Here is a 72,089-nt window from a genome sequence, read left to right as displayed (position 1 = left end):
CAATAAGCTCAAGACAGAACTTAGAGGGTTACGAACCCAAGGATTTGATATTACCACGTATAAAAGACGATTCACAGAATTGTGCCTATTGTGTCCGGGAGCGTTCGAAGATGAGGAAGAGAAGATCGACGCGTTTGTGAAAGGATTACCGGAAAGAATCCAAGAAGATATAAGTTCACACGAGCCCGCCTCCATACAACAGGCATGTAGAATGGCTCATAAACTAGTGAACCAGATTGAGGAAAGAATTAAAGAACAGACGGCTGAAGAGGCCAATGTGAAGCAAGTCAAAAGAAAGTGGGAGGAAAACGGTGATAAGAATCACCAATACAACAACAACAGCAATTACAATAATAATCGCAACAATTATCCCAACAATCGCAACATCAATCGCAACTACAACAAATGGCCCAACAACAACAACTACAACAATCATCCCAACAACAATAACAACCGCAACAACAACAACAATCAGAAGCAGCTATGCCAAAGATGTGAAAAGTATCACTCGGGGTTCTGCACCAAATTTTGCAACAAGTGTAAACGAAATGGTCATAGCGCGGCGAAGTGTGAGGTCTACGGACCAGGGGTTAACAGAACTAAAGGAACAAATGGTGTCGGAACGAGTAATGGCGGAGCAAGTAGTGTCGGAGCAAGTTATGCCAATGTAGTTTGTTATAAATGTGGAAAATCGGGCCACATTATTAGAAATTGCCCAAACCAGGAGAACACGAATGGACAAGGCCACGGAAGAGTTTTCAATATTAATGCGAAAGAGGCACAGGAAGACCCGGAGCTTGTTACGGGTACGTTTCTTATTGACAATAAATCTGCTTACATTTTATTTGATTCGGGTGCGGATAGAAGCTATATGAGTAGAGATTTTTGTGCTAAATTAAGTTATCCATTGACGCTGTTGGATAGTAAATTTTTACTCGAATTAGCAAACGGTAAATTAATTTCAGCAGATAATATATGCCGGAATCGAGAAATTAAACTGGGTAGCGAAATATTTAAGATTGATTTGATACCAGTAGAGTTAGGGAGTTTTGATGTAATAGTTGGCATGGACTGGCTGAAGAAGGTGAAAGCAGAGATCGTATGTTATAAAAATGCAATTCGCATTGTACGAGAAGAAGGAGAACCCTTAATGGTGTACGGAGAAAAGGGCAACATGAAGCTACATCTTATTAGTAATTTGAAGGCACAAAAACTAATAAGAAAAGGTTGCTATGCTGTTCTAGCACACGTCGAGAAAGTACAAACTGAAGAAAAGAGCATCAATGATGTTCCCGTCGCAAAAGAATTTCCCGATGTATTTTCGAAAGAATTACCGGGACTACATCCACATCGATCTGTTGAATTTCAAATAGATCTTGTACCAGGAGCTGCACTAATAGCTCGTGCTCCTTATAGACTCGCACCAAGCGAGATGAAAGAACTGCAAAGCCAACTGCAAGAACTATTAGAACGTGGTTTCATTCAACCAAGCACATCACCATGAGGAGCTCCTATTTTGTTTGTCAAGAAGAAGGATATTACATTTAGGTTGTGTATTGACTACAGAGAGTTGAACAAACTTTCCATCAAAAACCGTTATCCACTGCCGAGAATTGACGACTTATTTGATCAACTACAAGGCTCGTCGGTTTATTCGAAGATCGATTTATGTTCTGGATATCATCAAATGCGAGTAAAGGAGGATGATATTCCAAAAACTGCTTTTAGAATGCGTTATGGTCATTACGAGTTTATGGTTATGCCGTTTGGATTGACTAACGCACCAGCTGTGTTCATGGACCTTATGAACCGAGTGTGTGGGCCATATCTTGACAAGTTTGTCATTGTTTTCATCGATGACATACTTATTTACTCAAAGAATGATCAAGAGCACGAAGAACATTTGAGAAAAGTGCTAGAAGTATTGAGGAAAGAAAAACTGTACGCTAAGTTTTCAAAGTGTGCATTTTGGTTGGAAGAAGTTTAATTCCTCGGTCACATAGTGAACAAAGAAGGTATCCAGGTGGACCCGGCAAAGATCGAAACCGTTGAAAAGTGGGAAACCCCAAAAACTCCGAAGCATATACGTCAATTTTTAGGATTGGCTGGTTACTACAGAAGATTCATCCAAGATTTCTCCAAAATAGCAAAACCCTTGACTGCATTAATGCATAAAGGGAAGAAATTTGAATGGAAGGATGAACAAGAGAAGGCGTTTCAATTATTGAAGAAAAAGCTAACTACGGCACCTATATTGTCATTGCCTGAAGGGAATGATGATTTTGTGATTTATTGTGACGCATCAAAGCAAGGTCTCGGTTGTGTATTAATGCAACGAACGAAGGTGATTGCTTATGCGTCTAGACAATTGAAGATTCATGAACAAAATTATAAGACGCATGATTTGGAATTAGGCGAGGTTGTTTTTGCGTTAAAGACTTGGAGGCACTACTTATATAGGGTCAAAAGTATTATATATACCGACCACAAAAGTCTTCAACACATATTTAATCAGAAACAACTGAATATGAGGCAGCGTAGGTGGATTGAATTGTTGAATGATTACGATTTTGAGATTCGTTACCACCCGGGGAAGGCAAATGTGGTAGCCGACGCCTTGAGCAGAAAGGACAGAGAACCCATTCGAGTAAAATCTATGAATATAATGATTCACACTAACCTTACTACTCAAATAAAGGAGGCGCAACAAGGATTTTTAAAAGAGGGAAATTTAAAGGATGAAATACCCAAAGGATCGGAGAAGCATCTTAATATTCGGGAAGAAGGAACCCGGTATAGGGCTGAAAGAATTTGGGTACCAAAATTTGGAGATATGAGAGAAATGGTACTTAGAGAAGCTCATAAAACCAGATACTCAATACATCCTGGAACGGGGAAGATGTACAAGGATCTTAAGAAACATTTTTGGTGGCCAGGTATGAAAGCCGATATTGCTAAATATGTAGGATAATGTTTGACGTGTTCTAAGGTCAAAGCTGAACATCAGAAACCATCAGGTCTACTACAACAACCTGAAATCCCGGAATGGAAATGGGAAAACATTACCATGGATTTCATTACTAAATTGCCAAGGACTGCAAGTGGTTATGATACTATTTTGGTAATAGTTGATCGTCTCACCAAGTCAGCACACTTCCTGCCAATAAGAGAAGATGACAAGATGGAGAAGTTAGCACGACTGTATTTGAAGGAAGTCGTCTCCAGACATGGAATACCAATCTCTATTATCTCTGATAGGGATGGCAGATTTATTTCAAGATTCTGGAAGACATTACAGCAAGCATTGGAAACTCGTCTAGACATGAGTACTGCCTATCATCCACAAACTGATGGGCAGAGCGAAAGGACGATACAAACGCTTGAAGACATGCTACGAGCTTGTGTTATTGATTTCGAAAATAGTTGGGATCGACATCTACCATTAGCAGAATTTTCCTACAACAACAGCTACTATTCAAGCATTGAGATGGCGCCGTTTGAAGCACTTTATGGTAGAAAGTGCAGGTCTTCGATTTGTTGGAGTGAAGTGGGGGATAAACAGATTACGGGTCCGGAGATAATACAAGAAACTACCGAGAAAATCATCCAAATTCAACAAAGATTGAAAACCGCCCAGAGTCGACAAAAGAGCTACGCGGACAGTAAAAGAAAAGATATAGATTTTGAAATTGGAGAAATGGTCATGCTTAAGGTTTCACCTTGGAAAGGCGTTGTTCGATTTGGTAAACGGGGGAAACTAAATCCAAGGTACATTGGACCATTCAAGATTATAGATCGTGTCGGACCAGTAGCTTACCAACTGGAGCTACCTCAACAACTCGCGGCTGTACATAACACTTTCCATGTCTCAAATTTGAAGAAATGTTTTGCTAAAGAAGATCTCACTATTCCGTTGGACGAAATCCAAATCAATGAAAAACTTCAATTCATTGAAGAACCCGTCGAAATAATGGATCGTGAGGTTAAGAGACTTAAACAAAACAAGATACCTATTGTTAAGATTCGATGGAATGCTCGTAGAGGACCCAAGTTCACCTGGGAGCGTGAAGATCAGATGAAGAAGAAATACCCGCATTTATTTCCAGAAGATACGTCAACACCTCCAACTGCTTAAAATTTCGAGACGAAATTTATTTAACGGGTAGGTACTGTAGTGACCCGAACTTTTCCATGTTTATATATATATTAAATGAAATTGTTATTTACATGATTAAGTGTTTCCAACATGTTAAGCAATCAAACTTGTTAAGACTTGATTAATTGAAATACATTTCATATAGACAATTGACCACCCAAGTTGACCGGTGATTCACGAACGTTAAAACTTGTAAAAACTATACGATGACATATATATGGTTATATATATATAGTTAACATGATTTTATTATAAGTATGTATCTCCTTAGGTATTTTAACAATGAGTTATATACATAAAAATGAGACTATTAATTTAAGAAACTCGAAAACGATATATATAACGATTATCATTATAACAACGTCTTACTAGGTACATATGAATCATATTAAGATATTGATACACTTGGTTAATTATGTTAAATGATAAGTAAATATATTATTAAGTGTATTAACAATGAAATACATATGTAAAAATAAGACTACTAACTTAATGATTTCGAAACGAGACATATATGTAACGATTATCGTCTTAACGATATTTAACTGTATATATATATCATACTAAGATATATTATATATCATAATATCATGATAATATAACAATTTAACATCTCATTTGTTATAATAAATAATGGGTTAACAACATTCAACAAGATCGTTAACCTAAAGGTTTCAAAACAACATTTACATGTAACGACTAACGATGACTTAACGACTCAGTTAAAATGTATATACATGTAGTGTTTTAATATGTATTCATACACTTTTAAAAGACTTCAAGACACTTATCAAAATACTTCTACTTAACAAAAATGCTTACAATTACATCCTCGTTCAGTTTCATCAACAATTCTACTCGTATGCACCTGTATTCGTACTCGTACAATACACAGCTTTTAGATGTATGTATTATTGGTATATACACTCCAATGATCAGCTCTTAGCAGCTCATGTGAGTCACCTAACACATGTGGGAACCATCATTTGGCAACTAGCATAAAATATCTCATAAAATTACAAAAATATGAGTAATCATTCATGACTTATTTACATGAAAACAAAATTACATATCCTTTATATCTAATCCATACACCAATGACCAAAAACACCTACAAACACTTTCATTCTTCAATTTTCTTCATCTAATTGATCTCTCTCAAGTTCTATCTTCAAGTTCTAAGTGTTCTTCATAAATTCCAAAAGTTCTAGTTTCATAAAATCAAGAATACTTCCAAGATTGCAAGTTTACTTCCAAGTTTTCTAAATCCATTCCAAGTAATCAACCAAGATCAAGAAACCTTTGTTACTTACAGTAGGTTATCTTTCTAATACAAGGTAATAATCATATTCAAACTTTAATTCAATTTCTATAACTATAACAATCTTATTTCGAGTGGAAATCTTACTTGAAATTATTTTCGTGTCATGATTCTGATTCAAGAACTTTCAAGCCATCCAAGGATCCTTTGAAGCTAGATCTATTTTTCTCATTTCCAGTAGGTTTATCCAAGGAACTTGAGGTAGTAATGATGTTCATAACATCATTCGATTCATACATATAAAGCTATCTTATTCGAAGGTTTAAACTTGTAATCACTAGAACATAGTTTAGTTAATTCTAAACTTGTTCGCAAATAAAAGTTAATCCTTCTAACTTGACTTTTAAAATCAACTAAATACATGTTCTATATCTATATGATATGCTAACTTAATGATTTAAAACCTAGAAACACGAAAAACACCGTAAAACCGGATTTACGCCGTCGTAGTAACACCGCGGGCTGTTTTGGGTTAGTTAATTAAAAACTATGATAAACTTTGATTTAAAAGTTGTTATTCTGGGAAAATGATTTTTATTATGAACATGAAACTATATCCAAAAATTATGGTTAAACTCAAAGTGGAAGTATGTTTTCTAAAATGGTCATCTAGACGTCGTTCTTTCGACTGAAATGACTACTTTTACAAAAACGACTTGTAACTTATTTTTTCGACTATAAACCTATACTTTTTCTGTTTAGATTCATAAAATAGAGTTCAATATGAAACCATAGCAATTTGATTCACTCAAAACGGATTTAAAATGAAGAAGTTATGGGTAAAACAAGATTGGATAATTTTTCTCATTTTAGCTACGTGAAAATTGGTAACAAATCTATTCCAACCATAACTTAATCAACTTGTATTGTATATTATGTAATCTTGAGATACCATAGACACATATACAATGTTTCGACCTATCATGTCGACACATCTATATATATTTCGGAACAACCATAGACACTCTATATGTGAATGTTGGAGTTAGCTATACAGAGTTGAGGTTGATTCCAAAATATATATAGTTTGAGTTGTGATCAATACTGAGATACGTATACACTGGGTCGTGGATTGATTCAAGATAATATTTATTGATTTATTTCTGTACATCTAACTGTGGACAACTAGTTGTAGGTTACTAACGAGGACAGCTGACTTAATAAACTTAAAACATCAAAATATATTAAAAGTGTTGTAAATATATTTTGAACATACTTTGATATATATGTATATATTGTTATATGTTCGGGAATCAACCAGTGGCCAAGTCTTACTTCCTGACGAAGTAAAAATCTGTGAAAGTGAGTTATAGTCCCACTTTTAAAATCTAATATTTTTGGGATGAGAATACATGCAGGTTTTATAAATGATTTACAAAATAGACACAAGTACGTGAAACTACATTCTATGGTTGAATTATTGAAATCGAATATGCTCCTTTTTATTAAGTCTGGTAATCTAAGAATTAGGGAACAGACACCCTAATTGACGCGAATCCTAAAGATAGATCTATTGGGCCTAACAAACCCCATCCAAAGTACCGGATGCTTTAGTACTTCGAAATTTATATCATATCCGAAGGGTGTCCCGGAATGATGGGGATATTCTTATATATGCATCTTGTTAATGTCGGTTACCAGGTGTTCACCATATGAATGATTTTTATCTCTATGTATGGGATGTGTATTGAAATATGAAATCTTGTGGTCTATTGTTACGATTTGATATATATAGGTTAAACCTATAACTCACCAACATTTTTATTGACGTTTAAAGCATGTTTATTCTCAGGTGAATACTAAGAGCTTCCGCTGTTGCATACTAAAATAAGGACAAGATTTGGAGTCCATGTTTGTATGATATTGTGTAAAAACTGCATTCAAGAAATTGATTTCGATGTAACATATTTGTATTGTAAACCATTATGTAATGGTCGTGTGTAAACAGGGTATTTTAGATTAACATTATTTGATAATCTACGTAAAACTTTTTAAACCTTTATTTATGAAATAAAGGTTATGGTTTGTTTTAAAAATGAATGCAGTCTTTGAAAAACGTCTCATAAAGAGGTCAAAACCTCGCAACGAAATCAATTAATATGGAACGTTTTTAATCAATAAGAACGGGACATTTCACACACATATATAAGTTTAAGTACTCGTGCCTAGTATGTAAAACATAAAATCCGCATGTATTCTCAGTTCCGAAAATAAGTTAAAGTAAAAAAGGGAATGCTATAACTCACAATGATAAAGTAGCGGTAAAGTATGACTCGAAAAGTAAGCAAGTAATGAAGGTTGTCCAAACAGGTCCTCAACCTAAGTCAAAGTACTAAGTTAGTAAATCGTCCTAATAGGTTTAAAAGTATGTAAATAAGGTCTTAAGGGTCATCATCATTCATCATCAAGCAAAAGGTGTAAAGTAGGTTTCGTTCATGAAAGTAGTTTAAAACAAAGGCTGACTTCGATCAGTCACCACGGCCTCTACCCTTACTGAATTAAGGTGAGACCAGTGGCCATGGCTCCGTATATGAGTCCTTTAAGTGTGGTAAAATTTACAGAATCAAACTCATCTTCGTTTGACCGTGGCGACGGTCTAAGTGCGAGTACGTCAGAAATTTCTACACAACGTTAAAAGGACATAGTGACGATCGGAGGGCCATAAATCCTAAACCGTAACTCGGATTAAGACGAGTCCTAAATGAAAAATTATCTACTCAAAAGATATATCTGAAAATCAAGGTTACAGTAGCCCAGGTGTACTGGTCTGTTACAGAACCCAGAAAATAGTAGGCAGAAGACAGAAAACAGAAAAATAGTGGGTTCCGGTGGTCTTGGTGCTCGATGCTTTTCACGGTTCTCATCCTTGATGCATATAGCTTAAAGTGTACAACTCGTTGATGTGTTTGCATCATTTTCACCAAGGTTTGACCATCATAACCCAAGTGCAAGTCTAAGACATGAAGCACAACTCACTTAAGTATTGCAAGTGTTTTGATGAACCAAAGTTACATCAAAGTCTTAGATCTAACACATACATGAACTTTAAAACTAATAATAAGTTACAAACTTGAAAGTAAACTTAACTAATAAAGATCTTAAGATGTAGAACATAGTTCTTAGTTTAATCTTGAAGATCTAAGACTCAAAAGTCTAGATCTAACATAAGTGTACAAAGTTATAATTAAAGAAATCTTACTTACATGTTCTTGAACTTTCAAAGTTAACTTTTAGTTCAAGATTAATGAGATCAAAGTTAACTAGTAATACTTGACCAATAACAACCAACAAACATGAAATTAAAGTGCATAATATGAAGAAATAAACTAAGTAAACAAGCAACTAGTTCATGGGTTGTTCATACTTTAAAGATTCAAACCAAAGTTTGATCTTTAAGAAAGTAAACTTTAAAGTTTACTAACATGAATTACAAGTATGATTTACAACACATGAACCTTAAATCTTTTGAAACAATAAATGTAGAATCATAAACTAGTAAGTTTATGTTCTTGTGTTCTTGAAAATACAAGATATTATGAAGAATCTAACTAGAAAGTTTGATTCTTGTACAAGTATGTAACAACTAACAAAGACAATTAACAAAGTAACAACAAAGAACAAGTAAACAACAAACAAAGAACAAATGATGATGATGATTATGTGTTCTTGGTTTTGGTTTTATGTCAAGAAAAAGGAAGAAGAAAACTCATGATACTTACAAAGTAGAGAGCAAAAGATGAGAGGAAAGTTTGAGAGAAAATGCAAGTTAAGTGTGTGTGAGAAAATGAGAGAATAAACAAGTGAACAAGTAATGTAAAAAAAAAGATTTGAATCCTCTTGTGCACCATCTAGGTCACGGCTGCAGCAGAAAAAAAGAGGGAGGGAGAAGTTCAAAGGGTCCTTGCATGTAAAGCCTTAAAAGTGTGGATAAAAGATGGGTTTACATGGGGATTATATGTTAACTAGATTCCAATTGCATAAAAACTAGATTCCAATTGCATAAAACTAACTAGTTTCCATCTAATTGATACTTACAAGTGTAAGACATGGGCTAACTAGTCCAACTAAGAAGTAGGGTGGGCTTATAAGTTTATATTCATGAGTCCATTAATATTAAACAAGCCCAAGTTCCATTAATTCACAAGTTAAACCAATTAAAGCCCAAGTAACTAATTAATAACCATAGTTAATTAAAATGATTAATAAAACTTAATCATAAATGCAAATAATATCTAAAAATATTATTTGTGAAAGTTTCGTGTGTCACAAAGACGTGTCGGGCATTCAAAAGTCATGTACGGTTAATCATGGCAACAAGTAAATGTAATACATACATTCGTTAAATCTCAAGTATTAATAATAAACATTATTAATTAAGGATGGAAAAACCAGGGTCGTTACAAAAGTCTTCAAGCAAGACTTGAATAAGACATATCTATGACATTGTCATATTTGTCATATAAACAAACAATGCATTGCAAAGCTCCAATCTAATGGACTTTTGGAATCAATTGACTCTGAGTCATTTGATGTATGAGAGTCATGTTTATGTGAAAAGATGACAAATGCTTCTTTCTCCGATTTAGGTAAAAAGAGCTAAAGATCTTTTAGGACTAATACATACTGTTGTATGTAGCCCTTTAAGAACAATGTATAGATTTAGTTAATTTTGCTTCATTACATTTACTGATGAGTACAGTAGCTATGATTATGTTCACTTGCTGAAACATAAACATAAAGCTATTTTAACATTCAAAAGTATTCCAAAATAAAGTAGATAATCAGCTTGGAAAGACCATTAAAGCACTTCGATCCAATGGAGTAAGTGAGTTTATGAGTCAAGAGTTTTTTGGACCACCTAAAGAATTGTGAGATTGTCTCATAGTTCACTCTACCTTACACACCACAACACGATGGTGTGTCTGAGTAAGAGGAATCGAATAGTTTGATTTATGATAAGTCTGATTTCTCTACTACCGTCTTTTAGGGATATGCATGAGAGTCTGCTGCAGGCATACTCAATGTGATTCCACCTATGAAGGTAGAAAAGACACCATATGAGTTATGGCATGGGAAGAATCCCAAGTTGTCTTATTTGAAAGTCTGGGGTTGTGAAGCGTATGTGAAGCATGACACTTCAAACAAATTAGAACCCAGAACTATCTAATGTTACTTTGTACGATACATAAAGGAAACAATGGGTTACTACTTTTACTACCAAGCTGAAGACAACGTGTTTTCTACTCGGTCTGCTGAATTCCTGAAAAGAGATCTTCTCTTACAAGAAGTCAGTGGGAGCAAAGTAGATCTTGAAGAAATTCAAGTACTTTAAAGTAACATACCTTCAGTAAGCACTAGCAATCCACACATTGAAACTGTGCGCACTGTTGGTGAGCCAGAACGTGTTACACCTGCACTTTATAGATCTAGTAGAACCTATCGGCTTATGAGGTTTAATTATCTGATTAATTCAGATAAACCTCAACTAAGGGATTATGATGAACCCTCTAGCTGCGTGAGGCCATATCAGATCCTGAATCTGAAAATGACTAGATTATATGAATACAGATATGCAGTCCATGAAGGATAATCAAGTATGAGACTTGATTGATCTTCTACCCAATTATAAGACAATGAGGTAAAAAAAAAAATGGGTCTTCAAAGGAAGACTGATATGGACGGTAATGTAAACACTTTTAAAGCTCGATTGGTGACAAAAGGTTATGATGAAAGTTTTTCACCAGTCGCGAGCCTTAAAACAATTAGGATACTTATTGTCATGGTTACTTTTCATGATAATAACATATGGCTAATGGATGTCAAAACCGCTTTCCTAAATGGCGACCTAAGCGAGGACGTATATATGGTTCAACCGGAAGGGTTTATGAATCCTAAGCATCCTAATAAAGTATGCAAGCTTCTAAAATCCATTTATGGATAAAAGCAAGCATCCAGGAGCTAGAATCTTAAGTTTAATGAGAAAAATAAAGTGTTTAATTTTTCTCAAAACTAAGATAAGCCCTGAGTTTACATTAGAGCTAGTGGGAGCAGAGTAGTCTTCTTGATCTTATATGTTAATGACATATTACTTATTAGAAATAACATTCCAACTTGCAAGATGTCAAGTCTTGGCTTGAAGAATGTATTTCCATAAAGGATCTTGATGAAGCTACTTATATTATTGGAATGAGGATCTATACAATAGATCCAATTGGCTTATTGGTTTGAATCAAAGTACATACATTATCTTGCAGAGATTTAGCATGCAAAACTCCAAGCATGGAGCTTTGCCAATGCAAAAGGGCATAACCTTGAGAAAGTCTCAAAAGTCCTATCACAGCAGATGAGATGAGACAAATGAAATGTATCACATATGCTTCGGCTATATGATCCATTATGTATGCCATGATATGTACTATACTCGATGTTTCATTAGTTTTGAGTTTGACAAGTCATTGTCAACATAATCCAGGTGAAGTATATTGGATTGTTGTTAAGAATATTCTTTAGTATTTGCATAGTACTAATGATATGTTCTTGGTTTACGGTGGTTTGGAAGAAGAGTTAAGTATTAAGTTTTATACTGATTCTAGTTTCCAAACTAATCAAGATGATTCTCGATCCAGTCACATTGTTTCTTTGTCATGATGGGCAAGACAGTTGATTGGAAAAGCTCTAGGCAGAGCACTATTGAACAATCTACAACAAAAAGCAGAATACATTGTTGACTGAGAAGCTGCTCAGAAAGCTGTCTGGATAAGGAAGTTTGTTGTTATACTCAGAGTAGTACACAACATTTAATCTTCTATAATATGTAATGTGATAGTTCCAGTGTTAATATACTTTTGAAAGAATCACATGTACATGAAAGCATCTGGCACATTCTTCAAAAGTATGACTACATTCATTAAGTCATTAAGAGGAATGATATTAGTATTCTTAAAGGTTCATAGAAATGATAATGTGGCTGACCCGTTCATGAAGCCCATGATGCACAACAAGCATGATGATCATTCTAGTAATACTGGACTTCTTTATGCTGCTGATCTTTTTCATTTGTAATTTAGTATTTGTATATTTTTGGAACATTAAGCAGTTTTATATTAATGAATTGACATACTTAATATGGTCGTTTTCATTTATATCACTGTGTTCTATATTAGCATGTTTAATCCATGAATAATTGTTGATTATTCAAAATCTCCATAATCGGTCATGTTATGGGAATAACATGAATTAAGATTAATGTGAAATTTTGGTTATATTCATTGATGGTGAATAGTTAACTTGTAGAGACCAAAATTCATATGTATTCATTGATGATGAATATTGGAATGACCCAACCATGAGATGTCACTACATGGATCGTAGTCAGTAGTGAATCTTTTAGTGATTATGTCTTTGTGTCCTTAGACTTGAGATGCACGCCCGTCTTGATGAGTGTAGCATTGTACTTTGATATGGTTAAACGTTGTCATGAATAAGGCTGTTATAAAGGCCATTATTGGGTATAATATAAAGCTCGTGATAGACACGTGTATGCAATATAGGATTTGTTCCTCTAAAATGTTTGGAGTTAGATACTTTTTGAGCTCCTCGATTAATAAATAAGATATTTGTGTGGCCGCACCCAGATGTAATTAAGATGATACTTAATTAATTTGGTGATCTGATTCAGTTCTAAGATCGAGAAACAAAATTGTTAAACAAATGAGAATGACCGATGATCCATATCTCAAATTTAACTAAAGTATCTGAAACAAAAGGACAAATGACATTTAAAACTTACCATAAACAGTTTCGAGAAACTACCCTCACATGAATTTGGGGACAATGACGTGTTGCTAGACGCTTACCATTGTTTGTATAGTTACTTGGTGTTGTGACATGCACAAGTGGGAGTCTGTAGGATTAATGTGCAAGGTACAACATATAACTATATGACCAAATTCATTTGAGCCTTCGGGGTCACACACATATACACCGAGACGTCAAATAAAAAATATATATATATATATATATATATATATATATATATATATATATATATATATGATGTATATATATTACTCAAGTAACAAAATAGTAAATCGAAATTAATTCATTTACTATTCATATAAATAGTAAATGAAACGAAATTAATTATTTTACTATTCACATGAAAGCGACATGATAGAAATTATTAATTATAAGTTACATCACATAACCCTAAAGTATTTGAGAAATACAACTTTTTAAAACCAAATCAAACGAAATATGATATTACAGACAAATAAATCGAAAACAAGATATTCTTTTGATTTACTTTATGCTACCAAACAAACGGGGTATATCATATATTCATATATATATATATATATATATATATATATATATATATATATATATATATATATATATATATATATATATATATATATATATATATATATATATATGTTCGTTGGGTTATGAGATGAGTAAGAGAGAAAGTAAGAAAAGAAATAACATTGTTTCATACGGAGTATTATTTTGGGTTCATAATATTAATCAAATGTTGATTAATTATTACTTGGGTTTGGACTAGCATCCATTGACGTTGTTTGAAGTGTAGTGTGGACTATCCTAAGAGACGGTCATATTTTTGATCGTAGGTTTCTCTCATTCAATCAGTTTCTTCAAGAAAGGTATATCGTTTACTCACTTTGTGAATTACATATTTTGATAATTTTTAGTAGTGTAACTGAATCTTTGAGATCGTTAATCATGTGCATGTTTTATTAAATTTAAATATATTAATCTTTAATTTTGTAAATGGTTTATAAAATAATAATTGATTATTATTTTAACTATCCGCTACGTTAATCTGATTTAAAAGTACACACGGTTTTTCAACAGTGGTAAGGTCAAGAGATGAAGTTAAATAAAGGGGAGTATCGAATTTGAGGGTTAAATTTGTGAATGAGTGATGTGGTAAAATATTATTGGTAGTTGGGTATAAAATATATTAATTAATAATATATAAAAATATGTGGCGAAATCTGATTGGCTGAAACAAATTTAACACTTCTGTAAAATATCCGACTGACGCCCCGGGCGTCAAATTTTGAAGCCGCGTTAGGGGCGTCAAGGGCGTCAAACACGTTGCCAAGTGGGATGACGGATCAAAATTGACGCTGCGTTAGTTTTAGTCTTATAAGACATTTTCGTCGTTAAAGAACAAACATTTTTCTTAATTCTTTTTTAATTCCGATATGCTTTTTCCATACTAATTACGTTACGACCAGTAAACCTAGAGAACAAATGATATCAATTCTTAAACATCGTATAATATCTTTGGTGGTTGATAACTTTATTTTATATGCCATCTTCCTAAAATTTGTATGGTTTTACTCCAATATTTATCAGTCTAAAGGACTTAAAATGTAATTAAGTTAAACTTTCTACCCTACTAAGAAACTTTCACCCACAACAAAATGACATTACAAACCAGTACAACAATGACAACCTTCTTCAGCTAAGCTCAACAATGGCGGAAGAAGAACAATTACAACAATCTGAAACCGGTATTTTATTTCCAAACACATTAATCACATGGGAGAGATTTCACCTACCATCTCTCCCTACCCAATTTCACTCCCAATCTCCAATCATACTATTATCAGATCCACATCTCCCAGAAAGTCAACGGTCAACCCCACCCCCACACAAAATCGACCACCCAACCTCCGTCGTATTCCCTCCGATCAATCACGAAGGACTTAATCTTAACCATCAGTTCGAACTTCAACAAACAAATAATGAAAATGCTAAACCGTTGTTGCCAATTTCAAGTGAGGTGAAACCGGTGGTGTGTAGTGGACCGGTTGCAGTGAAGCGGTGGCTGTTAGGGTTTAAGTTACCTGACATTGTTTCGTGTGCTTGGAAGTTATTTGAGATCAGGTTAAGTTCAATTCGGGCGTTTAATTTTCCGTTAATCGGATCATTGGTGGTGATGTTACTGTGTTATTTGAGGTTTTGTCGTTGGCGAAGGCGGCTACGTGGTGAGGTTGTCAATGAGCTTCTCAACGTTATTAAAGTGAAAGATGAGGTATGCTAGCGTTGATTTATTAGTGTTTTGAACATCGCATACTAAGTGTTCGATAAAATGCCTTGCAGAACTAACTGAGAATTCATGCTTTTTGGGTATGCAGAAAATTAATAATTTACTGCAGCAGATTGCTCGCATGAATGAGTTACTGCTTGCTAAACATCATGCAGTTCCTGTGATATCGAATGCTGCTTCTAGTTAGTTAATCAGGTTAGTGCAGCCCCTGCTTGGTCATGTGGGTGACGTGCTTAAAGCTTGACAGGGTTGCTACTGATTTATGTTTTATACGGTAGTGCAAAGATTAATGTTCCCTATGCTTAGTAAGAAAGTAGTTATGTGGTATAGTAGTTTCTTGAGATTGGTTCTTGTGTAACTGGCATCCAGCTCTAGGTTAGATACTTGGATGCAAATATGCAATTGAATTATGCGTGTATATAAATTGCATATTTGTTCAGATTTGAGTTATGTGTTTCTACTTATGCTACGCAGTATTTACAGAAGTATTCAACTAAGGTGCTATTCTTATAGCTCATATTTATCCAAGTATCGTGTCCTTTGTGCTAATCATAAGGAAACATAGCTTATAGTATGTACGTGTGTGCGTACGTGCATTTTTTTTTTCCCCTTAAGAGTAGTACTAGCTATCCTTATATAGTGTTTTGGCATAAGTAGGCTTCAAAAAGATTAAGTGATCAACTCCATATGATTCGCACATATTTTAGGCCTATTTAGCCAACAATGCAAGTGTGTGACATCCAAAGGAACATACAAACACATAATGGAAAGTTGTGAATGGAACCTGTCAACCTGAGATCTGATGTGTAACATCAAAATTACTCTATCTCACAAGATGAACGATGTCTATCATTAGTTTGTAGCTTAACGAAATGCTTGAAGAAGCATCAATCTTAGAATATTTGTTTCACATGAGACATGTGACTGACTCTGGAGTGTGTGCATTGTAGTTGACATACTGGTTGCTTGTAACTCATAATTGGTCCATTCCCTAGTCAAGTGGTCACAATCTTACTATAGAGAAAGCTTTACTTAATCTGGTAGTTTTACTCTACCACGATGTGGTTATCTAAGATTAATACACTTTGTCTGCTTGTTTTCTTTGTTTTGATATATTCTAAATACTTGCAACAATTGTCGTAATATTAATGAATATTTATCTATTTAATTATTTGTTCTAAGTGGGTCAAAAATTTTAATCATCACAAGATAGCTCATTGGTTGGTTGGGCCTTAATTTCATTGCAAGAGGTTGCATATTCCCATCCCTGTCCACGGAGTAATCCAACTAGGCCGCGTACCTAAGAGTATGAGGTCGGAATACTCGCCCCTCAGATAACCCGAACATAGTAATAACACCTTATAACCTTTTGTAAGTCAAAAGTTGCGTTTTTAAAGAGTCGGTAGTTTCTACTTTGTACATTGTATAATACTCCGTACAACTTAGTCAATATGAGAGAACTCAACATAGGCCTGTCTTATTTGTTATTAAGGGCCTGTTTACTATTTTCTTCATTAAGACATGTTATCCATATGGATGGACATATGGATATGGATGACAATATGAAATAATCCAATACTAATAAAATGGTGTTTACTTTTTTTTGCTTAATAAAGTATCTTAATAATGTAAATTACAAATTTACCCATGAACCAAAATAAAATCAATCAATAATATTCACATATATTAACAAATCAAACAACTGCTCAAAGATTGTTTCCATTAAAATCTATTACACCTAATATAAAATATAAATAAATGACGTGCAAATAAAATATAAATCGACACAATTACTTTACAGCTATTACACCTAATAAATATTATGAACCATTATTTATATCTACAGAAACGAGGACTTACAAGTTGAATATAATTCTAACAATTGCTTTGCAAATAGAAGCCAAAGAAGCAACTTTCAAAATTAATCCAAACGATTGTTAATAGCAGAAGATGGGGTGTCGGGTGCCATCGCTGGAGTAATAGAGGGGCGGCATGTCGTCACCGGAGTAACAGAAGGGGTTTGAGTGGGTTGGGGTGATGTCGCCGGAGTAACAGAAGGTTAACAATAAACGGACCTGCATCGGTGTTTGATTTGGGTTGGCGTTTGCCTGATCGATGGTGATTTCGAGTTAAAGTCGGAGATCAATTTTTGATGGAAATGGTGTGTCGGAGCATCAGATGAAGCAATTTTGGGGGAAATGATTTGGTTTATGTATTTTGTTGTTTTTTAAAGATAAAGTCAAGAAAAAAAATATAAGGGTAGGGGATAGAATATGGAGGGCTGTATCTGGAGTAGATAGGTTTTTGGGGTGAGCCACAAAGCCTTTTATTAAGTTTTGATTAATTAATGAGTCCTAAGTAAACAAGAAAAAAACTGACCGAATAATCCCTCCAGGCAATTAAGCTTATTAAGCTGCAAGTAAACAGGCCCTAAATCATTACTATTAGTTATGGTTATTAAATAATTACTGTACAATTTTATGTTGGATGTTCAAACCGCTCTCGACCATGACATACTTCATTCTCAGTGTTACAATACATAAGACATACGTATACACATTTAATGTTAGTAGGTAGTCGGTGCAATTAATGTAGTTAGTTGAGTCGGTGCAATTAATGTAGTTAGTTGGGTTGGTGCATTTATTGGGCAGTCAGGTCTTGTATCTCGGGTCTATATATATCCTCGTTGTATGTTGTAAATAAGTATCTATTAAGAGAGATGAGATTACAGAGTTTAGATGTTTGTAAATGTTAAATTACATGGTATCAGAGCGTACCTGTTAATGATTTTCGTCTAAAAGTCACAACAGTCACTACCACCACCACCACCACCACCACCACCACCACCGCTTGTCAGTCACTTGAAATTAGCCACTTCAAAGTCATTGTTTGATCTCACCACACCCGCCAAACATTTCAGAAGGTCCCGAATTACATACCTGAACAATACGAAAAATTTCCGACTACCGCAAGTCATCCCACGAGCCGCCTATCCCCGTTGTCTGCCAACCACTACAGGCGCCTGAGAGCGTGTGGTATACTGTTTACCGTCGTTTTCTTTTTCAATTTGTCTGTTTGTTTACTGATTCTGTCCAACCTCTAGGAGTATCGTTCCGATTGATCGTCGAAATTTTTAATCGGATCTGATCACTGTTCAGCTTTCTGTTTTGTTTTACTCTCTAAAAAAGAAAATACAGCCTTTATTTGCCTCATATTTCCTCTTTATTTGCTTTATAGACTTTTATAGCACAAATTCACCTTTTTCTTGCTCCATATTTCACGCCACCAATTCTAAAAGTGGGGTCTCCCACTAATTTAATTCATCTTTATAATTTAGTATTATTAACATTAGGCCTTGTTATTTCTCCGTATTCAACTTAAAAGAGGCGGACCCACCTAGAGTTTCTTGTAGTCGACGAGAGAAAAAAAATGAGCGATGAAAAGAAAATAGATGGTACTTTAAGCGAGACTATTCCTATTGCAGCCCGTTTGACCGACAATAAACTTAATGGGTCTAACTTCTTTGAATGGAGTAAAACAATCCGTGTATATCTTAGGAGCATGGGAAAAGATTCTCATCTTACTTCCGAACCTCCTAACGATGATACACAGGATCTGTGGCTACAAAATGATGCCAGCCTCTTTCTTCAAATTATGAATTCCATTGAATCTTCGGTTACTTCTTTGGTAAATCATTGTGAGTATGTAAAAGAGCTTATGGAGTATCTCGATTTTCTATATTCCGGAAAGAGCAATATCTCTAGAGTATTTAATGTGTGCAAATCTTTTCATCGCGGTGAACAACACGATCGATCTCTAATGGCCTATGTTATGGATTTAAAAAAATATATGAGGAGTTTAATTCTGTGATGCCTTTGAGTGCTGATATTAAGACTATGCAGACACAACGTGAGCAAATAGCGGTCATGAGCTTTCTAACTGGTTTACGACCAGAACATGATGCTATTAAGTCCCAGTTTTTGAACGAGTCTACAATTCCCTCTCTCCAAGAAACATTTGCTCGTGTCCTCCGTCATGAGGATGTTAAAAGACCTCAAGTTTCTGAGCACAACACTGCTCTTATCAGTAGTGGAGGATTTAGAGGAGGAGGAAGGTCTCGTGGAGGCTATCGAGGAAGTTATCGAGGAAGTTCAAGAGGAGGCCATACTGATAGAATAACGGAAGAACCCACTAATTCTGGTGTGGAGTGTTTTTATTTTCATGAACTTGGACATACTAAACGATATTGCAAGAAATTGCAAACTCTAAATATGAGGACTAATCTCTCAGCACATGCTGCATCTTCCTCCACAGGCACTATCTCTGCCAACGAGCATGCTGAATATACACGATTGAAAGAATATGTGAAACCTACTACTTCAACTGTTGCTTTTACCGAAACAGGTAATGACACGTGTCTCTTATCATCAGCCTCCAAATGGGTCATTGATTCTGGTGCCTCAGATCATATGACAGGTAATAACCATCTTTACTCTGACTTCAATACGCACTCATCTTATGTCACAATTGCAAATGGTACCACCTCCCCTGTTCTTGGTTTTGGCACTATCAACCTCACTCCATCTATATCTTTATCATCAGTTTTATGTCTACCCAATTTCTCATTTAACCTGCTATCCGTCAGCAAATTTACTCGTGACTTAAATTGTGTAGCCTTACTGTTTCCTGACTCTTGTATCTTTCAGGATCTCTTGACGAAACAAATTATTGGTAAAGGACGGGTATCTGTTACTCTACATACTTGAAACTACAACAAAAATTCCGCGGTCATTAGTATGCTCAAAGTCATCCTCTCCTCTTATGATGCATTGTCGGTTAGGTCATCCTTATTTACAGAATTTGAAGAAACTATGTTCCGAGTTTTCCGGTTTATCCTCTTTATATTGTTAGTCTTGTCAGTTCGCTAAGCATCAGCGAGTCCACTTAAGTCCTAGAGTCAATAAGCGGGCTGCGTCTCCATTTGAATTAGTACATTCTGATGTTTGGGGTCCGTGTTCTGTGACATCAAAATCTGGTTTTAAATATTTTGTTACTTTTATTGATGACTACTCTCGTGTTACATGGCTTTATTTAATGAAAAGTCGCTCTGAAGTGTTTACTCATTTTTGTTCCTTTGTTGCCGAAGTAAAAACACAATTTCATACTTCTGTTCTAACTCTGAGAAGTGATAACGCAAAAGAATTTCTCTTAGAGTCATTTAAATCATATATGCTTCAAGAAGGTATCCTGCATGAGTCATCATGTGTTGATACACCAGCACAAAATGGGGTTGCGGAACGAAAAAATAGACACCTTCTTGAGGTGGCCCGTGCACTATTATTTCAAATGAATGTTCCAAAACCTTTTTGGGCTGACGCCGTATCAACTGCGTGCTTTCTTATAAATCGCATGCCGTCTGAAGTTCTTAATGGTGAAATTCCATATAGTATCTTATTTCCTACAAAATCCTTGTTTCCAATCGAGCCCAAGATATTTGGTAGCACTTGTTTTGTTCGAGACACCCAACCTCACCTAACCAAATTAGATCCTAAATCTATTAAGTGTGTCTTTCTAGGATACGGTACTCGCGTCTTCAGAAAGGGTATAGATGCTTTTCACCAACTCTCCAATGTTATGTTGTTTCTAGAGACGTCACATTTCAAGAAGAATTACCGTTCTTTCCCACAACCATTTCTCGCAATCATGAGGAGAGTGATGACTTATTGAGATATAGCATGAAAGATCCCACAGCACATCCCATACCAGATCCCACACCAGATCCCACACCAGAGCCCACACCATCAGAACAAACTGACCATTTTCAATATATATACAGTCGACGCCCCCGTCCTACATCAGTGCCCGCTCCTGAGCCACAGTCATCGTCGGTAGATCCTCCCGGTGAGTCACCGAGTAATGTTTCTAGTGATATTCATCATACTCAATCTTTCGATTCTGATTCTGATATACCGATTGCTCTTCGAAAAGGTAAACGTAAGTGTACTTATCCTATTGCTTCCTTTGTCTCTTATGATAAATTGTCCATCTCTTCTCGTGCTTTTGTTGCCACTTTAGACTCTGTCTCCATTCCGAAAACTGTTGGTGAAGCTTTGGCTCATTCTGGATGGCGTGCTGCTATGATTGAGGAAATGAATGCACTCGATCATAATGACACTTGGGCATTAGTTAACTTACCTGTTTTTAAAAAGGCAATTGGTTGTAAGTGGGTCTTCACGGTAAAGGTTAATCATGATGGTTCTTTGGCACGGTTGAAAGCTCGTTTAGTTGCTAAGGGATATGCTCAAACATATGGGGTGGATTATTCTGAGACCTTTTCTCCTGTTGCTAAACTCACATCTATCAGATTATTCATTTCTTTAGCTGCTACATATCAATGGACACTTCACCAACTTGATGTGAAGAATGCATTTTTACATGGAGATTTGCAGGAAGAAGTCTATATGGAGCAACCACCTGGGTTTGTTGCTCAGGGGGAGTCTGGTAAAGTATGCAAATTATAAAAAGCAATTAACGATTTGAAGCAATCTCCTCGTGCCTGGTTCGGAAAATTCAATGCGGTAGTTAGAAACTTTGGCCTAAGAAGAAGTGCATATGATCACTCCGTATTCTTCGCTTCATCAAACTCTGGGTGCATCTTGCTTGTTGTTTATGTAGATGACATTGTAATTACTGGGAGTGATAAAGAAGGAATTCACATGTTAAAAACATTCTTAAGTACTCAATTTCAAACGAAGGACCTTGGTCCTTTGAAATATTTTCTCGGTATTGAAGTCTCTCAAAATAAAAGAGGTATTTTCTTATCTCAGAGAAAGTATTGTCTTGATGTGCTCAGTGATTCTGGGATGATTAACGCAAAAACTTGTGAAGCACCAATTATACCGAGTATAAAGTTAAAAACCGACGAAGGAAAACTTCTTATGAACCCAGAAAAATATAGAAGGATTGTCGGCAAGCTAAATTATCTTACACTCCCCCGTCCTGTTATTGCTTTCCCGGTGAGTGTTGTTAGTCAGTTCTTGTCATCTCCGAGAACCTCACATTGGGATGCTGTCACTCATATCTTAAAGTACTTAAAAGGTACACCTGGTCGTGGTCTTTTATACCAGAATCATGGTCATCACACTATCGAGAGATTTTCTGATGCTGATTATAATGGTGATCCTGCAACTAAACGGTCTACAACTGGTTATTGTGTCTTCGTTGGAGGAAATCTTGTATCTTGGAAAAGTAAGAAACAAAATGTGGTATCTCGTTCAAGTGCAGAATCTGAGTATCGAGCCATGGCCCAGACAACTTGTGAACTTATTTGGGTTCGTAACCTTCTTAGCGAGATTGGTTTTGCTCAGTCCGAACCAATGAATTTGTGGTGTGATAACAAAACAGCCATTCATATTGCAAGCAACCCCGTCTTTCATGAGAGGACCAAACATATTGAAGTTCACTGTCATTTTACTCGAGAAAAGTTAGAAGAAGGAATTATTCAAACACCTCATATCAAAAGTAATGAACAGTTGGCTGACTTATTCACCAAAGCATTACCTAGAAATTGCATCTGTCAGTTTTGTGACAAGCTGGGCATGATCAATAATTCAATATCTATGCTCCAGCTTGAGGGGGAGTACAATACGTAAGACATACGTATACACATTTAATGTTAGTAGGTATTCGGTGCAATTAATGTAGTTAGTTGAGTCGGTGCAATTAATGTAGTTAGTTGGGTTGGTGCATTTATTGGGCAGTCAGGTCTTGAATCTCGGGTCTATATATATCCTCGTTGTATGTTGTAAATAAGTATCTATTAAGAGAGATGAGATTACAGAGTTTAGATGTTTGTAAATGTTAAATTACACTCAGGACTACCTGACACATGAGCACCACATCAACACTTGCTCACAATGACTAATATTGGACTAAATACTTTCAACCATGATATACATCCTCATAAAAATTAGGGCCTACTATATTATTTAATTCACGAGTGTACAAGTAATAAACCCTAATAGTATAAACTAGTTGTGGAGCCCTCGCTTTACGTCGGGGGCTCCGTTTTGAATGCGAGTTAAAAAAAAGTTTTGATCTATTTTATAAAATAAATTTTTTTCCGACATCTAACATGGAAGGGTTGTTTCTTTTGTGAAAGTTGTTTCTTTTAGCGTTAAAGTTAGTTGATCTATTTTGTAAAAAAGAATGTTTTTCAACATATTTTGGTAGCATTGAAGGGTTGTTCCTTTTAAGAAAGTTACTTCTTTTATCGTTGGAGACAAAAAAAAATGTAGCACAGTAGTGGCGTATGTGGGTCCTACTGTTTGAGCGCAGTGTACAAGTCGGTAAAACGTGGTGGGTGTTATTATTCAGTATTTTTGGTGTTAGTGATGGGGTAAATAATAATATAGAATATAGGTATAAAGTGGAGGGTTTGATTTATATTTTAATGAAAGTTAGAGGGTTAGGTTTGTGAAAAGTAAAAAATTAAATAGTACTATTCATAACAAATAAGACAAATTTTAGTCGGTAAAACGTGGTGGGTGTTATTATTCAGTATTTTTGGTGTTAGTGATGGGGTAAATAATAATATAGAATATAGGTATAAAGTGGAGGGTTTGATTTATATTTTAATGAAAGTTAAAGGTTTAGGTTTGTGAAAAGTAAAAAATTAAATAGTACTATTCATAACAAGTAAGACAAATTTTGTCTATTAGTTATGTTGGTAATATATATATTCCAAACATCCGTCCTCAAATATATTAAAAAAGCACCAAGGGGAGGGTGGAAGGCTTGAGGGCTAAGGTGAGGACCAATGAATGTCATCAACTCCCTCATTTTCCTCACGAGGGCTACGAACCTACGAGGACTAAGCAATGGTTGGGAGTGGTCTCACAATAGAATGTTGTCGATAGCCAAGACCAAGATATTGTTAATTGGCTAGCCACACAATGTTTTAATAATATTAATTCATGCTATTGGAATAAGCTGACTAGTTTTTTAGACATGTGTACTGTCAGCCTCGAAGGAAAAACCAACTTGAAACCTGGTATTACTTGATAGAGGAATTCTCCTATTCATTTATAGACAGAATTTTGAGCTCCATGTCAAATATATTTGCGGCTTTTACCGTCAAATGTGAGAACAATATTTTGATAGGCTAGAAAAGTATCATGCATAAAAGTGGGAGATAATGACATGATAGGCTAGAAAAATATTAAGCAGACTGTTGTAAACAAACTGATATAAACTGATGAACATAGAGCATAGACAAATAATTCATCAAACACACTATATGAAACTAACTTGGTTTTTAGGTTTCATGTTTACTGTCTCACTTCATGCATATAAAGATAATCTAATTTCCTATATGGAGTATAAATAACATTTCTCTTAATATAGTACCATTCAATGAAGTATGTTTGCTTTGTAAAAAGTTATTGTTTAAATATACCATTAAACATCATTATAGAAACATACTTTGCAAAATGACTATTAATTGAAAGTAAAAAATTTTTTATCAATCTTTTCAAAATTTTGACTTCAAATTAAGGATATTATATTTTTTCATTGCAAAGAAGATTTCCATATTAATTTATTTTGGGCTTATGAATAAGGGCCTGCAGTGTATAATTAGCAGAGATTCAGGAAAAGATCTCCATATTTATTTATTTTGGGCTTATAAATAAGGGCCTGCAGTGTATTAGCAAAGATTCATCTCTGTATTAATTTATTTTGGGCTATTAAATAAGGGCCTGCAGTGTAGGAAAAGATCTACGTATTAATTTATTTTGGGCTTATAAGTGTCTGCAGTAAATAAAAAGCAACGATCGAGAAAAGATTTCCGTATTACGTAGTAATTTATTTATTTATTTATTTATTTATTTATTTATTTTTGGGCTTATAAGGATATGCAGTAGTGATAAGAAGCAACGATTCAAGAGTTTGTTTGGAAAGAAATTATCACCAACTTCTACCAAGGTCGTATCAGAAACCTCAAATAATCAAACCCTAATTTTTAATGTCGAAAGAGCTGCCAGAAGATGTAATCATCCATATCCTGTCGTATGTTCCTACTAGATACATTCTCCGTTTCAAATCCGTTTCCAAATCATGGTACGCCCTTTTTGAAAACCCTAATTTTATCTCCAAACATTTCCAAAATCAGTCAACCACTTCAGATCCATCTTTCCTTTTGACAGCTGCAAAATCTATCACCTCAACTTCCACATCTGATCGTACTGTTGGCTTGGTGTTGTATGATTCATCATACAAATCAATCAAAATACCAATTGAAATCGACCTTCCATTTCAGGTTTGTGGAAGCTGTAACGGGTTGATTTGTTTGAGTTGGTTTCCGTTCCCTTCGAATATTTTGTTATGGAATCCTGCCACTAGGGTTTTTAAAGACTTGCCTGATTCGCCTAATGAGCATTCACTAATGTTTGGGTTAGGTTTTGGGTTTGATGGTGTTGTAAAGGACTACAAGGTGTTGAGGTTTGCGCATCGTTATAATGGGCCGATTCAAGCTGAGATGTACTCTTTGAGAACGAATTCCTGGAGGGAGATTACGACTCCTGCTGAATTACAAAGAAAAACATATAGGTCGACGTGTAGTGTGTTTTTGAATGGGAAGTTTCATTGGACACCTATTTTGTTTGAGAGTGTGATGTTGAACAGGTTGATTATGTGTTTTGATATTCATGAGGAGGCGTTTAGTTACATAATGTCACCCGAATTTGAATTTGCTCCAACTTTTGAAGAACGTGTTGAAGTTTGTTGGAAGGTTGTAGCGTTGAAGGAATCACTATCGGTGATCGCTTGGATAAAGAAAGGGTATGGGGTGATGTTGTTTGAGGTGTGGTTGATGAAAGAATATGGAGTGGTTTCATCATGGACGAAGTATACTTCATTTGAACTTCAAATTAATGTTTCCAAAGTGTTGGGGTGTGGATTAAAAGGTGAGTTTTTGTTGGAGGCGGATAATAAACAACTGGTTGTGTATGATCCGATATCAGAAAGGGTTAACAATTTGGGGAATCATGGGGTTGCTCACTTGTCAAAGGTGTTTAATCATGTTGGAAGTTTAATTCCTATCAATGGTGGGAAGGTTGCCACTAGGACTAATATATCGTCGGTAGTTCCCCACGCCTTCTTTGATTAATAGATGGATTCGACAATTGAGTAATCCTCTCTATGTTAATCTCTAAATGTTCATGTTTTAATCTGTTAGGAGAAGTAATCTTGTTTGCATCTTGTTGATAGCTCTTAGAAATATTTTTAGTTAGTTATCATGTTGTAAAGAAATGGCATGCACTTGTTTGTATGTTTAACTAAACTGGTGGAAGCATTATTTAACAAGTAAAGTTTCTTATAGTGCCTCTTGTTGTGACTTACTTTTCCAATACACAAAACTAATATTTGTCTGATATATTCCTCTAGGTAACTTTGTGCACGATTAGTGTTGCATCCTGAATATTAAACAGGTGTGATATATCCTTCCATTTTTGTTCATTCTATTCTATTACTCCTAGTAAATAAAGAAAATGTCTTGATTACATTTTTGCAACTCACTTCTCGAGGTTGCCAATCTTTTAAAAATGAATCTGTTTGGATTGAAATGGGAAAACATATGTTTCCCCCTTTGGTTTATGTAGGTGATTACTTATTATTGATCGTAGTTTTTGGAGTGGCAATAAGCTAGGTAATTATTTCCCCCTTTGGTTTAGCTAGGTGAGATTGTAACCGCATGCAGTATTCTAGTGATTAATTCATAATAGTTTGCATTGGCCACTTGCTTAAGGGTTCTACATTTTCCGACGCTTGGCCTAAATTTTCACTCTTTGAGTGGTTACTAGAGGGCCACCCTGGTGTCTAAATCTTGATACTGAGAAGGTATATTATTCTCACTTTTATGTTCAAACCCTTATTTGATTCATAATTAATATGGAAGGATTTTGGGTCATAAAGCCACCATAATCAGCACCGCTTTAATGAGATAAAGGTTTAAATGTTTTTGTAGGAATATAGTAGATGCAAAATGGGCGGGTCGATGAGTAATTTTCATATGGATGGCTAGGCTTGACCGAAAACACTTAATAACACGTGTGTTAAATATGATATCAGGAAACCATGTTATACATCGTTTATTTTGCGGGTAGTATGCTTAAAAGAATATACTTTGAACGGCTTATGAAGCATTTCAGCATTTGACTTGTTCATAAGTAAACATATCAAAATTGAGGTTCTACTGTTTACCTTTGGGATTTTTTTGGGCACATTTGTGTAACGATTTTCAGCTCATTACCTTGGAACGTGGGTCCAGTTTAATTCATTATGCAGGGTGTGAACCCATGGATTGAGGTACAAGGTATATTCATTTGATTCTCTGCTTAGGATTGAATAAACTTGAAAAAGAGTGATGTTTGTTTTAAAGACATTTTGTAAACCTATAAATTTAAATTAATGAATAAAAACTGAGACAAAGGGGTTGGTAATCTACATTTCTTTTGTATGGCTGGGGCTAATGCATTGGTTGTTGCCTCTACTGTCTTTGGAACCAAAGTTTATACTGAAGGTAGGATTTCCATTCTTTACTTACCAAGGTTACAATTTTGACCCATTTACTTATTGATGGGTTGATTTTGGCTTTGGCATAAGTAGTTTACAACTTTAAAAGGATCAAGTGATCAACTCCTATGATTCACACATATTTTTAGGACTAACAAGCCAACGGTGTGAGTGTGTGACATCCAAAGCAACATACAACAGTTAATGGTAAGTTGCGAATGGAACCTGAGATCTAATGTGTAACATCAAAATTAGCTCGCAAGTTGAACCATATCTATCATTAGTTTTCAGCTTAACGAAATGTTTGAAGAATCATTAATGTTGGAATATTTGTTTCACATTAGGCATAATTTGTCCATTCCCTAGTCAAGTGGTCACCATCTTACTATAGAGACAGCTTTACTTAATCTGGTAGTTTTACTTTACCACCATGTGGTTATGTAAGATTAATACACTTTCTCTGCTTGTTTTCCTTGTTTTGATCTATTCTAAATACTTGCCACAATTGACTTAATATTGATGAAAATATATTTATACTATTTATCTAATTATTTGCTCTAAGTCAAAAGTTGTAACGATCACAAGATAGCTCAGTAGTTGGTTGGGGGCTTGGGGCCCTAATATTATTGCAAGAGGTCTCATATTCGAATTTTGTGGTGGCAGGGAATGGGTTGGAATTGGGCTGCGTACATTAGAGTTTGAGGTCGGAATACTCGCTATCCGAGGTAACCCGAACAGGCAAAAAACCAAACTTTTTATAAGTCAAAAGTTGTGATCTTAATGAGTAAGTGGTTTCTACTTTGTACATTGTATGGTAGTACAACTCTAGTCAATATGATAGAACTCAACATAGATCTGTCTATTTTATTAAATCATTATTGTACAATTTTATGTTGGATGTTAACAATAGAAATTTTTCGTTCGCTAACTAGCTACTTCCAAGAAATTGTTAATTGGCTAGCCACACCATGCTTTAATAAAGATCAATTCATGCTATCGGAATCAGCTGTCGAGTTTTTTGGACACGTGTAGAGTCATCCTCGAAGGAAAAACCAACTTGAAACTTGGTATCACTTGATAGAGGAAGTCCCCTGTTAATTTATAGACAGAATTTTGAGCTCCGTGTACACATAAGGTTGTCGCTTTTACTGTTAAATGTGAGAACAATCTTTTGATATGCTATAAATAATCTAGGAATGTATATGATCTTAAGCAAACTATTGTAAACGAACTGATATAAACTGATGAATATAGCCAGACAATTTATCAAACGCAATAAATGAAACTAACTTGGTTTTTAGGTTTCGCTCATTTGCTTAAACTAAGAGGCTCAAGGTGTCCTGGTTTTTTACCACCGTTTTCGTTCAAAAACGCTGAGGATGGCTCGTTACTCGACACCGGCTTGCCGTTTGTCACCACCGTCGGTGACCCTACGTCACCTTTTCATTGCTGGATTTCTTGATTTTGAATGTTTTTTTTTTTTTTTTAAATATAGCCATTACCTTGCTTTTCCTTCTTTGTATTTTGCTTCATTCGACTCTGATTTTATAGGGTTGAAGAAACTGTTTTTTGCAGGTTAAGGAAGAAAGAGACGTTTGAATTGTTGTAGCTGTTGACAAGAAAGAGTGTGATACTATATAGGATATTTTTTATCTAGGGTTTATTGCCCAATATTATTAACTATAGTTCTCAATATATCAGCCGAGAATGTATGAACAGTAACGGGTGTATCTCCGTCATTTTACTCCGTACTAAATATTTATAACGTGTTTCCATTACCTACTTTCATTTTTGCCCTAATATGCTAGCGGTTGTGGCGATTCAATCGACCACCTAAATTTATTTTCGCCCCGATTAATAATGCTACAGGTGGTGGGATTCATTGAGATCTTTTTTTCTGAATCATTAGAACCTCCATCTTAAAAAATCAATTGTCGACTGTTAGCGAATGACCTCCATCTGTGCTCGATTGTTTGTTTCAGTCGATTAACATTTGTTTTGAATTTCATATGTTGGTACTTTTAGCTATTATTATTAATTTATTGCTTAATTTATGCTGAGTTGCAGTGGCTGTATAGACAAATAGAACAAGTGAACTTATTGATGCCAAAACTCTTGTGTTAACAGGTTTCTAACAAAAGAGTTGTGTTTGCATTGTCACTTTCAATCCGAAGATTATAGCTATGGCATGAACCGGCTTTTTTAGCATACTTTATATATGTAATGTCAAAAAAAGAGGCAGTGATGATCCATTTGTGTGTTTTGGGTAGAACATAAAAAAATATCGAATCGTATGCTGGCGAGGCAATCTACAGATTGCAGCCATATGGTTTTATGCTTTTTCAGTTGAGTTTATACAGGGATCTGAGCTTCAGTTTGTTTGCTAATTATTCTGCTTCCATGTTGTGGTTAGATGTGTTGTATGGAAAGTTAATAAAAAGAGGCGATGATGATCAATATGTGCGTCATGAGCGGAACGTTTAACAAAAAGAGAAATGTATACTAGCGAGGCGATCTAGGTATTGTAGCCGTACAGTTCCATGGTTTCTTAGTTCAGTTTACATATTGGTATATGAGCAATGAGCAAAAGTGATTTCGTATCTTGGCAGGACAGTCTATGGATTACAGCCATGGTGATTCATGCCCTCATGCTCGATTTTTAAATATAGATATGAGCCCCATTTCTTTTTTTTCCCCTCCTTATTAAATATACATGACGTGCAGGACTTATTAGACATGAATAAGTTAAGAATTTGACATCCATAGACTAATCGAATCAATATGGCGTACGTTGGGTTGTAGTTTTGTTTTGCTAATTGTTCCCTAATATTGCCGTTATCTACTATAGTAATTGTCCATTTCGGTCATTTGACATTTAATCAAGTTTAAATCTTGATACTTTTAATGTATGCAGGTATGCTATATTATTCTCACTTTTATGTTCAAACTTCAAAAGTTTATTTGATTTCTCCCCAGGACAAAATTAATGTGGAAGGATATTGGGTCATAAAGCCACCGTAATTTAGCACCTGTTTAATGAGATAAAGGTTTAAATGTTTGTGTAGGAGTTTAGTAGATGCAAAATGAGCTGGTCGATGAGTAATTTTCATATGGATGATGGCTAAGCTTGATCGTAAACACTTTTTGTCCAAAGTTTATAATAACATGTGTGTTAAGTATGATATCAGGAAACCATGTTATGCATCGTTTATTTTGCGGGTGGTATGCTTACAAAAATATACTTTGAACGACTTATGAAGCATTTGACTCGTTCACAATTAAACAGATCAAAATTGCGGTTCTGATGTTTACCTTTGGGTTTTTTTTGGCACTTTTGTGTAACGATTTTCAGCTCATTTTCTTGGTACGTGGGTCCGTTTCTGTTATGTAGGGTTTGAACTCATGTAGATGATTCATTATTCAAAAGGAGTAATACATTGGTTGCTGCTTCTGCTGTCTTTGGACCTAAAGATTATGGTAGGATTTCCACTCTTTATTTATAAAGGTTGCAGTTTTGACCCATTTACTTATTGATGGTCGATTTTTGTTGTGTTTTATTTTATCTCAAATGTGCTGAAAAAATATTATTTAACTAACAGGTGGACTCAGTGACAGGTTTAACTGGTTGTTTTAAAGAATTTTATACAATCTCGTAAATCTTTTTATTCCAAAAATGTAAAAATTCCTTACAAATTTACCTTTCACAAAAATTGTTTCGAGCCATCAAAGCACAACCTATACCTACCTACCTACCTACCCTTAGTGTCTACCACACGCTAAATATGGTGTGTGTTTCAACCCCGAATCTGTTTTGACCAACTCTACAACCCTCCAATCTAGCCACCTTCATTCACCAATAATTAAAAACTTTAGCACAAATTTCTGACTTTTTTGACCCAAACTTTGGTTGGATGTCTCTTTTTTTTTTTTTTTTTTTTTTTGAAAGACGAACCTACAATCTACACACGAAACCACGAATATTTACATCTCACTGCCTCAGGCGAGGCTTGAACCCACAACCTCTTGGTTGAAGGGTTCCTCTCATACCGCTAGGCCAAGGGCCCTTTGGTTTGGATGTCTCTCTTATATATATAGCAATTAAAGGTATTAACACCAGCACTAGACCGTGGCAGATCCTACATACAAGATTTCGACATCGGATGTACAAGTGAGATGTGATTTCAGCATTCGTCATCTCAATGTAAGACACTCTTTTGATAAAGTGCTTGAACACGAACACCACTTTTTAGATCCTAGGTTAAGAACAATATTAGCTGTATTGATATATAATAAGTTTTTAATCAAGTAAATTACATATTGTCTCTGGATTATGGATTTTTCTAAGAGTTCCAGTTTGAAGTTTTGAACGATCTCTTTCCAGAATAGTTTCAAATATACACTCGCACACAGAGCACGTGACCGGACTGTTAGTCATCTCGATCTGGGACTTTAAGAGCTCTGATGCAATCATTTATATCCACGTGATCTTATTAAGTTATTATTATGGTTATGAATTTGCATTTACAGACATTGTAAACAGGATGGAGTCCGTAGCAAATTACCACAGTACTTATATAAATAGAATATTTATCAAATATAACGAATCTCACAGTCCCATATATAATGCACCGATCAATTTATTGAATATTTATCAAAATTGTATCGAATGTATCAATTTGAACATAGAAAATCGACTACAAAATCAACCAAATTTATCGAATATTTATTAACAATCAAATAAGTATATTTGTCAAATAATATACCTTCTTTATATATACCAAAAATTCCATAGTTCTATTAATTAATTTATTATATTGTAATTAATTAATTTATTAATCTTTTAATTATTATCTCACGTAAGAACTCTATATAAACACCCCATTAACCTCTACGTCCTACATTAATATCGAAGTAGAAGACTTCTGTAAAGGTATCCTTGTTTCAACAGTGTTTTATTTTTCCCGTTACATACAAAAAAAATCCTTACATGTGTTTGACTAATACGGAGTATTGTATACAAACTTGAATTTAATCCATTCTTTCTCATTAGTCATTATAAATTATAATCGTAAGGCTTAGTTTTGTTAGTAACTGATACCACTATCGTTCTTCTGATCTTATCTAACTTTGTTGTTATGTTTTTGAATATTTGAATATGTGTTTCTAACTTAATTTTAATTTTGGATTTATAAAGGTCTGCAGTGATTAAGACGCACGATTCAAGAGTTTAGTTGGAGAGAACGTATCATCTACTAAGGTATTATCAGAAACCTCAAATAATCAAACCCTAATTTTCAATGTTGAAAGAGCTGCCCCAAGACTTAATCATCGAAATCCACTAGATACATCCTCCGTTTCAAATCCGTTTGCAAATCATGGTACTCCCTTTTTCAAAACCCTAATTTCATCTCCAAACATTTCCAAAATCAGTCCACCACTTTAGATCCATCTTTCCTTTTAACACCTAAAAAATCCACGAGACAGATCGTACCGTTGATTTGATCTTATCCGATTCATCATACAAATTAATTAAAATACCAATTGAAATCGACCTCGGGTTTCAGGTTTCTGGATGCTGTAACGGGTTGATTTGTTTGTGTGTTTTGCCGTGTGCTTCCATTATTTTGCTATGTAATCCTGCCACTAGGGTTTTTAAATACTTGCCTATTTCGCCTATTGATCGCCCTCAAGCTCATCATTTATTACATGTTGTGTTAGGCTTTTGGTTTGATGATGTTGTAAAGGACTACAAGGTGTTGAGGATTTCGAGTTGTACTAATCGGTTGAATCAAGTTGAGATGTACTCTTTGAGTACCAATTCATGGATGGAGATTACGACACCTGCTGAATTTAAAATATATGAGTCAACATGTAGTGTTTTTTTGAATGAGAAGTTTTATTGGAAAGGTATATGGTTTGAGGGGTTGATATGGAACATGATGATTATGTGTTTTGATATTCATAACGAGGCGTTCACTCACATAATGCCACCCGAATTTGAATTTACTCCAAGTATTGGAGAACGTTTGGAAGTTTGTTGGAATGTTGTAGCCATGAAGGAATCACTAGTAGTGATGGGTTCGAGAAGTAAAGGGTATGGGGTGATGTTGTTTGAGGTGTGGTTGATGAAAGAGTATGGAGTGTGGATGAAATATAGGTCATTTCAGCTTCAAAAAAGTTGGGTTGCCAGAGTATTGGGGTGTGGATTAAAAGGTGAGTTTTTGTTGGAGAAGAATTATAACAACTGGTTGTGTATGATCTAACGACCCGTCCTAATCCATCTGGACGAAGTCCATATCGATTACAAACGGTTCTCAATAGTTGATTGCATCGCGAGGTACTTGACCTCTATATGATACATTTTACAAACATTGCATTCGTTTTTAAAAGACAACTTGCTTTACATCAAAAGTTGACGGCATGCATACCATTTCATAATTTATCCAACTATAATTGACTTAGTAATAATCTTGATGAACTCGACGACTCGAATGCAAGGTCTTTTGAAATATGTCATGAATGACTCTAAGTAATGTCTCTAAAATGAGCAAATGCACAGCGGAAGATTTCTTTCATACCTGAGAATAAACATGCTTTCAAGTGTCAACCAAAAGGTTGGTGAGTTCATTAGTTTAACATAAATAACCATTTCCATCATTTTAATAGACCACAAGATTTTCATTTTCAGTTCTCATAAATAAACGTCCCATGCATAGAGACAAAAAATATCATTCATATGGATTGAATACCTGGTAACCGACATTAACAAGATGCATATAAGAATATCCCCTATCATTCCGGGAAATCCTTCGGACATGATAAAAACAACATCGAAGTACTAAAGCATCCGGTACTTTGGATGGGGTTCGTTAGGCCCAATAGATCTATCTTTAGGATTCGCGTCAATTAGTAGATCGGTTTACTAATTCTTAGGTTACCAAGCAAAAGGGGCATATTCGGCTTCGATCATTCAACCATATAATGTAGTTTCAATTACTTGTGTCTATTTCGTAAAACATTTATAAAAAATTGCGTATGTATTCTCAGCCCAAAAATATAAAGGGTAAAAAGGCAAATGAAACTCACTTAATGTATTTTGTAGTAAAAATACATACGACGATATTGAACAAGTATAGGGTTGGCCTCGGATTCACGAACCTATATCATTTATATATATATTAACACACATAATCGTAACTGAACAAATTTATTTATTATATCTTAATTTATATATATTATATATATTTAATTTATGTATATATTCAAAATAATTAATATTTATATGGTTATATTATTATGTCCATGTTTATATATAAAATTGTTTTATATTTAAAAATCAATAGTTTGCTATATGTAAGTATTTATATAAATAATGTTAATAGATTTGATATGTATAGTTATGTGAAATATTAATGTAATTATAGTATATATATATATAATAACTACATTTTATACACATAATATTTATTTGTTTAAAAGATAGTTTTGATACAATAATGATTTACTAATAATAATAATAATAATAACTTTATTAATAATAATTCTAATAATGATATTGTTAATATTGATACTTATAAATATAATAATAGATATCTTATTGATAATGATAATATTAATAATCATATTACTTAATAATAATACTTATTTTGATAATAATATTAGTAATAACAATAGTGATAATAATAATATTTATAACAATGATAGTAATAATAATAATAACTATATTAACACTAATCATGATAATCATAATAATGATACAATGCTTATATTATTCTTAGTAATAATAATAATAATAATAATAATAATAATAATAATAATAATAATAATAATAATAATAATAATAATAATAATAATAATAATAATAATAAGTGTTAGTTAATGATAATACTAATAATAATAATGATAATAATAGTATAACTTATATTAATGTTAATAATAAATTTCATGGTATTAGTGTTAGTAATAATAATAAGTATTCTAAATTAATAATAACAATAATAATAATAATAATAATAATAATAATAATAATAATAATAATAATAATAATAATAATAATAATAATAATAATAATAATAATAATAATAATCATAATACTAAAAATAATAATTTTATTCATAATAATTAATAATATTAATAATGGAAATAAAATTAAAAAAAGTATACCCTTTAAAACATCCTCTGAAAAATAATTGCCTAGGACGGGACTTGAACCCGCGACCTCCCGCTTATACACAAACGCCCTAAACCATCCTTCCATGTTTGTTTTTCTGATTAATTCACATACCCCTTAAAATATAACCCGTTATTTTGTGATTCCATTTTCTTCTTCCCTATGAAGATCAAATCGACAGTGAACCCAAAAAAACATCTCAACTAAATTAAGTTCGGTTTTTGCCTTATAATTTGAAACAGAACGATTAAGAGGCCTGTTACTTAATTAAAACAACAAAAAAAAATAAAAAAAATTGTGGAAAAAAGCTGCTGATGTTCGCTATTGTTTAAGAGAAAAAAAATAAACTTCGATTTCTAAGCGTTTTTAGATCATGGTTTCTTCACGAATTATTTTCCAAATCACTTCTATAATACTATGAAATCATCAATTTAACTAGAGGTATCAAAACAAACTCGAATTTCGCGAAGAACGATTCAGTTGACTTTTTAAATTATAACTTTGACTCCGAAATTAAACCTCAATTTGAGAAATTTGATCGTGTAATTTTGCTGACAGTTTGGTGTAAGCATTATTAACATAACTACAATTTTACATTTTGATAAACGATTTGAAATCAAGATTTTGAGAAAAAAAAAACTACGCATACAGGGGAAAGAGAGAAAAAAGAAAAAGAAAAAAAATTATCTGTGTTTTCTTTGTTTCTATAATTCTCACGTTTTCCTTATTAAAACAGAAGAAGTTTTATATTGCTAAATCCTAATAATTGACTCAGTACTATAATGGATCAATTGTTGTAGGGTTGAAGCGTCTTGATCTATATCACGGACATAACAGAAAGCTAGAAACAAATAAAAATAATAATAGTAATAAAAAAAAATAAAAAAAAATTGATAGGGATACATGAATTACGCGTGATTATCTATCTTTATATTTTTATTTTATTTTAATATTAATAATTAATAATTATACATGTATTATTAATAATATTGTTAATAATAATAATAATAATAATCTCAATAATAATAATAATATTAATATTTAGAACAACGATAATAATTTTTAATAATAATAATGTTAATAATAACATTAATAATAATAATACTATTGATGGTAGAAATAATAATACAAATTTTTAAGAAAAAAATAATGATTTTTAAATATTAATGGTGATAACAATTATAATATTAATATAACAAGTTATATGTATCAAAATTCATATCCATATATTATATAATAACATATTAATACGGATAGTAATGCTTAATAATAATAAAGATTATGTATATAAATTATATATATATATATATATATATATATATATATATATATATATATATATATATATATATATATATATATATATATATATATATATATATATATATATGGATAACAACATTATTATTTTATATTGTTTTACATTTCTAATTCAAACCGTTAATTTGTATTTTTTTTATTTCAAATTATTATATATACTTTTATTTATATATATATATGTATATATATTTATTTACTACAATTGTTCGTGAATCGTCAAGCATAGTCAAAGGGTAATTGATTATGTGAACATAGTTTCAAAAATTTTGAGACTCAACATTACAGACTTTGCTTATCATATCTAAATCATATTAAGATTAAGTTTAAATTTGATCGGAAATTTTCGGGTCGTCACATATGATCCGATTTCCGAAAGGGTTAACAATTTGGGGGATTATGTGGGGGATTATGGGGTTGATCGCATGTCTAATGTGTTTAATCATGTTGGAAGTTTAATTCCCATAAGTGGTGGGAAGGTTGCCATTAGGACTAATTTATCGTCTATTGTTCCTGAAGCTTTCTTTGGTTGCCATTAGGATAATGTGTTTATGTTTTAATTTATTGTGAGGAAATGACAAACACTTGTATGTTAACAAGTTTTGAGGTCAGCCGCGCGTTGCGACGGCGAATCCCTTATTTTTTATATATAACATATTTAGCCAGTTTTTCGTTTTTCTTATACACACCTTGTGTTAAAATTAATACTTAAACGTTAATAACCCTAACTAAATCAAAGAGAAAATATGTTTTAAATCAATAATTAAAATCAACATAATTTGAATATTCTTGTTATTTAATAGTAAAGTGTGGGAGTGAGAAAAAAATTGTAAAGAAAAAAAAGATTTTAAATAAAATAATAAAAAATAAAAGAAGTCGTATAAATATTGTAAATAATATTAAATTAAAAGAGAATTTAAAAATAAAAGAATGAGGATGGTGGGGTTGAATTAAAATAATAAAACAATAAGGGGTGTATTATGAAAAATAAAAAAGGGTGGGGATTAAAGAGGTAAAAAAACAAAGAACGAAAATAAATAGGGTTTAAATAGGACTTGAACCCGCGACCCTTTACTTAGGGGAATGCTCACCTTATCATTGCTCTAACATTACATTTTGTTTTACACTTACAATCTGTAATATATAACTTTTGAATGGGAAGTTTCATTGGACTGCTATCGGGTATTTGGAGGTGCATGACAGGCTGGATGAGAAGAGCATGATTCTGTGTTTTGATATTCGCGATGACTAGGGAATTCGGAAGAGCTCGAGCTCGGCTCGGGAAAAGCTCATTTCTTTTCTAAAACACGATTAACTCAACTCGTTAAGCAAAACTCGATGTTGTTAAGAACAACTGATTATGTCCATTTTGTTGTTCTTGACATTAAAATGCATGAATAATGAGAAGGAAGCTAGATGAAACAAAATGACCACTGTCAATCTTTATCTGAAATATAATTGTTATTCATTTATGATTCTATTCACCCGTTGGTTGATATTGGCGGTTGACATAATGAAAAGTTCAAATAAATTTGATAACTTGAGCTGTCAGATATTGGAACGTCTATAGTTAAATCGGGATGTGGAGTAAGCATTAAAACGAATTGGCTTTTTGTCATTGGAAAATCAAACAAAAAAAAAGTCAACCCCTGTACACGTGGCATGTGACGACCCGAGAATTTTCGACTAAATTTAAACTTAATCTTTATTTGATTTCGAGACGATAAGCAAAGTCTGTAATATTGAATCTCAAAATTTTCGAAGTACTTTTCTTTTATTCATTTAACCTTTAACTATTTCTGACGATTCACGAACAATTATGTACAAATAAATATGTAAACATATTTATATAAATATGAATATAAAGTGTAAGTATATAATATTAATAAGGTATACTTTAATCAATTGAAATTGAAAAAGTAAAATAACAATATAAATACGTTATCGCTAGGATGAATATATATAAATAAAAATATGATATTATTATCTATATGAATATATAAATGAAAGATTTCAAATAATAATTATTATATTATGACATTTATAAAATATATAAATTTAATGTTCATTAAATGTTACTTTATGGTATATATATACAATTAATAGATATGATATAATTAATAAGTTGAAATATAATATATTAAATGTAATTACAAGTTAAAATATAACTGATATATCAAAATTATTATTATTACTTTCACTATTATTATTAGTGTTAATATTATTGTCAATATTTGTATCATTTTTTTTTTCTAATACAAGATATATATATGAAATTGGTATGAATAAGTTAGCATATATAAATTGATATATGATTACTAATATTATTGTTATTACTAATAATATTAGTATAATTAGTATTATAATTACTAACATTATTATTGTTATACAATTATGATAATTGTTAGTAGTATCATTAAGAATTATTATTACTAATATATATTATCATTATTATTGTTATTATAAAAATAATACAATTTAGTAACATTATCATTAATAATATCATTTAAAACATTATTATAACTATTAGTATTATTATTCTAAATATTAATATTATTAAGATAATTATTATTAATAGTATTGTTATATTATTAATTCAGTATTTTTATTAGTGATATTTAATAAGATTATTATTATTAATATCAATTTTATATAAAATGAACCTAGAAAAAGAATCCAATACACTTAACTATCAAACTATTTTATAATTTATTATATACCTGTGAACTTGTACTGTTCGATCCCAATCAGTTCCAACAACGTACAAACACAGTAAAAGGCAATTTATTTTTTTTTAATTGTTCTTCTGACAGAAGATTGCTTGTCGATTCAATCAAGCTACGAAACAAAAGCAAATTGATTCAATATTACTATAATTATAGCTATTTACCTCTACATAAACGTCTGCTAATGCAATTCGATTGGAAACAGATAAATTAAATAGAAAAACCATTTAACTTAGTCGACACCTCTGTTCTTCCAACTTTTTAGTCATATCTCCAATTCAAAACAATTTCAAAAATGTAACAATGTAGTTGTGTTTGAAATCCCCTACTCAAACTATATGTAAGTTTTTAAATCCTAATTTCTAGTATCGAGTTCCAATTTTTCAAAGTCAAATATAATTTTAAAAAGTAAACAATTATGTTCATCCTAAAATTCGAACGTGTTGTAATGTTTTTGTTGAAATTGATCATCCATAAAGTTTCTAGGATCAATTTAGAACTAACTTTGTTTAGAAAACATGAGCTAAAACGTTTTGAAAATCATAAATTGATTTCAAGTTCATAGTCGATCTTATTTAACTGTTACAGTTAATTTTTTATTTTTATTTTAAATCTGTTTTAGATATTGTAATTAGTTACTAGTCGTTTTCTGTGGTTATACGAATCCTAAAATAAATTACAAAATTCGTTGTTATCTGGATTGGTACCCTGGTCGATGAATATGGTGAAGCAGAAGATGAAATAGTGAGATAAATAAATACTGGATATATAAATTTTTGGAGGGATATTAATCAGATAAAATGTGAGCGGAGCAGTTGTGACGACCCGGGAATTTCTGACTAAATTTAAACTTTATCTTTATATGTTTCCGACACGATAAGCAAAGTATGTAATTTTTAACCTCAAAAGTTTTGGAACTATAGTCACGTAATCAATTACTCTCTGACTAATTCCGATGATTCACGAACCATTGTTTGTAAATAAAATTGTACATATATATATGTAAATATAAATATGTGTAGTAATTTAAAATTATAAAATATAATTTAAACATTGAAATTATTAGATATGTTAAATAAGATACAAAATAATTAAGTAAAATTTAAAATGAATATATAGACATATGAGATTTATGTATATTATTAAATAATATATATATAGTTAAATGATAAAGATTCAGTAAAAGTTACTATATAATATATTATATGATTATTAAATATTACATAATTAACAATATATTATTAAACAAATTAAATAAGATTTTATTACTTTCATTATTATTATTAATACTAATATTAATATTAATAATTAATATCAGTATTAGTTATACTGTTATAGATAATAGATATAGATAAGAAATCTAATGCAATTAAGTTGTTACCTTTACTAATATTAATATTACTTTCACTACTATTATTAGAATATGTAGTTAATATTATTAACAAAGTTATTATTAATATTTTGTATATTACATAAATATGAAATTGATACAACTGAATTGTTACATAACTACTATTAATATTAGTGTTATTAGTATTGTTGTTATCATTATTCATATCATAATTAGTAGTAAGATTATAATTTTAATTACTATAAATGGTTATGTATTATTATTCTCTTTATTAAGATTATTAATATCATTAGTATTATAAATAATAATAAAATTTTAATTTTAGTATTTATGATTAATATTAGTATTATTATTGGATATTATTATTACCATTAATAATTAGTATTATTATTATTATAAATTATTATTGATATCATTTTTAGTATTATTTGATAATATTAACATTATTATTATTATTACTATTGTTATTATTAATTCAATTATTAATAGGATTTTAATTAATTATAATTACTAATAATTAATATATTAATATACATTATATTATAGAACGTACTCATTTGGAATCAGGATCTGTTATCAGTAGCTCTCAATCTGTAGCATTATCTTGTTTCTGTCCCCTATTGTGATTCAATCAATAGAAAACATCCAAACTCAGTAGATAACGTAATCTGCTTTTATATATTTTTTCCTTATTTAATTCCTGTTATATTTGTACTGGCTGTCGACTGATTCCATTATAAGATTGACTAATTCATTGTAATATTGGATCCATTCGAACTACCTTCCATTTCCAATATCAATTTCAACAACCCAATACTGTTAAATTAGTTAAATTAATAATATTTTTTTTAAACAGACTGCAAAACCCGTTCTTCAACTTTTGAGCCAAATCACGATTCTGTGTCGCATTTAAAAATCTATAAATGGAGGATTGTTAGAAATCCTTCATTTAATCTATATATAAAGTTTCAGTTCTTAATTCATAAAATCAAAGTCGAATTTTGAAGTCAAAGATATATTTTCAAAAGTCAAAATAATAGTTCTTCTCAAAATTCGTTTTTAATTCGATGTTTCAGATTCAATTAGGTACACAGATAGTTTCTAAAGGGGTTTTGCAACCTATTTCATGAAGTAAGTTTTTGTTAAAACGATCTCTAATTAAAAATCAAGATTTTTTTTTCTGTATGCGTCGAGACTGCAGTAGCAGTTTTTATTTTTATTTTTTATTTTTTTTTTCTCGTTTTCCTTTTAATGCTAACATCTGACATCTGATTTCTATTATTTACAAATGTATTAAAATATCTTAATTGGGACAATTTAAAACTGTCTTGGCCGATTTATATGTTTGAAGAGAAGATGAAAGGGAAACAGAAGTTAATAGGTTAAATAATATTTAGAAGAGTTATAATCAGTAAAAATCGAATGGATCAGTTGGTTAAGGTTGTTTGTGTGTATTCGAGAGGTCTCGGGTTCGAGTCCGGGCAAGGGCAATTATATTCTTTTTGGAACCTATTCTTGTGAGGTAGTAGTCTTTTATTGTTATTGTTATTACTTCATTATTATTATAATAATTATTATTATTATTATTATTATTATTATTATTATTATTGTTATCATTATTATTGATTATGGTTATTATTAAGATAAGTGTTATTAGTTCCTAAGAATTAAAGTATAATTATTATTATTATCATTTATCTAAGTAATAGTATTATCATTATTATTATTACTAATATTATCATCAAGTATTATTATTATTATTATTATCACTATATTATTATTATTATTACTAGTACTAGTATTAGTATTATTATTATTATTATTATTAATATTATTATGATTATGATTATTATTGTAATATTATGATTATCGTCATTAAGATGATTATGAACATATTAACAACATTCATGTTACAAAATTAATAATAAAAGTGATACGATAAAAATTATGAAAAATGGTCATAATTATTTGAATATAGGTACAATTATGAATACGATTACAAATTTAAGTTATAGAAACTGTAGTCATAAGTTTAGAAATTACAAGAAACTTAGGATAAATCTGATATGTATTATTAGCACTGATATTATTATCATTTACTAAAAGTATCATTTTAATTAAAATTATCAAAATTAGCATTTTTATTAAGATTACCATATACATTAAAATAGATACTATTACTACTAATATTATTACTATTATTATTATCATTACTATTATCATTCTTGTCAATACTGGTATTATTACAAATAGATATTTTATACAACAATACATTACAATAATATTAATATTACGTATCATTATATGGTTATTATTAAAATGATAATTACTAAATTATATATATAAAATGTATCAGTTAATACACAAATATATATTGTTATCATATATAAAACCTTACATATATATGTATAATATAAATAATGATAAATATTAACTATATAAAATATATAAATTAAATATATTAAAATGATCCAAATAACATGAAATATAACAAGTATATTATTAATAATAATATATATAAACTTGCTCGATTACGATTATATGTTTTAATAAATATACAATTGATATAGGTTCGTGAATTCGAGGCCAATCCTGCATTGTTCAATATAGTCATATGTATTTTTACTACAAAATACATTAGGTGAGTTTCATTAATCCCCTTTTAAATGCTTTTGCAATATATATATTTGGGACTGAGAATACATGCGCTGTTTTTATAACTGTTTTACGAAATAGACACAAGTAATTGAAACTACATTATACGGTTGAATGATCGAAACTGAGTATGCCCCTTTTTATTAAGTCTGGTAATCTAAGAATTAGGGAACAGACACCCTAATTGACGCGAACTCTAAAGATAGATCTATCGGGCCCAACAAGCCCCATCCAAAGTACCGGATGCTTTAGTACTTCGAAATTTATATCATGTCCGAAGGAGGATCCCGGAATGATGGGGATATTCTTATATGCATATTGTGAATGTCGGTTATCAGGTGTTCAATCCATATGAATGATATTTTTGTCTCTATGCATGGGACGTATGTTTATGAGAAATGGAAATATGAAATCTTGTGGTCTATTAAAATTATGAAATAATTATTTATGATAAACTAATGAACTCACCAACCTTTTGGTTGACAATTGAAAGCATGTTTATTCTCAGATATGAAAGAAATCTTCCGCTGTGCATTTGCTCATTTTAGAAACATTACTTGGAGTCATTCATGGCATATTTCAAAAGACGTTGCATTCGAGTCGTCGAGTTCATCAAGATTATTATTAAGTCAATTATAGTTGGATATATTCTGAAATTGTATGCATGCCATCAATTTTCGTTGTAAAGAAAGAATGTCTTTTAAAATTGAATGCAATGTTTGTAAAATGTGTCATATAGAGGTCAAATACCTTGCGATGTAATCAACTGTTGTGAATCGTTTATAATCGATATGGATTTCGTCCGGATGGATTAGGACGGGTCTTCACAGTTGGTATCAGAGCAGAGGTCTTAGCGAACCAGGTCTGCATTAGTGTGTCTAACTGATAAGTCGTTAGGATGCATTAGTAAGTCTGGACTTCGACCGTGTCTGCATGTCAAAAAGTTTTGCTTATCATTTTGTGTCGAAAATTATCTGCTTATCATTCTTAGTCTAGACACGTCTTGCTGCATTGACTGCATGAATAGTGTATAGACAAAATTCATATCTTAGCGTATCTGACAATTCATATCTTAGCGTATCTGTTACTGTAGACCTTGCCTGATATCTCTCGTAAATTTCTCCTTAATTTAAGGGATCCTGGTACTATATATATATCTATGCAAATTATGCATTGAGAATACCATCCAACTATAAATTGCTGTCACTAAACTCTTCATACCAAAAATCTTTCCTGAGATCGCGTAAGATGGCCTCTACGAATCAACCAAGTTCCTCTGACTCCGAAGACAGCGTGACAGGAGCACACCAACCAATCAACTACCGTGATTACTGGAGAAAATGGGGGTGGGTTCGCGACATACTCACCCTATGGAGAAGGGAAGAAGGTACTCCATATCATGAATCGAATCTACCACCTAACCTCGGAGTACTTGACCCGCTCACCGGCGAACCCGTTCGCAATACCGTTTATACCCTATTTGCAAGAATTTTTCGTCTTGAATCTACCATTAACGGAACTAGAGAAGATATCCGACCACTACCTCACACTGATAATCAACCAGGGTTAGTAGAAGAAGTTAGAGAACTCCGAGCTCGAGTATTAACTTTAGAGAGCACGATATACAATTTGCAAGCACCAGCTGTATCACCAACACCGGTACCATCACCAGCCTCAGCACCAATGGGACCAGTACAACCAACAACCCAAGTTTCAACAATCCATGCCTCAACATCTCATTCTGTACCTCGAGTATAATCATCGTTCTACGAATCGTTCTACGAATCGTTCTACATCATTTATCTTCGTTCGACATGGCGATTAGGTAATCTCTAATGTTTTAGAGATTATATATTCTTATTCTAACTGTAAATAAAATGAGTTTAATATCATATTGACTCATTAAATCCATAATTACGTCTGAAGAAAATATATATGTATATATGTTTTCATAAAGATTGTAATTAAAATTTTTATTGTACAAACTGTTAATGGTGAAAATATTTTAACGGGTAGGTAATACCCGAGGAATATTTAGATTTCGCATTAATAAGTTACACTGTACATTCTTCGAATCTGATTCAACAGTCATTTACTATCCTACTTGCAACCACAGCTATGCGAATCCGTTCATCACAGAATAACCATTTTCATTCAATTTCATATTTGGATTTTGACCTATCAGAATCCGACAAGTGGCATAATGAAGAAAATATTGGACAAAATAAAATTTGTTAGAAACAAACAAATTAACTATGAGAAATTTTGTTAAGAATCCACGCTAACAAAATCCTAGCTAACTGATTACATTTTATTTATCGCAATTTATTTTATCGCAATTTACATTCTCGCAATTTTATTTATCGTCATTAAATTTCTGTTATTTACTTTACGCACTTTATTTATCGTCATTTAATTTTCTGTTATATATTTTACGCACTTTAAATATCGGGACACGTATACAAGGTTTTGACATATCATATCGACGCATCTATATATATTATTTGGAATCACCATAGACACTCTATATGCAGTAATGATCGAGTTCTCTATACAGGGTTGAGGTTGATTCTACAATAATATATATATAGTTTGAGTTGTGATCGAGTCTGAGACGTATACGGGTCACGACACGTATTAATTAATACGAATATTATATATTAAACTATATATGAATTATTGGACTGTCAACTGTGGACTAATAACATTGGACAATTAAAATGAATTAAAATTAAAATATTGATTATAACATATGAAACTAAACAATTCTTTAAGTTGCCGCTTGATTTCGTCTTAAACAACATTTGTATCTTCACGATTACATTCTGCGTTCAAACCTTTCATGATTCTTGAAAACACCTCAATCGAGAGGATGAACCAACCGCACTTCATTTACGGAAGAAAAGATTGATGCATATAGTAATGCACTTGAAAGACTCTCGGAAACTGAGTAAACGTTCAATACATAACTGTGCTAATTTCTTTAGTGTTATTATTACCCAAAATAACTTTGCAGTTATTCTTCAAAATAGCCAAATTTTGTCACAGCTCCAGCAAGACAACTTCGACTTTTCGTACGAAACAACCTTATTATAACGTTGATATATACGCGTGCTCTTTTATTGTTACCAGGGAACCTTTCATATTCCACCATATTACCATCAGCGTTTAATCATCTAAAAACATAATTTTCCTGAAACCACCTCGGATTAATAACCGATGATTCAGATATCATAGCATTAAATACAGAAGAAACAGAATAATGATAGATGGTCTAAACGGCCAAAAGTTTGATGATAAAGAAAGGAGTGTTAGGAACGCTCGAAATTGGGTATTGAAAAACAGATTGAGCTACCCATGAAGGAGACCAAGGACAAATACAAGGACCAAACCCTATATTCAAAGGATTCAGGTAATTCTGGATCCGTTGAAATCTTTAGAGAATATCTTGCTCCGGAGTCATGTTAAAATCTTGCGGAAAATCTTTCTCCATCAACCATCGAACTTAGAAATTCCAAAATATCATCATCAATATCTTCGATATTTCTGAGGATATTTTCATAAATATTCTCGTCCGAAATTATATACCTCTTCGTGCTTCCTGTGTGTCATTATATTGGAAACATTCAATAGAAAAATTTAGTACCGAAAAGCAGATTATGCGAAACTATGAAGAAAGCCGTCGAAAAATCACAAAGAATAAGTTTGACTTCAAAGAATCCAAATGATTCAATGTCTGCTAAAGTCTTTAGTGAATATCATGCTCCTTACTCTAAACCCTTGCGGACAATAGTTTCTATCATCCTCTGATCTTAGATATTCCGAGATATTATCGTATCTTTCATTATAAATATCCTTGATATTTCTGAATATATTTTCATAACTATTCTTATCTGAAATCATTAATCTCTTCGTGCTATCAGTGTTACATCATATAGAAACTGTTAGTTTCTATATTCTGTAAACTTTCGAATTTAAAATATGAATGTTTTTGAAGTAGTGTTGGGAACTGATGCATGAGTTAGTATAATATAATGACACTTGATCAACGTGATTATATTACAGTAAGTCATGCTGAGTTTCTAAATGGAATGTGATGATTCACAGATTACAACGTCATCATGTGCTATGTTACACGACTCTTACGTTCTGTCTAATCTATAAACATATCAAGAACATATTTTTCTTGATAGTTCTATCTTTCCTGGATATTCTGGTAATTTGACGAATCAAGATCGTGCTATTACCATTTCTATCTTAGAACATTAACTATGTTCATTTCGAAATTCATATCTACGAATTCTGGACCATTATTCGCTTGACTTAAAGTCGGGAAGAGAAAACAAAAGTATGAAGCTCCAATACATAGGGGAAAATATAAAGCCCAACAACAACACCGAAATTACAAACCGTGTATGTCGATGTTTATCGCAACATAAAGACACGGGAGAATTAAAAACACTATAACCCCAAGGGCGAAGTAGAAGAAAGCAGCTTCCTCTGGTGAAAGTTGGAAAAGGAGTATGATTGTTGCGATGGAAAGGATAATGACAAGGATCGAAACTGGATTAAGCACTTTCAGAATCTTTTGGATGTATGAAACAAGAAGGAAAGTATAGGAATGGTGAAAATAATGGAACGGAAGAGTTTAATTTATAATGGAAATATCAGATAGAGTAATCGAAGCAGATCATCGTATTTAATTAGAGAGATCTTAATTTTCTTATTCGCCGAAGAATCAGATCTTATAGATTTCCAAGATTTTCTTTTAAATCCCTTGAATTCCGGAATTCAACCCAGGCAACGTCAAAAGTTAAAACGAAACTTCATTTATTCATTTCACTTTATTGTGATAGCTTCATTCGTGCTCTTCGAATAATCAAATTATTTTTTCTGTATTAATCAATAATGATAAAACTCTATTTATCAACTCATATGCGTCATGAAAACATTTTTATTGTTAACCATGACGACCATACTCAAATTTCGGGACTAAATTTCTTTAACGGGTAGGTACTGTGACGACCCGGGAATTTCTGACTAAATTTAAACTTTATCTTTATATGTTTCCGACACGATAAGCAAAGTATGTAATTTTTAACCTCAAAAGTTTTGGAACTATAGTCACGTAATCAATTACTCTCTGACTAATTCCGATGATTCACGAACCATTGTTTGTAAATAAAATTGTACATATATATATGTAAATATAAATATGTGTAGTAATTTAAAATTATAAAATATAATTTAAACATTGAAATTATTAGATATGTTAAATAAGATACAAAATAATTAATTAAAATTTAAAATGAATATATAGACATATGAGATTTATGTATATTATTAAATAATATATATATAGTTAAATGATAAAGATTCAGTAAAAGTTACTATATAATATATTATATGATTATTAAATATTACATAATTAACAATATATTATTAAACAAATTAAATAAGATTTTATTACTTTCATTATTATTATTAATACTAATATTAATATTAATAATTAATATCAGTATTAGTTATACTGTTATAGATAATAGATATAGATAAGAAATCTAATGCAATTAAGTTGTTACCTTTACTAATATTAATATTACTTTCACTACTATTATTAGAATATGTAGTTAATATTATTAACAAAGTTATTATTAATATTTTGTATATTACATAAATATGAAATTGATACAACTGAATTGTTACATAACTACTATTAATATTAGTGTTATTAGTATTGTTGTTATCATTATTCATATCATAATTAGTAGTAAGATTATAATTTTAATTACTATAAATGGTTATGTATTATTATTCTCTTTATTAAGATTATTAATATCATTAGTATTATAAATAATAATAAAATTTTAATTTTAGTATTTATGATTAATATTAGTATTATTATTGGATATTATTATTACCATTAATAATTAGTATTATTATTATTATAAATTATTATTGATATCATTTTTAGTATTATTTGATAATATTAACATTATTATTATTATTACTATTGTTATTATTAATTCAATTATTAATAGGATTTTAATTAATTATAATTACTAATAATTAATATATTAATATACATTATATTATAGAACGTACTCATTTGGAATCAGGATCTGTTATCAGTAGCTCTCAATCTGTAGCATTATCTTGTTTCTGTCCCCTATTGTGATTCAATCAATAGAAAACATCCAAACTCAGTAGATAACGTAATCTGCTTTTATATATTTTTTTCTTATTTAATTCCTGTTATATTTGTACTGGCTGTCGACTGATTCCATTATAAGATTGACTAATTCATTGTAATATTGGATCCATTCGAACTACCTTCCATTTCCAATATCAATTTCAACAACCCAATACTGTTAAATTAGTTAAATTAATAATATTTTTTTTAAACAGACTGCAAAACCCGTTCTTCAACTTTTGAGCCAAATCACGATTCTGTGTCGCATTTAAAAATCTATAAATGGAGGATTGTTAGAAATCCTTCATTTAATCTATATATAAAGTTTCAGTTCTTAATTCATAAAATCAAAGTCGAATTTTGAAGTCAAAGATATATTTTCAAAAGTCAAAATAATAGTTCTTCTCAAAATTCGTTTTTAATTCGATGTTTCAGATTCAATTAGGTACACAGATAGTTTCTAAAGGGGTTTTGCAACCTATTTCATGAAGTAAGTTTTTGTTAAAACGATCTCTAATTAAAAATCAAGATTTTTTTTTCTGTATGCGTCGAGACTGCAGTAGCAGTTTTTATTTTTATTTTTTATTTTTTTTTCTCGTTTTCCTTTTAATGCTAACATCTGACATCTGATTTCTATTATTTACAAATGTATTAAAATATCTTAATTGGGACAATTTAAAACTGTCTTGGCCGATTTATATGTTTGAAGAGAAGATGAAAGGGAAACAGAAGTTAATAGGTTAAATAATATTTAGAAGAGTTATAATCAGTAAAAATCGAATGGATCAGTTGGTTAAGGTTGTTTGTGTGTATTCGAGAGGTCTCGGGTTCGAGTCCGGGCAAGGGCAATTATATTCTTTTTGGAACCTATTCTTGTGAGGTAGTAGTCTTTTATTGTTATTGTTATTACTTCATTATTATTATAATAATTATTATTATTATTATTATTATTATTATTATTATTGTTATCATTATTATTGATTATGGTTATTATTAAGATAAGTGTTATTAGTTCCTAAGAATTAAAGTATAATTATTATTATTATCATTTATCTAAGTAATAGTATTATCATTATTATTATTACTAATATTATCATCAAGTATTATTATTATTATTATTATCACTATATTATTATTATTATTACTAGTACTAGTATTAGTATTATTATTATTATTATTATTATTATTAATATTATTATGATTATGATTATTATTGTAATATTATGATTATCGTCATTAAGATGATTATGAACATATTAACAACATTCATGTTACAAAATTAATAATAAAAGTGATACGATAAAAATTATGAAAAATGGTCATAATTATTTGAATATAGGTACAATTATGAATACGATTACAAATTTAAGTTATAGAAACTGTAGTCATAAGTTTAGAAATTACAAGAAACTTAGGATAAATCTGATATGTATTATTAGCACTGATATTATTATCATTTACTAAAAGTATCATTTTAATTAAAATTATCAAAATTAGCATTTTTATTAAGATTACCATATACATTAAAATAGATACTATTACTACTAATATTATTACTATTATTATTATCATTACTATTATCATTCTTGTCAATACTGGTATTATTACAAATAGATATTTTATACAACAATACATTACAATAATATTAATATTACGTATCATTATATGGTTATTATTAAAATGATAATTACTAAATTATATATATAAAATGTATCAGTTAATACACAAATATATATTGTTATCATATATAAAACCTTACATATATATGTATAATATAAATAATGATAAATATTAACTATATAAAATATATAAATTAAATATATTAAAATGATCCAAATAACATGAAATATAACAAGTATATTATTAATAATAATATATATAAACTTGCTCGATTACGATTATATGTTTTAATAAATATACAATTGATATAGGTTCGTGAATTCGAGGCCAATCCTGCATTGTTCAATATAGTCATATGTATTTTTACTACAAAATACATTAGGTGAGTTTCATTAATCCCCTTTTAAATGCTTTTGCAATATATATATTTGGGACTGAGAATACATGCGCTGTTTTTATAACTGTTTTACGAAATAGACACAAGTAATTGAAACTACATTATACGGTTGAATGATCGAAACTGAGTATGCCCCTTTTTATTAAGTCTGGTAATCTAAGAATTAGGGAACAGACACCCTAATTGACGCGAACTCTAAAGATAGATCTATCGGGCCCAACAAGCCCCATCCAAAGTACCGGATGCTTTAGTACTTCGAAATTTATATCATGTCCGAAGGAGGATCCCGGAATGATGGGGATATTCTTATATGCATATTGTGAATGTCGGTTATCAGGTGTTCAATCCATATGAATGATATTTTTGTCTCTATGCATGGGACGTATGTTTATGAGAAATGGAAATATGAAATCTTGTGGTCTATTAAAATTATGAAATAATTATTTATGATAAACTAATGAACTCACCAACCTTTTGGTTGACAATTGAAAGCATGTTTATTCTCAGATATGAAAGAAATCTTCCGCTGTGCATTTGCTCATTTTAGAAACATTACTTGGAGTCATTCATGGCATATTTCAAAAGACGTTGCATTCGAGTCGTCGAGTTCATCAAGATTATTATTAAGTCAATTATAGTTGGATATATTCTGAAATTGTATGCATGCCGTCAATTTTCGTTGTAAAGAAAGAATGTCTTTTAAAATTGAATGCAATGTTTGTAAAATGTGTCATATAGAGGTCAAATACCTTGCGATGTAATCAACTGTTGTGAATCGTTTATAATCGATATGGATTTCGTCCGGATGGATTAGGACGGGTCTTCACAGCAGTGGTTAGTATGTTGGTCGGGTGTATGATATTGCTCAAAATAGATATATCATTAGTCGCAATATCAAGTCTTTTTCATTGTTTTTCCATTTGTATTTGTATAGTCTCCTTGTATAATTCATTGTATTGTAGTTAACTTTAGAATCATTGTGTAACTGAAGAAATATGGAAGATATTAAGAAATATGGAAGAAGTATGGAAGATATTTGCAAGAGAAAACGAAACAGTTCCTAAAAGCACATCAGGACGCCGTCTTGGTTCTTAGGACGACGTCCTGATCTTCACATCGAGACGCCGTCTCGGTCCTTTGGGATGCCGTCTAGCTCTGTAAAGTGGGACGCCGTCCTGCCTTTTAGGACGACGTCCCAAAGTAGGTGTACCCGACTTTTCTGCTTTTTACCTAATTTCTCCACCTTAAAACCTCATTTTTTGGGACTGTTTCAAAAAGGACGAACCAGGGAGTACAGAAACAGAATTTTCAGAGGCTTAGGTGACAATTCAAGGTGATCCTTGGAGTAATCCAGGATCACCTAATCCATCATTCCAATCCAAATTCAAGAATCATCAGGATCATCATCCAAGATTGCTTCAAGAGGTCGATTCTTTCAGTTCAATGAATTCTATCTTTATTTCCAGTTTGTTATTGTCTTTAAATATGATTGTTAGCTAGCTCTTTTATGCTTGTCTAGATTAATAACCAAGGTGTTGAATGTAATCTTATTGATTGAATGTATTATGCGTGATAGATTGAAGCTTGAATTAAGAACCATGCTTATTGTTGTTAAAATCATTTGTATCTAGTTAATTGATATGTTGTTGATAAAGAGAACTCTTGTTGATGTATCATATTGATTTACAATCAACTTGTCTTAGATTGATTGTTTGCTAAACCGGACCAAGGGGGTAAACTAGATTAAAACGGTTAAACAAAATAGGAATGAATTGTGTAGAGCGAACGCAAAGACAATTGTTATTCAAGTCTTTGATCTTGTTGATCAACTAGTCACAAACGAAAAGGTCTAAGTAATAGGGAACCCTCGCTTAGTAATTCTAGTTTGAGTACTTGCTAAAGAGAACTCTTGGCGGGTCGATTTAGGCGATTAGCATGCTTATAATAGTTGTTTGATTACAAATACAAGAACCATAGTGAAAAGGGAACCCTTGATCTTGTTATTGTGTTTGCGTGTTTATCCGAGAGAACTCTTAGTAAACCTATTAGATAACTTACACACATAATTATTCAATCAGGCCTTAATATCAAAACTTACATTCAATATCGAGGGTAAAAAGTCTAGATGAGCATATTCCTTTTATTTGTTATAAAAACTATCTTTCATCTTCATAAACCTAAAATACCAAAAATTATTGTCTTTAAACTTATTCCTTTATTGATTTGCCCATCGTTAAAGGGCAACCCAATATCTTGTACTTGTGTGATTTCTTTTATTTTAGCTTAATCACAATTTAGTTCATACAATCTTAATTTGCACATATAACTGTCCTTGGAACGATACACGGATTTTACCATTATCTATACTACTACACGATCGGGTACACTGCCCGTTAGTGTGTGTAATCTTTAAAACCGGTATTTTCCATACGATAATTCATATACCACTTTTCGCACATCAAGTTTTTGGCGCCGCTGCCGGGGACAGTTGTGTCAAGATAAGAATTGTTGACTAAGTTGTGATTATTATTTTCTTAGATTTTATCATTTTTTGTAGAATTTTTTTGTTATTATTTTTCTTTCACTGTTTAGTGTCGGTGCTTTTATTCTTTTCTTGTTTTTGTCAGTTGCAGGAAAATGGTTGACCATAGGAATATGACAATGGGTGAGAGAATGAGAGTAGAACGGAGGAAACTAATCGAATTATATTTATCTCCTAGTGTTACCAACGAGGGGTACCAAAAGAAAGAAGAAGATGAAGTTGTGGTTAACATTAAAAACACGTCTATGAAAGAAAGGATGATAGCCGAAGGTTTCTGCCCGTGTTTTTATGGGTCTTGGCAATGTTGCATGAATCCGAACGTTAAACATTCGAGTCCCCTACCCACTATGCAACATGCTACCGATCATTATTCACCGTTGATTCTGTTTCCGGAAAATTCAAATGTGACAGAATCCAGTCTAGCTCCACAACTTGTAACTTCACAATCTATTTTGCAAGACGAACTGGTTGTTGAAAAATGTACTCGTTTAGATCCACTTTCTGAGCTTTTGCAGGATTTCCCGGAGTTACATTCTTACTCTTCTAGTTATATAGATGAGATTGTGTTAAAGGAGGAAAACGGTTTGCTACTCGTTCTCATGACTAATGGTTATGAACCTACAACTGAAGAATTAAAGGAAGTGAAGCTGGAAATTGAGCCCCGCTCAATAGTTGAGATTCACAGCGGGTCCATGCTTATTCCAGAGGATGTCAAGTTGGGGAATACAATATTTAAAGACCCATTTGACCAAGATCCACCAATAAGAATAAAAGTGTTACTGAAAACCGCACTTGGAGGGGAGTCATGTGTTAACCCTCGGGTTAGGTCATCCTTTTTCGGGAAACTGAAAAAGGATTTATCACATATAATATACACCACCCGAGGTGTAAATGATTGGCTCACTATTTTGATTCGTGGAACTTTTTCCACCGACTTCACGTCTCGTCCGATAAAGTGTGGGGGACTTTAACCCCACTAGGCATTAAATTCTGGGGTCGAGTCGAGTGCATGACGCGTTAATAAAAGTGCACGAGGTTTTTCAAGGTTTTAGACACAAGCATTAAAATTCAGCAAGGTACCTATCAACTTTGAAATTGTTTGATGAAGATCAAGGACTGAAGGATGCGCCATCGCTCACCTATATCCCACGATCTTCGGTTTTTGAACATAGGTTTTTCGAACTCCCTTTTCACACTATTGTCCTCTCAAATTTAAATTTTACTGATTTTAAGTAATGAGGGCATTACTTAATCTTAAGTGTGGGGGGATGGTATAAATTCTCGCGGGTATTCAACTTGGCTTATTTTCGTAATTTAATGGGAAATTTTAAAATTTTTGAACTAAAAGTCTTAACGAAAGAGCCAAGTGTGGGGGATTTTACCAATCTTTTCGAATTACTATCACCAAATTTTATTAAGAAAAATGTTTAAAGTACTTTTGGCTTGAAAGGAAAAAGAATAATGTCACTAAACCTAAAGGATGTATCTATTCCATCCTTGAAGGAAGTAAAGTCTTCCGAATTCTTGTCTTACTTGATATAGCATACTTCCTAAACTATGTCATTTCATACCAATATCATATCACGATATACGGTACAGTGGGAAGGGTAAGTCTTGAACTTTCAAACCCGAAAATAAACTTGGTAGGGTAAATCCAAGTCGCTATCCAGTGCAAGACCGATTACGGTGTATAAGCTGGAGCAGGATCTGTCCCGCGCGATAGCTTAGTCTTCGCAGTTTTAACCCTTGATATTAAATGTACAAAATTGTCATGAAAGACCGATATTTATATCGCGTCAGGGGGCGCCCGGTTAAGAGTTCCATGATACTACAATCATGGGGGCGGATAGCTTGCTAATCGCCGACCGAGACTTCGGTTTTCAGTTACCCTCAACCGGAATTTGAGGTTAAAACCGGAAAACGTGTCTAGTGTAAAAACTAGCATGACATTTTCAAAATCATAAAACGTTTTCTTAAGATCCATTTTTCCCTAAGGATCCAAAATTTTCAATACTTGCAACGAAGTTCACCTCTCCCGATTAATCCAAATGTGTGCGTGTGTTTCATATATTGTGTGTGTAACTCAATGAGTGTGTGTTCCAATTGTGTAACATATAGCGTGAGTTTTGTGTTCCAAAAGAACGTGTGTGTTTCGTGTGATTAGTGTGGACTTGTGTACTATATTGTGTGAGTGTGATTCCAATAAATGTGTGATCCAATAAATGTGTGTGTGTTTCATATTTTTGTTTTGTATTCGAGTGTTTAAAACAAGACTTGCTTGAGGACAAGCAAGAGATAAGTGTGGGGGATTTTGATATTGCTCAAAATAGATATATCATTAGTCGCAATATCAAGTCTTTTTCATTGTTTTTCCATTTGTATTTGTATAGTCTCCTTGTATAATTCATTGTATTGTAGTTAACTTTAGAATCATTGTGTAACTGAAGAAATATGGAAGATATTAAGAAATATGGAAGATATTTGCAAGAGAAAACGAAACAGTTCCTAAAAGCACATCAGGACGCCGTCTTGGTTCTTAGGACGACGTCCTGATCTTCACATCGAGACGCCGTCTCGGTCCTTTGGGACGCCGTCTAGCTCTGTAAAGTGGGACGCCGTCCTGCCTTTTAGGACGACGTCCCAAAGTAGGTGTACCCGACTTTTCTGCTTTTTACCTAATTTCTCCACCTTAAAACCTCATTTTTTGGGACTGTTTCAAAAAGGACGAACCAGGGAGTACAGAAACAGAATTTTCAGAGGCTTAGGTGACAATTCAAGGTGATCCTTGGAGTAATCCAGGATCACCTAATCCATCATTCCAATCCAAATTCAAGAATCATCAGGATCATCATCCAAGATTGCTTCAAGAGGTCGATTCTTTCAGTTCAATGAATTCTATCTTTATTTCCAGTTTGTTATTGTCTTTAAATATGATTGTTAGCTAGCTCTTTTATGCTTGTCTAGATTAATAACCAAGGTGTTGAATGTAATCTTATTGATTGAATGTATTATGCGTGATAGATTGAAGCTTGAATTAAGAACCATGCTTATTGTTGTTAAAATCATTTGTATCTAGTTAATTGATATGTTGTTGATAAAGAGAACTCTTGTTGATGTATCATATTGATTTACAATCAACTTGTCTTAGATTGATTGTTTGCTAAACCGGACCAAGGGGGTAAACTAGATTAAAACGGTTAAACAAAATAGGAATGAATTGTGTAGAGCGAACGCAAAGACAATTGTTATTCAAGTCTTTGATCTTGTTGATCAACTAGTCACAAACGAAAAGGTCTAAGTAATAGGGAACCCTCGCTTAGTAATTCTAGTTTGAGTACTTGCTAAAGAGAACTCTTGGCGGGTCGATTTAGGCGATTAGCATGCTTATAATAGTTGTTTGATTACAAATACAAGAACCATAGTGAAAAGGGAACCCTTGATCTTGTTATTGTGTTTGCGTGTTTATCCGAGAGAACTCTTAGTAAACCTATTAGATAACTTACACACATAATTATTCAATCAGGCCTTAATATCAAAACTTACATTCAATATCGAGGGTAAAAAGTCTAGATGAGCATATTCCTTTTATTTGTTATAAAAACTATCTTTCATCTTCATAAACCTAAAATACCAAAAATTATTGTCTTTAAACTTATTCCTTTATTGATTTGCCCATCGTTAAAGGGCAACCCAATATCTTGTACTTGTGTGATTTCTTTTATTTTAGCTTAATCACAATTTAGTTCATACAATCTTAATTTGCACATATAACTGTCCTTGAAACGATACACGGATTTTACCATTATCTATACTACTACACGATCGGGTACACTGCCCGTTAGTGTGTGTAATCTTTAAAACCGGTATTTTCCATACGATAATTCATATACCACTTTTCGCACATCAGTGTACGAGAGGTCGCGGGTTCGAGCCCGGTTCAGGGCATTTATTTTTTTGATGAAGCTTATTGAGGTAGTTATCACTTTTAAAATTTCTATTATTATTATTACTAATTATTATTATGTTTATAATTGTTATTATTACTATTATCATAAGTATAAGTATTTTATCTATTATTATTATTATTATTATTATTATTATTATTATTATTATTATTATTATTATTATTATTATTATTATTATTATTATTATTATTATTATTATTATTATTTTTATTACTATGGGTATTACTTATGATATTATTACTAACTTTAAAACTTTAATTTTATTAACATCATTAAAAATATGATCTTAGTATGATTATCATTATAAGTATCAATATTGTAATTGTAATCATCATTAAAATTAATATTAAGATTTTTATTACTATTATAAGTATTATTATTAGTAGTATCAATTAGATTATTATTAGTAATATCATTATAATTAAAATCATTATCACTAATATTAAAATTTATATTATGATAGTTATTATCCGTATGATTATAGTGACCGTTATTACTAAAGGTAACATTTTTATTAATAATAGAATTAGAATAACATTAATATTGGTATTATCATTAATATGACTATTAAGACTTTTGATAAAATTATCCTTATTATAAAAATCACCAATTTTATTAAAAGTATTATTATTAGGAAAACTGACATTTTCATCATATCATTATTATCATTACTTTTATTATTACTAACATTACTTTTATTAGTATCATAAATTTTTTTTTTAAACAAATAAATATTTTGTGCATAAAATGTACTTAATACATATATTATAACTATATTAATATTTTACATAACTATATATATAAAACCTATTAGTATTAATACTTACATATGACAAACTATTGATTTTTAATATAACACTAAACAATTATATATATAAATATATATAACTATATAAGTATTAATCACTATGAATATATATATATATATATATATATATATATATATATATATATATATATATATATATATATATATATATATATATATATATACACACAAATTAAACATTCATAATATATAAATTAAAAATATAATAAATATATATATATATTGTTCGACTACAATTATGTATATTAATAAATATACAAATGATATAGGTTCATGAATCTGAGGCCAACCCTATACTTGTTCAATGTCGTCATATGTATTTTTACTACAAAATACATTAGGTGAGTTTCATTTGCTCCTTTTTTAAATGCTTTTGCAATATATATTTTTGGGACTGAGAATACATGCGCTGCTTTTATAAATGTTTTACGAAATAGACACAAGTAATCGAAACTACATTATATGGTTGAATGATCAAAGCCGAATATGCTCCTTTTACTTGGTAACCTAAGAATTAGTAAACCAGTCTACTAATTGACGCGAATCCTAAAGATAGATCTATTGGGCCTAACGAACCCCATCCGTTGTAGCGGATGCTTTAGTACTTCGATGTTGTTTTTATCATGTCCGAAGGATTTCCCGGAATGATAGGGGATATTCTTATATGCATCTTGTTAATGTCGGTTACCAGGTGTTCAATCCATATGAATGATATTTTTGTCTCTATGCATGGGACGTTTATTTATGAGAAATGGAAATGAAATTCTTGTGGTCTATTAAAATGATGGAAATGATTATTTATGTTAAACTAATGAACTCACCAACCTTTTTGGTTGACACTTTAAAGCATGTTTATTCTCAGGTATGAAAGAAATCTTCCGCTGTGCATTTGCTCATATTAGAGATATTACTTGGAGTCATTCATGACATATTTCAAAAGACGTTGCATTCGAGTCGTCGAGTTCATCAAGATTATTACTAGGTCAATATTAGTTGGATATATTATGAAATGGTATGCATGCCGTCAGTTTTCAATGAAATGAAAGATTGTCTTTTAAAAACGAATGCAATGTTTGTAAAATGTATCATATAGAGGTCAAGTACCTCGCGATGTAACCAAATGTAATGTATTCGTCCAGATGGATTAGGACGGGACGTTTCATGGCAAAAAGTTCCAGTCAGCTCAAAAAGGCCACAATCCGGAGTTTCAAACTCCGACTTCATCAAATGCGGAGTTTGAAACTCCGGATATACTAGTTTTGTAACAAATTTTCCTAAATTTCGATTTTTGTAACCTTCCAACCTAAATTTCCTATTTAAAAAAAAAAAAATCCAAAATTGTTTATAAAATTTCAGATCTACCAAATTTGAACATTTCTCTGTCCATTTTGCTAGCTCTGAAGGTTTTGGTTGGTCAAAATCGAAAGATTCCTGTTTCACAAGTGGTTAGCTTAGGTATTAAGCAGTTTCCACTAAGAATGTAAAAGTTCGGCCTTCTTTCTTTTGATTCATAGGCAGTCATATCTTTTGCTGCTAATCTTTTTGAACTATTTTATCTTTCATTCTTCTCCACTAATATCTATCTTGATCATTTTACATACACATGGCTATGCCTTTTAAAGACCTGGAGCACCTCAATATACGATTTCAACTTATCATAGAAGCCACTCAAAACTTCACAACTATCATCGGAAAGGGTGGGTACGGCCCTGTTTATAAGGGACAACTCTCACTCTCCGGTGAACTTACTACCGTTGCTGTAAAGCGACTACAACTCAATAACATTTCCTGTCAAGGACTTAAGGAGTTCTTAACAGAGATTCAATTGTTATCTCGTTATAAACATCCAAATCTCGTCTCCCTTCTTGGTTTCTGCAACCAAGGCCCTGAAAAAGTTCTTATCTATGAATATGCACATCGAGGTAGCCTAGACAAGTACCTACGTAATTCTCGGAATCCCACTTGTACACTAACATGGAAGCAACGACTAAATATTTGCATCGACGCAGGACGTGGTTTAGATCATCTGCACAACCACGTTGCAAAACATGAACGAGTTATCCACAGAGACATTAAGAGTGCTAATGTTCTCTTGGATAATAACTTGAAAGCAATGATAGCAGATTTTGGTCTTTCAAAAATTGGCCGGGCCAACGAGAAGGATTCTTTTCTTATCACCAACCCGTGTGGCACGCATGGCTATTGTGATCCTTCTTACCAACGTACCGGGATATTGACCAAAGAGTCGGACGTTTATTCGTTTGGTGTCGTTTTGTTTGAGGTACTATGTGGCCAATTGTGCTTCTATATGGATGCAGAGGGTAAACAACGATTGTTACCTCAACAAGCCAAGGGCTACTACAAGAAAAATAAACTAAATCAGATTATTGATCCTAATTTGAGGGAGTACATGGACTCATACTCCATGAATAAGTTTTCACAGATTGCATACCAATGTTTGTTGGACGATCGAGAAAGACGCCCATCGATGAATTTGGTATTACAAGAACTTGAGAAAGCATTACACCTGCTGGTAAGTTTTAACTTTCTCAACACTTTGAAGTTATTTTATGTATAGGAAAATTTATCAACACTTTGAAGTTATTTTATGTCTTTAGTATCCTGAAAATTTGAAGGACTTTTGGATACGTGATTACATACTGTTACGTGGATCAGAAGGCGAAAAACCGTTGCATGTTCCTGCTTCTCCGGTGATAGTGTTTGTTAATTCAAGAAGTGGTGGTCGGCTAGGTGAAGAACTTTTAGTCAGCTACCAAACTCTTCTTAACAAAAATCAGGTTTTTTTTTTTTTTTTTTTTTTTTTTTTTTTTTTTTTTTTTGTCAGACGGGGTTAAATTTTAACCAGGACGGATCGGACTGGATGTATTACTGAATCAGGTTAATGTTGGTTATATTTTAGGTATTTGATTTGAATGAAGAAGATCCTGATAAGGTTCTACGTCAACTGTTTTTAAATCTCGAGATGCATAAGCATTATGGTGATCCATTTGCATCTGAAATCCAGAAGAGATTGAGAATTATAGTAAGTATAATAAGTTTTTATTGTTGATGGTTTATATTATATTTGCTTTTATTTGTTATGAATTTATGAATTATGAATGTGTTTTAGGTGGCAGGCGGGGATGGAACTGCTGAACGGATCCTTGGAGTGATCTCTGATCTCAACTTAGTACACCCACCTCCAGTAGCCATGATGCCAGTTGGAACTGAAAACAATCTTCCATTTGCATTTGGTTGGGTAATTTCTTTTTTTATTTTGTTGAAAAAAAAAAAAATACGAACTATATAAAAGAACAAGGGTCTTTCATCATAACGATGAAAGACAGCATGATACTGACCTTTGTACTGCATTCATGGTGGATAGTGGACATTAATAGTTTAAATTTAAGCATAAGAATGTTTATACTGATTTGCAGGGAAAGAAAAAACCTGATACTGACCTTGAATCTGTGAAGGTGTTCCTCGGTAATGTAAGAGATGCGAAAGAGATGAAAGTTGATAGGTAACTGTTTAAATGATGTCTATTTTGTTTAAATAGGAAACTAATCAGCCTATTGAAGCAGTAAGCATTAACTAATCCTTTTCGTCTTGTAAAGGAAAGAAAACGATTTTTCTTTTTGAATTAGATCCATTAAATTCATCTTTGCTAGTACCTTTTGTGGTCACTACTCAGATCGAGTACTCGGTTGTGTCTAATTCAGTTTGCAAATTCCAATGTGGATGTTCTGTAGAAGGTTTACATCCGAAACTTCCTCATCATTTGCACTTTTAGAATAAGACTGAAACAAGAAATTTGACAATTTTTAGTATGCAGCATATTCAGTATTCTGTAGGATAGGTTGTAGTTGCTCCGAAATATGTTTCATCGTTGATGTTCTTTTTTCTATTTAAAATAATATATATAGCTAATATATATGTTTGCATTTTACGTTCTTAATTAACACTTGAATTTTACAAGTGGGACCTTTTAATTCAGATCGATGTGTTGTGTTGTAGCTGGCAAGTATTAATGCGGGTGAAAGTTCCAAGAGGAGACCGCTTTTGTGATCCCATGCCACACTCTTTGCATGCATATGCACCGGAACAGGTGTCGTCTATACTTATTATTTTTTCCTCTCCGTCACCCATTTTTTAAAAATCATGCAAAATCCATAATAATACATTTGCATGATTAGTTGAAAATTCCTTCTGTTTATGTTTATCTGTTACATTAATATGCATATGCACTGGAACAGGTATCCTCTATACATTTTATTGGCTCTGTATGAATGAAGAGTATACACAATATGACATTTGTTATGTTTGCAGGAAGGGTACCACACATTTCGTAGAGGTTTTTGGAACTACTTTAGCATGGGTAAGGATTCCAGGTTTTCCAACCTTTCTTCCTTCATCATTTTTTTTTTTTTTTTTTTGCTTTCATACCAAGTCTATAATTATCTTTTTATTTGAAAATAAAAATATATATATATTTTTTTTTTGTTCAGTCACGGATGCTCAAGTGTCTTACGGATTTCTTACATCTTCACGGTAACAATTTAGATTAAAAGTTTTGCTTGAAATCTTCTGAATGTTAAGTTGTAAGAACTGATTAAAAAAAATTCTGATCCTATAAGACATTATTTATGCTATTTTTTGAAGAACAAAGTTCTTTCATACAGCGTTTGTTGACAAAAAGAATGTGCAATTGCATCTTGTTTGCTGTGCTACTTTAAAATACTAGCATGTTACTTTCTGAAATTACAGATTTAATTATGCTTCAAAAAAATAAAAGCATCCTTTCATGTTACTTCTGTTGGCTCATGTGATGATATCTTATGTAAGCTTATGTAGAAATCAGATGATTAATTTTTTCAATTTGAAGTTTTGTACAATACTGAACATGACATTTAGAACACAAATTGTTGATTTGTACTATACTGTCTTAACGAAGAGTTTGGATGTCCATTTTGAAAACGATTATTTGATATTGAGCAATTAGAATTGAATAATCAGCAGTCATATAAATCACTGCTCGCTGTAGCTTTTTTGTCTATGCTTTTTAAAAATACGAATTCAGATAATCAATTACTTTTTTACGTATTTCATAGATTCTTAGTATTTAAGTAACAAATGATAAATTCACAAACAAAATTAAAAAAAAATCACAAACTGTCGAATTTTTCTTGATTACAAATATGAAGTTTTCATATAATCACATTATTATGTGCTCGTATGGCAGTAATATACGACAACCGTCAAAAGTTTCGATCATGAAAAAGCCAGGTGAATGGTACGCCCTCTCCATACCACCAAAGTAAGTATGATAACTTTTTCACTTCAAACTGTTTCTGCTTATTTTGATCTGTATTGTAAGATGAAATTCAAGGTTATAAAAGTGTCGCTAGTCAAGGACTAGTCTGTTCACTTGTAGGGACTAACCGGTCAAATCAGAGACTATTTGGAGACTAGTTGGAAGCTGACCAACTTTGACTGTATTTGACTGACTTTGACCGATTTTACCCACTAAATTCGACTTTAAACTAATACATGCGGCTTTAAAGTTGACCGGTCAAGCATTTAGGCTTAGTTGAGTAATTAACAGCTATCTGATTGTTTATTATGTAGCATAAAATCAATCATCTGCCTCAACTTGCCTAGTTATTCTGGTGGACTCGATCCATGGGGCATACCAAGCAGAAGGAGATTTCCTTATGTTAGCCTCTGACTTTCACCTTTGTTTCTTATTAAATACTCTGATCTTATTGAAGTACATACACTATGTTTAACTTTTAGATTCAACACCTTCCACTTAAATTTTGATGATCATACTTGTGTATATGTGTTCAACAGAATAATTGGACTCCTCCTTACGTTGATGATGGATTTCTCGAGGTTGTAGGGTTACGAAATGATTGGCATCCTGCTGTTTTATATGCTCCAAACGAGCACTGGACCCGTCTTGCACAGGTAAACATGTTATATTTGAAAAGTTATGTCATGTCAGCCAAATATTCAGTTGCTGTACCTTTTTCATATAGGGAAGAGGTGTTCGTTTTGAATTTCATAAGGGATCAGCTGATCATACATTCATAAGGATGGACGGGGAGCAATGGAAACAACCTCTACCCAAAGAAAATGACAGTACTGTTACTTTCGAGATTTCTCGTTTTGGAAAAGTGAACATATTAGCCTCTGCAAACCACCCATCCAAAAGCGTATACGCCTCGACTCCGCCTACTCGTTGGGTGTATGATAGTGATGAAGAAGAGGAAGATACAAGCGAATAAAGAAAAAAGTTTGGTGCGGCTGAGAGCTTCCAGTTACCGGAAAACTTTAACATATCTCAAGTGAGTTAGCTATGCAGCCTGGCGAGAAATTTATTCGTATTTATTCGTTCTTGACATAGTATACCTGATGAGAAGGTGGTGATGATGATAAATGAATGGTACAATTGTTATAATATGTGGTACAATTTTTTATTTTATTAAAAGGAGAAAAGAATAATATGAGTAATATACCCCCACATGTATGGCACATGACCCGACTTAACGGAAAAAATAGACGGTCGTAAGACGGAGTAACGATGCACGTTAAAAAATTCTAAGGGACGAGAAAGGCAAAAACAAGTTTTGAGACGAGGCGTACAAAAAACCTCCATTCTCTATGTCTTTTAAAACTTTACAAACCTAGATCTAAAAAGCGCCGCCTTACTCCGACCACCGGCTCTCCGCCGGTGTTCTGGATCTAATTCCTTTACTGGTTTTCCTTTGTGTCTTCATTCCTCCTGATTTTCCCGGCGGTTCGTTCCGTCTCTCGATGGCCTCGTGTTTCTTTGTCATTACCTACAGTCGTGTAGATCTGGTATTCGGTGGTGTTTGTGGGGGAGGTGAGTGGTGTTTGGGTGGTGGGGAGAATGGTCTTCGTTTTTATGCCGGTAGCTTATTAACCGGCGTCGGTTTTGGTCATCGGAGTTTCGTGCTTTACAATACGGAAGTAATCTTCGGGTTTTGTAAGGTTGGAGTGGATCGGCTTCTTTTCCCTTTCCTTTAACCTTTGTGTTACTCCCTCCGGCGGTTGTCTGCCATCACCGGACTGGATCCGCCTTGCTGCTGCTGCATCTGTTCGTGGTCTCAACTTTACTTCAGATTTGAGTTTGTAGGCTCGTGGATGGTTTATTCATGATGGTTCGTGATTTTAAGACTGTCGGGTTTTCATGTTTCGTGGGTTCAGCTGCAAGCAACTGAGACTATTGGTTTCAGAGTTTGGTTGCCTAGTTCTTATTCTGTTTTCGGGGTTCATATGCTATGTGAATGTATTCGTGGGTTTTTTTATCGAGGTTTTGATGTGGTAGATGGGTTTTTATTTCTCGGTTACATCGAGTGGTTGGTTGTGTTCATCGGGTGTGTGATCGTTTTCATTATGAGGTGGTCCCTCTATCTTGGTTTGTTTCTTGTATAATCAACTTGACATATTATATTATCACCTCTAGATTTGATTGTGTAGTTGGAGCTTGGTTTCGTGGGTTTCATGTCTATTGTTTGTGGGCTTCTAGTGTCGCGAATGTTGTTTGTGTGCTCCGATTCCATACTCTCTATCGTTTGATTGTTCTTACGTGATTTGTAATGTGTTATGGTTTGTTTGTCAAGAGATTTCTGGATAGTCGGATCTTCCTTTTGTCGTGTTTGCAAAGTCGTGTTTAAGTCGATTCGAGTGAGATTTAGGAATGTTGATATCGTGTCATGTTTCCATTTGTCGTGTTTGTTAAAAATTGTGTTGCCAATTCGAGTGAGGATTATCGTGTCATGTTTAGTTTTGTATCGTCGAGTCGGGATGAAATCATTTGTAACTCCTAGCATCTTGCTAGTTTTATTATTATATAAAAGATTTACTGTTGCCTTTCAAAAAAAAAAAAAAAAAAAAAAACGAGGCGTACAATTTAGAATAAACTTTTTTTAACGGCACAATATAGAATAAACTAGAGGGTTGAATTATGTCTTTATTCTAGTCTAGTTAGATATTAAATTAAATAAAAATATCAAAAAAGAGAAATAATATATTGGTATACTTAGATATTAAATTTGCTGTTTGTTAAGGACGAGCGGGAAGAGCCGCGTGTTACTACGGGAAATAGTTACAAAGGCCCGCACGTTGTTAAGGGAATTGGTTTCAGTGTATACAATAGATATTGTTTAACCAATTTATAATTACAATCCGAAAATGAACCATTGATACAAACATTTTATTAAAATCATTTTAAAAAAATGGGGAAAATCTATACAAAGAGGGCTATGTTACGACGACGACGACGGCGACGACCACCACCACCACAACCACAACCACAACCACAACATAGTAAAAAAAACAAAAATTATAAATGACAATAACACCCCTAGTTATTGTTCCTCGAGCTTTGAGTAATAGTATATAGCGAGTGGTATTTAGCCCGCACGTTGCTGCAAGTATTTTATCGCTACGATCATATAGCGTTTTCATATATCGTGTGTTGATCTGGAGTTTTTATAGCTAGGATGATATAATACTTCGATATATATAAACATGTAAGTAAGTATTATTCATAATGATAACCTTTTAGGTATGCTATGTTTTTATATGAATAAAAAATTTCAATGTTTATAATGGCTTAATTTTATATATCTAACATGAACTAACAAATTAATGACTTTATAATAGATGACATGTGCATTGGTGTGTTCGATTCATACATATAATTACAATTTAAATAGTCTATAAAAGATTGGTATAAATCTTTTATTAGATTAAAAGTGAAAAAAAAAATACATGTATACTCTACTAGAATTTATAAAAAAGTTGAAATAAATATGAATTAAAAATGTGAAAAGAAAAGGTTAAAAAAATGTAACACCCTGATCAGAAAACCAGTAATAAGGCGCGTTGCGCCATTGAGTTGTGCCCCGCGCAAATGCATTGAATAAATGATCTCTTGTGTTGAAAGGCCTGGTGCCAAAGTTAGTGTAATCGCGCGTCGAGCGGTGGAATTGCGCGCCGCGCAATTTAGCGGGCAGATCAGAGCTGTTCACAATTTTGGCTAAATATAAAGGGCATTTGGGTCTTTTCACATGGGGACGGATTTATACCCCAAACCAGATCTTATCTTCATTTTTCACCAACCAAACCTCACTTTAGAGAGAGAGAAGGGTTTTCTAGTAAGAGGAAGCTTGGTTAGAGAGAGAAAGCTCAAGAACTCGAAGAAGGAGCTTGAATCTTTACAAAGAGCAAGAATTAAAGTTGTTGCTCTTGCTTCTAGCTACATTTTGGTAGTGGTGGTAAGTCCTAACTCCGTTTTCCTTACTTTGATTTTGATATAGGGTTAGGGTTTGAGTTAGTGTTGGGTTATAAACCCCAATTCTCTTGAAATTAGGGGTTTTGGTGTGTGATTTGGGTATGTAAACCCAATTATTGTGGGTTTAGGGTTAGATGACGAATTTGGTTATATTTGTCATGGTTTGGGTGTTAATCACTAGATTGGAAGTGTATGGGTGATTTTGATGTTCTTAAGAACATGTTAGTTGGTCAACTTTGGGTGTTGACTTTGATTTGGGTCAAAACTAGTGTTTAGCACGTGTGTTGGTAAATTAAGTACAAGTACTTGGATTAATTGTGTTATTGGTGTTTTGGAAACATAATCACTAGCCATTAATGATTATGGGTGTTTTTGATTTGTGTCAAAATGGGTTATGTAGTTATTTGGGTTAAATGTTGTTTTGGGTGTAATCAATATCTAACTAGTGATTACGGGTCAAGACCTAGGTTGGTCTATTGTGAGTCAAGTACAATAGGCGTTAGATTGTACTTATGTGTGCGTGGGGTTAAGATTACCACCCGAAGTGGCAATTGGGTTGTGTCCATTAGTTGTTAAATGGGCGGGTGTGACGACCCACAAAATTTCGACTTATTTTGAATCAAATTCTTGATATGATTTAATATTTCCGACACGATAAGCAAAGTCTGTTATTCTGAGTATCAAAATTTTTGAAATGTTTTCATACATTCATTTAACCTTGACTATTTTCGACGATTCACGAATAATTAATTGTATATAAATACGTATTAATATATATATATATATATATATATATATATATATATATATATATATATATATATATATATATATATATATATATATATATATATATATATTGTCACACCCCCAAATAGGGCCTGGGGTATTTGTGACTAATTTTATCAAATTACAGTTGTATAAACGAGAACGACTCTATATGAGACGTTTTATTGAGTTTTGCAGCGGAAGTTAAATAGATTTCATTGTATTTAGAGCATTAAATGTTTTTAAATGGATTGATAAGTAATGCATGATGACTTCAAGCATGGCAAGCAATCATCATCAAAGCAGCAGATATACAGCGGAAACAATATTTAAGTACCTGAGAATAAACATGCTTAAAAAGTCAACACTAGGTTGAGTGAGTTCATAGGTTTATCATAAATCAATAGTTCAATATAGCATTAGACCACAAGATTTTAATTTAAAGTTGATTAATACCAAATATATCAATCGAAAGAGTTGCTGTTTGTAATATCGCGACTAAACAATGTTACCCAGTGACACTTGTTATTCATGTCGTTGAATCATTATTATGTAACCAAAGACCAGAGGTCAAATGATTAGAGACGTTACTCTCAATAGATCTATTCACAATAATTAAGTTTGCATCTTATACCTCAGCAATTAACGATATTACGGTAGGGATTTAGCATGACAAAGCACGTATATAGCATAAAAGTTTGATTACTTGTGTTTAAACGTAAAACAGTTATAAAAGTTGTGCATGTATTCTCAGCCCAAAAATATATATAAAAAGGGAACTATGAAAACTCACGAAAAATCAGTTTTAGTATTTGTATTCATTTCATAAAACAGTTATAAAAGTAGTGCATGTATTCTCAGCCCAAAAATATAGATAAAAAGGGAGCAAATGAAAACTCACGAAAAATCAGTTTTAGTATTTGTATTCATTTCATAAAACAGTTATAAAAGTAGCGCATGTATTCTCAGCCAAAAAATATAGATAAAAAGGGAACTATGAAAACTCACGAAAAATCAGTTTTAGTATTTGTATTCATTTCATAAAACAGTTATAAAAGTAGCGCATGTATTCTCAGCCCAAAAATATAGATAAAAAGGGAACTATGAAAACTCACGAAAAATCAGTTTTAGTATTTGTATTCATTTCATAAAACAGTTATAAAAGTAGTGCATGTATTATCAGCCCAAAAATATAAAGAGTAAAAGGGATCAAATGAAACTCACGCAAAATCAGTTTTAGTATTTGTATTCACTTCATAAAACAGTAATAAAACAGCGCATGTATTCTCAGCCCAAAAATGTAAAGAGTAAAAGGGAGCAAATTAAACTCACGCAAAAATAGTTGTTGAAGTATTTCACGCAAGAAAGAAAAGTAAAGCAATTAAGGGACCGAGATATCAACCTAGAGATAGAATGTACGATCAGATTGTAGTGACCCGGAAATTTTCGACCAAATTTAAACTTAATCTTATATGATTCTGACATGATAATCAAAGTCTATTAAACTAAGTCTCATAATGTTTGAACTATTTCATATATCGAATTGACCTTAGACTACTCCTGACGATTCACGAACAACTATTTGTAATTAAATACATATATAGATATATCAATTTGAAATATTATTTGAAATAATATATGATTTAATTGTTAGAAATAAATAGGTAAAATAAAATAATATATTAGATAGTAAAGTTGTTAGTAAATGAATCTATGTATATATAATTATTATTCATGAAAAGTCTCTAAAATGTATAAATATTAAATATTCAATATATGTAATATATAAATTAATAAATGTTGTAATATTTAAAAATGTGTGATATTAATATATACAAAGTAATTACGAGTTAAAAATATAGTTGCTATAGTAAGATTATCATTACTTTCATTATTATTATTAATACTAAATACTAATGTTAATATTAATAATTAACATCAGTATTAGTTATATTATATTATAAAGATATGCAAATTAACGCATTTAAATTGTTATCCTTACTAATATTAACAACTTTTATTATTAATATTGATATCGGTATTATTAATTTAAACATGAAATTCGATAAGCATAACCTATTATATTATTAATGTTAT

The 72,089-nt window shown here is 32.1% G+C and overlaps 3 protein-coding genes and 1 pseudogene across 4 annotated transcripts; all 4 read left to right on the top strand.

The window, feature by feature from the left end:
• Nucleotides 1-14,978: 14,978 nt before the first annotated feature.
• Nucleotides 14,979-15,949, top strand: LOC139858738 (uncharacterized). Its single transcript, XM_071847576.1, has 2 exons — nucleotides 14,979-15,546; nucleotides 15,650-15,949. Exons 1-2 carry the CDS (start codon nucleotides 14,986-14,988, stop codon nucleotides 15,746-15,748), a joined length of 660 nt encoding a protein of 219 aa, XP_071703677.1. The 5' UTR covers nucleotides 14,979-14,985; the 3' UTR covers nucleotides 15,749-15,949.
• Nucleotides 15,950-25,494: 9,545 nt separating this feature from the next.
• On the top strand, nucleotides 25,495-26,807 carry LOC139858497 (F-box protein CPR1-like). Of its 2 annotated transcripts, XM_071847343.1 has the most exons (2): nucleotides 25,495-25,680; nucleotides 25,767-26,807. In XM_071847343.1, the coding sequence occupies exons 1-2, from the start codon at nucleotides 25,632-25,634 to the stop codon at nucleotides 26,726-26,728; spliced, it is 1,011 nt and encodes a 336-aa protein (XP_071703444.1). In that variant the 5' UTR covers nucleotides 25,495-25,631; the 3' UTR covers nucleotides 26,729-26,807. The 2 variants fall into 2 exon arrangements, with proteins under 2 accessions (XP_071703444.1, XP_071703443.1); XM_071847342.1 differs by having other exon boundaries at nucleotides 25,495-26,807.
• Nucleotides 26,808-33,431: 6,624 nt separating this feature from the next.
• LOC139859085 (putative F-box protein At3g20705) lies at nucleotides 33,432-38,160 on the top strand (annotated as a pseudogene).
• Nucleotides 38,161-61,424: 23,264 nt separating this feature from the next.
• LOC139857605 (diacylglycerol kinase 6-like) lies at nucleotides 61,425-66,415 on the top strand. Its single transcript, XM_071846420.1, has 12 exons — nucleotides 61,425-62,432; nucleotides 62,518-62,697; nucleotides 62,820-62,942; nucleotides 63,030-63,158; nucleotides 63,337-63,422; nucleotides 63,917-64,007; nucleotides 64,229-64,277; nucleotides 64,408-64,450; nucleotides 65,142-65,216; nucleotides 65,528-65,615; nucleotides 65,753-65,869; nucleotides 65,941-66,415. Exons 1-12 carry the CDS (start codon nucleotides 61,503-61,505, stop codon nucleotides 66,187-66,189), a joined length of 2,160 nt encoding a protein of 719 aa, XP_071702521.1. The 5' UTR covers nucleotides 61,425-61,502; the 3' UTR covers nucleotides 66,190-66,415.
• The last annotated feature ends 5,674 nt before the right edge of the window (nucleotides 66,416-72,089 follow it).

The sequence above is a fragment of the Rutidosis leptorrhynchoides genome, chromosome 7 (assembly GCF_046630445.1).
Source record: "Rutidosis leptorrhynchoides isolate AG116_Rl617_1_P2 chromosome 7, CSIRO_AGI_Rlap_v1, whole genome shotgun sequence".
Taxonomy (NCBI): domain Eukaryota; kingdom Viridiplantae; phylum Streptophyta; class Magnoliopsida; order Asterales; family Asteraceae; genus Rutidosis; species Rutidosis leptorrhynchoides.
This window is presented reverse-complemented; position numbering and strand designations above follow the sequence as displayed.

What these genes read in the sequence shown, in the direction of transcription:
- LOC139857605 (XM_071846420.1), top strand. Translation starts at nt 61,503, where the DNA reads ATGGCTATGCCTTTTAAAGACCTGGAGCACCTCAATATACGATTTCAA. An exon ending in AGAAGAGATTGAGAATTATA is followed by an intron (nt 62,943 to 63,029) that starts GTAAGTATAATA and finishes AATGTGTTTTAG; the next exon opens with GTGGCAGGCGGGGATGGAAC. An exon ending in GGATTTCTTACATCTTCACG is followed by an intron (nt 64,451 to 65,141) that starts GTAACAATTTAG and finishes CTCGTATGGCAG; the next exon opens with TAATATACGACAACCGTCAA.
- LOC139858738 (XM_071847576.1), top strand. Translation starts at nt 14,986, where the DNA reads ATGGCGGAAGAAGAACAATTACAACAATCTGAAACCGGTATTTTATTT. An exon ending in TTATTAAAGTGAAAGATGAG is followed by an intron (nt 15,547 to 15,649) that starts GTATGCTAGCGT and finishes TTGGGTATGCAG; the next exon opens with AAAATTAATAATTTACTGCA.
- LOC139858497 (XM_071847342.1), top strand. Translation starts at nt 25,586, where the DNA reads ATGTCGAAAGAGCTGCCAGAAGATGTAATCATCCATATCCTGTCGTAT.